Consider the following 72,089-nt stretch of genomic DNA (forward strand, 5'->3'; position numbering starts at 1 on the left):
ACATCCTCGCCGATTTTCATTATCTTCACATCCAAAGTATCTTGGCACAACGTACATAATGTGATGTGTCAACACAAGTTGTCCACGACGAGGTGGCCGAGAGTTTAAGGCGATGGATTGATAATCCGCTGTGCTCTGCACACATGGATTCCCATCCTCGTCGAAGGGTGGTTTTAAATCTGTAATCTGGCTTGTATTTGACTCAACATAGTAATGTTCGTACACTTTTCCGGCTCGGTGGTACACTGGTTAGCACGTCCGCTTCACAGTTTGGAAAGTGCGGGTTCGATTCCACCAACGGCTGTTGCATGTTGTTGATGATGTCTGTTCATGGGTCAGGAAAACTAAGATGTGGAGTAACGGTTGGTTCTTTATTGGCAAGATCCTGGGTTGTTTAATGGCGGTCAATGCAAATGGCACTTCAGCAGATGTAACAACACCCCCCATCTCCAGGTCAGAAGGTTGTATACTGTCCGGAAAAGGTGGGAAAGCTTCACCTGACCATTTGATATCTACGTGTATTGGAGAGTCACTCCCCTGTGTGTGTGTGTGTTTGTTCCATCAGCACAGGGCGTGTGATGCGTCAGTGCAGTAGTGTTGGAGTCGTAGTGCCTGTAGTTTGTGCATGCTGCATGCTGCCTCTGCTTGCCACTTTTCTGCTTTCAGCTACCGCCACCGGCTAGCCCTCTGTTTCCGGGAGTGAAAAGAGGAGCCGAGTGTATAAGCCTCCTCAGCCGGTACACAGCCTCTCCATTGCCAAGACTTGCACACGCCTCCTCGTGGCCACACACGGCAACTGGCATCTCGTGGTCCCAGGCTAAGTTGTGCAGGATCTCGGAGCAGCAGTGGGCCCCAGAGATGTGGCATGTAGGCCCACCGGTGTGTGGACACGCCCTACTGCCCATCAACCACTGTGGGTAAACAGCTCCAGCTATGGCTAAATAGTGAAGACCTCAACGGTGGACCAGGCGGAGGATGATGGCTGACCTAAGGGGTGGCGTCACAACAGCTGGGAAGGCGGATGAAGGCTGCAGCAGAAAAGGGTCACCAGTCGTCTTGGTCTCCTTGCCACTGGACCCCGATCTGTCAAGGACAGTGTGGTGACTGTCTGTGCACCAGTCTCCTCACTCTAAACAAAGTCACGCACAGGCGTCTTTTTCAGGGAATCCACCTTACATCCTGGATTAAAGTCCTGTGGCGACCAGTAAGTGGCAACGGGGTCAGGATTGTGAAGTCTGGAAGCCCCTAGTCACAAGCTGGCACATCAGGCGGTGGATGTTAGATGATCGTTGGGCTCTTGGACCGAGGCAGAAAGAGCTCTTTGGTAGCTGCATACACGACTGAGCAGCCCTTTTTAGGATCCACTCTGCTCACCCCTGAGGGGGAAGGGGCTAGAAAAGGTGCCCTAAACATAGCCTACCTCAAACCTCACGACTGGATTACCGCGTTCAGAGGGATCACCAATATGCGGTTGAAAACACAGAAACATGAATTTTAGAGCATGGAATGGACAGTGTGACCAGTGATAAGCCGGAGAGGAGAACCTCCATCATTGCCAGGGAACTGAGAAGATGCCGGATTGACATAGCTGCTCTTTCAGAAACCCGACGGGTAGAGGAAGCTCATCTGAAGGAGGAAAAGGGTGGATACACTTTCTTCTGGAAAGGAAAGGCCACAGATGAGCCTAGGATCTATGGGGTTGGTTTTGCCATCAAGAACCAACTGATCAGTCAGCTCTCTGAACTCCCTGTGGGAATCAGTGAGCGCCTGATGACCCTCCGTCTGGTGCTGGCCAACAACCAGACGGCAACAGTTCTTAGTGCTTATGCACCTACCCTCGTTTCCGATGAGGAAAAAAAAGAGTCCTTCTATGCCTGTCTGGATGAGGTATTGTCAAAAATCCCCAAGGAGGACAAGATTATTATATTGGGAGATTTCAATGCCAGAGTGGGCCGAGACCACCACCTCTGGAAGGGCACCATTGGAAAGGAAGGCATTGGAAACATCAACTCCTACGGGGTTTTCCTTCTTAGCAAATGTGCTCAATACGACCTTACCATCACAATACCATCTTTCACCAGAAGAACAAACTCAAGGGACGCCCTCGCTCTAAACCAATGGTTCCCAAACCTTTGCAGGCTGGCGCCCCCTTGACTCCCCAGTGAATTCCTAGCGCCCCCCCCCACACACACACACACAGACACATATGGAAACAAACACCTCTTTCTTGATATTTGGTATGCTGCAATTTGAAAAGAGAAAGGTTAAACACAAATGTGTATTTCACAAATAAAACCCAATTTAGTAAACCAATTCATTTTTTAGCAGTTTTAACTGTTTCAGCAACATAGAATGGTAAATAAACATTCCACCAGTAACCTTCATTATCTCACACTTAATATTAATGGGATGGATGTGCTTGGTGCAGGGACATAAGCTTCTCAACATCAGGCTGGAACTCACTAAGAAGAAGTCGTAGATCCCCGCGGTCAGTAATTTTCAGTCGTTTTTGTTTTCAGTCAAACAAACGTCGACTTCGGACTGCCGCCCCCCTACCGCCCCTTTCTTCCTCACCGCCCCACCAGATCTTTCCACCGCCCCCCTGGGGGCGGTACCGCCCACTTTGGGAACACAGACATGATCGGGGATGAGTCGTGACATCATCTTACTGACAATGTCAATGTCAGAGCCAGGGATCAGCGCGACGTGAGCATCACAAAAGCCATGATGGATTCAGAGGCCTGCTGGACAGATCACCGCCTGATACGATCCACGATGTCCATCGGACTCAAGAGGAAGAGGAGACTGCAAAAGAAGCTGAGCCGGCAGAGACTAAACCTAGAGACCCTGAACAAAACTGCCGCCCTGCAGCTGTTTCGGGCCTCTCTTGGAGAAAGCCTCAATCAAGAATACCCTGAGGACATTGAAGAACACTGGAGCCTGCTCAAGTCTTCCATCCTCGACACCTGCCGTGACGCTCTCGGGTACAAGGCCAGAAAGCATCAGGACTGGTTTGATAACAACGACACATAGATAGAACAGCTCATATCCAAGAAAAGGGAAACCTTTCGTGTCTCGCAAAATGACATCACCTGCACAGCAAAGAGACAGGCTCACTCCAGAGCCAAGGCTGACGTCCAGAGCCGGGTGAGACAGATTAAAAACTCCTGGTGGACAGAAAGGGCAGACTCTGTTGACACCAGAGGCTTTTTCAGCGCTACTAAGGCTGTCTACGGCCCAAGCCATCGCGGCCAAAACCCCCTACGCTCTAAAGACGGGCAGGAGCTGTTGAAGGACAATGAGTCAACAAACAACCGGTGGAGAGAGCACTTTCAGGAACTCCTCAACCGTGACAGCACAACTCAGTCAGATTTCCTCAGTCACATCCCTCAGAGTCCCATCAGGGAAGACATGGGTGACCCTCCCACTTTAGCAGAGGTCCAAGATGCCATCAGGACCCTGAAGAACAACAAGGCCTCTGGGCCAGATGGGATCCCAGCTGAGGTCCTAAAGGAAGGTGGAGTAGAGCTCCAGCGCCACCTCCATTCATTCTTTCTGAAGGTCTGGGAAAAATAAGTACTCACCTCGGAGCACAGGGATGCTCTGATAGTGACCATTTTCAAGAAAGGGGACAAAGCGGATTGCGGAAACTATAGGGGCATTTTGCTCCTTTTAACAGTTGGCAAAGTACTTGCTCGTGTTCTTGCCAATCGCCTGCTGCCACTGTCTGAGGAAGTTCTCCCAGAATCGCAGTGCGGTTTTCGCCCATCTAGAGGCACTGCAGACATGATTTTTACAGCACGCCAACTCTCGGAATAATGCCGTGAGCATAAACTGCCTTTGTTCATGGCTTTCATAGACCTGACAAAATCCTTCTGAGGTATGGTTGCCCGGATAAATACGTCAGAATTCTGCGTTTATTACATGACGGAATGACAGCCACAGTGCTCAACAACAGCTCCTTGACTGAGCCTTTCACTGTAGAGACAGGCGTCAAACAGGGATGCATCATTGCACCAACCCTGTTCTCTGTCTTCATTGCCCCCATACTCCACCTCATCAACGAAGAACTACCACACGGAATCCCAATTTGGTACAGAACTGATGGCAGGCTCTTCAACCTTAACAGGTTCAAAGCCCAAACCAAGATCAGAACCACCACGGTCGTGGAGCTTCAGTATGCAGACAATAATGCCATTGCAGGACACTCTGCAGAAGACCTCCAGGGCATCCTGAAATCCTTCGCTAAGGCATACAGAGCCCTGGGTCTGACCGTGAACATCAAGAAGACCCAGGTGCTACATCAACCCCCACCCAACCAGTCATCTAGTCCGCCCATCATAAATGTGGACAACACTGTACTTGAATATGTTCACCACTTCCCCTACCTCGGCTGCCTTCTCTCCTCCAAAGCGGACATTGACTCTGAGGTCAACCATTGCCTGAGCTGTGCAAGTGGAGTGTATGCCAGACTCCAGAAAAGAGTCTTTAAAGACAGAGACCTCCGGGTTGACACCAACCTCCTGGTTTACAAAGCTGTGGTTCTCCCCACCTTACTTTATGGGGCAGAATCATGGACAACCTACAGCATGCACCTAAGAGCTCTTGAACAACACCACCAGAGAACCTTGGGGAAAATACTCAGGATCAAATGGGAAGACAGACGCACAAACATCAGCGTTCTGGAGGAAGCCAGGATACCGTGCATCACCACCTTAATAATGCAGCACCAACTCCGATGGATAGGACATCTCATCCGCATGGCTGACACCCGCCTCCCCAAACAGATGTTATACTCCCAGCTGGAGAGAGGTCCGCGAGCCCCGGGCGGGCAGAATAAACGTTTTAAGGACAACCTCAAGACCAATCTCAAGAAATTCCAAATAACATCTCAGGACTGGGAGCGCATCACCTTGAACAGGAACTGCTGGAGGGTAGCGGTGCAAGAAGGTGCAGCACATCATGAAAAGGAACTCCGTGTCCTAAAAACCAAACGACAACGCCGTAAGGAAAGACAAAAACAGGCTCCAGCACGACCACAACCCCTCACCACTTTCCCCTGCCCAAACTGCACAAAAATATGTGGATCCCGGATCGGCCTCTACGCCCACCTGCGGACCCACAAGTAGACGACCCTGAGACGACCTTCTGCCACCCGAAGCCTCCGCTCATCCAATTCACACCTTCTCCACGTTCCGAAAAACAAGCTGCGCACCATGGGCGACTGGGCCTTCTGCCATACAGCCCCTACACTGTGGAACTCCCTCCCCGACCACCTAAGAGCACCCCAATCCACTGACTTTCAAAACTGGACTTAGAACTCACCTCTTCACCTTAGCTTTTCCGTAATTTCTCTCACATCTTGGTTGTCGTCCAGTTGTTTTATACTTGTCCTTGTTTTGTTTTCTTGTTTTTTATTTGCCATGTAGCACTTTGAGATTCCCCCGAATATAAAGTGAGTTATACATATAATTTATTATTATTATCATTATTATTATTATTATTAAGAAGACAGTCATACTCGTCCCGAGTGACCGCCGATGATGGTGTGTGTGAGTGCGTGTGTGTGTGTGTGTGCATGTGTGTGTGTGTGTGTGTGCGTGCGTGAGTGCGCGTGTGTGCATGCGTGTGTGTGCGTGCGGGTGCGTGTGTGTGTCTATTCCATGCTGTAATGGTTAGCACTCTGGACTCTGGAATCCAGTGACCCGAGTTTTAAGTTTCAGTGGGACCTCAAATATTTGGTCTAATAGTATTTGATAAAGTAATCACATGTTTTCCGAGATACAATGTCAACTGGTGGAACTAACTTTACTAGATCTTGGATGGTTCGAAAGCAAATGCTCTTCTAGATTACCGTGTAATGTTGGCATGGTGTGATTGTGAGCACTCTGAATCTAGCAATACAAGCTCAGGTCTTGCTGGAAGTTCCAATTTGTAGTCATTTACCTGGAACAAAAATTTCAGTACATTGTGTACAGCACTATGAGTGTGTAATCACTGCTTCCAATAATTTTGTCAATTTTGTAAAATGAGCGCCTTAGATAGTGCATTGTGCTCAGAAAAATTATGCTCCTCCTTCCATCACTGCCAGGGTTCCATGGTGTAATGGTGAGTACTCTGGACACTGAATCCACCAATCTGAGTTCAAGTCTTGGTGGGACCTCAAATATATTGTCATATCGCTGAGGAAAAATTGCGAAAGGGTTGCTTGTTTGCTGCCCGATGAAAACCTATTCTTCTATACACCTGAGGCTTCCTTGAACATTCTGGACTCTGAATCCAGTGATCCCAGCTCAATTCCCGGTTGGTCATATGCAAAAGTTTCATTCGTATGCAAAATCAATTTCAAGATTTTTCTTTATAAATCATTGGCTGTTCAGATCAGCAATATCAGTTAAATATATCATATAGCGGACAGACACAATGATATTTGAAAAGTGAAATGAAGTTTATAGGATTTTCAGATTTGTCATGAAGAATGGTGAAATATACCTTCAACCAGAATCCACACTCATTGGAAGCTATAGGAAATATTTAGAGCAGTGGTTCTTAACCTTGTTGGAGGTACCGAATGACACCAGTTTCATATGCGCATTCACCGGACCCCTCTTTAGTGAATTTTGTTATGTTTTGTATTTTCAAGACAGAGATGTTTTTACTGGTGCACAAAATGAGCCGTGCATAAACATCACCTTGTTCAAAGAATAACACCAACACAATGCATGAATTCACAACAAATGACATTCCAGCAAATCAGTGTGACTTCTGCTGTTGCCTTTTCGAGACCAGTTCAGATATGCGGATATATAAATCAGGTGTGTTTGGACTTCTGCAGTGGAGGCTCTACCGAACCCCTGAAACCGACTCACCGAGCCCCCAGGGTTCGACCGAACCCAAGTTAAGAACCACTGGTCTAGAGGCTGTTATTTCTGCAAAAGGAGGATCTACTAAATTTATGTACCTGCCTACTTTTGTTGAAATAATGATTGCACACTGTCTGCAAATCCAATAAACTTCATTTCACTTCTCAAATATCACTGCCGCCATCCACCGTGTATGGATTCGGGCTAGCGCCCAAGATTAAATCGGGCTAGTTGATCAACAGCAATGTTTTAAAGTAGGGCTCGTCAGGGAGTCGACCCGAGGATCTCCCACACCCAAAGGGAGAATCATACCACTACGAGCCACAGCGAGAACTGGCAGACTATGTAACGTTGGCCTGTCAAACGCTCCACATAATGATAGACACCAATGTTTGCAAGAAGAGCTCGTCCGGGAGCTAAACCCGGGCAATCATGCACCCTAAGCAAGAATCATGCAAGAATCATTCCCCTGTACCAATGAGCCTCATAGTAGACAAGCTGACCCCGTTACATTCCGATTGGTAGCCCATGTGACATGGACCTGAAGACTGAATGTCAGTGATTAATGGAATAAATGGAATCTGGTTGGCCTGAGGCTCCTAATTCCTTCACTTCAAGCCCTAACGCTAACTCTAAAACCCTAACAATAACCAAACCCTAATAATTAACCCCTAACCTGCTAACTCGCTAACAGTAACCCCCTCACCTTTAACCCTCCCCTTTAATGCTCCCCCTAAAGGTAGTGCCCTCTAAACTTGAAGGCAGGCATATATGAACCAGACCAGCAGATTGTCCCATTTCAGTACTGTTTTAGAAACCTTTACAGATGGTTAAAATACACATACCGTTTTTTTCCATGTATGATGCGCCCCCATGTATAATACGCACCCTAAAAATGGCATGTTGATGCTGGAAAAAAGCCTGTACCCATGTATAATACGCATCCAATTTTTATGATTTTTTTTTTTTTTATGATTAAGTCCCAATGATCGTCACACACGCAGGGAGGCAATGAGTCCCATTTTTATAGTCTTTGGTATGGTCTTAACTAGGCTGGATGTAACTTTTTTTGTTGGCGTTGATTTCTCCGACTGCCCGTAAAGGCACCACCGCGATCAGTGCGCACATGTGAAAAAGGCGTGCGGACGTGAAAAAGGCGGCTCTGTATGGGAGAGACGTTGAAGAGGAATGAAAACACCCTTGGAAACCAAAACTTGCCCCTCGTCGTGACTCGGAGCCGCAACAAATGTTTCGGATTTGTGTAGGGTACATTGTGACAGCAAACGAGCAGGTGATCGAGCAAGCGTCTTATACGAGAGCATTGCGGTCGTATGGAGCGTGTTTGAAGTGAACAGCAGAGACGAAAGGAAGAAGGCAAAGTGTTGTGAAATAAAATATTACCTGTAATACGCATTTTGTTATTTGCTGATTGAAACTGCTAATTAAACTGTGAATTGAAACTAATAGGAAGAAAACAACTCTCGCTCTTTATATAGCTGACGTGTCTTGCGCATCCGTTCTGCGCATCGGATCCATAGTGCGCATGCGCAGTCATACTGCCTCCGTATGACGTCCGGTCCGCGATGGAGATTACAAAACAAACAATATTTGACAATAACACACCATCAAGGATTGCACCATCGCATCAAACGATGTGTCGTCAATTATGAATTTTACTGACTAAGTGTGTTGGGCAGGATGGCTGAATGCGATGCGCGATTGACAACAAACAAGAAGAAAGGTGATTTCAAGTTTTATTTCGAGGGAGATTTGTCATGTCTCGTCCCCAGTTTTGCTATGTGTCTAGGTTGCCATAGTTTCTGTTCGCGTCGCCCCTCCCTTCCTGTGTCACCTCAATCAATGTAACGTGTTTTGTATTTAAGTCCTGTCTGCCCCTCGCTCACCGTCGGATCATTGCATGCAATAAAAAATTTAAAAAAAATTGTACCCATGTATAATGCGCACCCCAGATTTTAGGACAATAAATTAGTTAAATTTCTCGCATTATACACGGAAAAAAAACGGTAATAGTTATACGCGCATGTGTTCCGTGAGCGTTCCCCTTTCTGCCACCTCCCTTTCCTTTCTCCCGCCAAGCAGTCCATCTTGCCCCACTGGGGACACTGGGCATGTTCCTCGTTAGTATCGTGGATAGTATCTCTGCTTGTCGCGTGAAAGACCGGGGTTCGGTTTTAAATCCAAGTGCGTTAACCTATGTTTGCAGCAGAGTTATAATATAGCTGCATTGGTTGTGCATGGGTCTGAACTTAAGTGAGTGACCTGTAGGTTTTTCAAAATGAACTCAAACTTTTATCTGTAGTCACCTTCTACTAAATCAGTGGTCCCCAACCTTTTTTGCGCCACAGACCGGTTACATGTCAGAAATATTTTCGTGGACCGGCGTTTATATAAATAAATAATACATTTATATACCGTATTTTTCGGACTATAAGTTGCGTTCTTTTTTCATACTTTGGGTGGGTGGGGGGCGACTTATACTCAGGAGTGACTTATATGTTAAAGTTAAAAGTTAAAGTTAAAGTCCCAATGATCGTCACACACACATCTGGGTGTGGTGAAATTTGTCCTCTGCATTTAACCCATCCCCGTGTGAATTTGATCAATCCCCTGGGGGCGAGGGGAGCAGTGAGCAGCAGCGGGGCCGCGCTCGGGAATCATTTGGTGATCTAAACCCCCAATTCCAACCCTTAATGCTGAGTGCCAAGCAGGGAGGCAATGGGTCCCATTTTTATAGTCTTTGGTATGACCCGGCCGGGGTTTGAACCCACAACCTTCCTATCTCAGGGCGGACACTCTACCACTAGGCCACAGAGGTAGATTTATGTGAACATATATTTTATGTGATATATGTGAACTTTTTCACAATTTTTTCATTTCATTAAGTTTTTACTTACTTTCTAGTATAATTGATCACTTCACTTCAAACCGCATGAGAGCGCACTATGGCTGTGGAATACTTGGAGCCTCACTGACAATGAGTTCCATTCACTGACTTCCGAAGTCGGGAGATTTAGTGATTTGGAGTGACACAGATTATTCGATAAAGTTGTTATTTATGTTATAGTTATTTGATATGTAGTTTATTTAGAGTAGCAACGTGTATGTTGTTAGACTTCAGTACTTTCCCATTATGTAGGGAGGCCGTGAAGGCAGCAGGGTTGTGGGGGCGGAAAAAGCGATCCAGGGCGCTTGCGTGTGTTGGCTCACATGTTGAGCTCTTGATTTGTGAAATAAAGAGCCGGCCTGTTACCAAACCCACGTCTTGTCTGGTACTTCGGTAATGCTACAATGTAGTTATATACGTAGATCTGTGGAATAATTGGAGGCGCCAACTGACAACGAGGCTGACATCAGCGCCGCACGTAGGTCCGGAATCGACAGCTGTTTATTTTGGGGTTTTTTTGACACAGAGGATGACTATTCCGGTGGATTTAATGATTTGGAGTCACACGGTTTGTTAAAATTGTTGTTTATATTACATTTATTTGATATATCTAGTCTGACGTCCGTGGGACACGTAGTCTTTCCGGCGTCAATTTTTTTTTCTTTTTTTTTTTTTCTCAAGTGACACGGAAAACGAAGATTCTGATGGATTTATTGATTTGGAGTGACACGGACGGTTTGATAAAATTGTTGTTTATATTATTGTCATTTAATACATAGTTTATATATTGTTATATGGGCCTGTAGAAAAATGTTAACTGTAACTCGCCGCTGACGTCGGACTTGTTTACATAAAGGAGAACAAACTTGATCGATGGCGTTAATGATTTGGAGTTACACAGATGGTTTGATAAAGGAAAAAAAGTAACAGCGGCCAACCAGCACCCCTCAATATCAGAGAACACCTCAAAACACACAAAATGGCCACGGGGTCGATAAACAGGTGTAAGGGCAGTACAGTTCAACAGTGATGGAGGTGCAGAGGGCAGACTGGATGATGGCAGTGTAGAAGGTCTTCAGCAGCTCCTGCGGCAGGTTGAACTTCTTGAGCTGTCTCAGGAAGTACAGCCTCTGCTGGGCCTTCTTTCGGACAGAGTCTATGTGGCCGGTCCGGGAATCTAATACAAAAGTTGTATCATTGGTGTCAGGATTCGAACCTGCAAGGGGGAACCCCCATGGATTTCTAGTCCATCACCTTAACCACTCGACTACAAAAACACACATTGTGGAGGTTCTCACATTGTCAAAATGCATATTGCAAGGATCTGGCAAGATTCTTATTCAAAATCTAACCTGCGAGGCGAGACTCCAATGCATTGCAAGCCCATCGCCTTAACCACTCGCCCACAACAACACACATTGGTGAGGTCCTCACATTGTCAAAATGCATATTGCAAGGATCTAGTAAGATTCTAATTCAAAATCTGAATTGGCGTCTGCAGGATTTGAACCTGCAAGGCACGACCCAAATGGATTTCTAGTCCATCCCCTTAACCACTCGGGCACAGCTACACATCAAAGGGATTTGGCCAAGGTCTTCACATTGTCAAAATGCATATGGTGAGAATCTGGCAACACAACGAGATTCTAATACATAAGCTATAGCATTGTCTACAGGATTCGAACCTGCAAGGTGAGACTCCAAGGGATGTCAAATCCATCGCCTTAACCACGTGGCCACAACAACAAACTTTGTCCTCACATTGTCCAAATGCTTATTGCAAGAATCTAAATTCAAACACTGAAATGTTGTCAGCAGGATTCGAACATGAGAGGGGAGACCCCATATGGATTTCTAGTCCATCACCTTAACCACTCGGCCATAACAACACACTGTGTAATGTACATCGTCCAAATGTGGTGAGTATCTCATATTACACCACATTCTTGAAAATCTGGATCGTGTTCAGCAGGATCTGGACCTGTGAGGTGAGACCCCAATGGATTTCTGGTCTCCTTAACCGCTCGGCCACAAGCACATTTTGTAATACGCACCGTCCAAATACATGGTGGATAAGGCGATGATGGACTTCAAATCCATCGGAACTTCTAATACTATCTTCACCGCTGATTGTACTTCAGTCCATTTCTGGTAAGGTCCACCATCAAATTGCATTCAAATTCTGCCCTCTGGGAAGAGGTACAGAAGCCTGCGCTCCCGCACCACCAGACTCTCAAACAGCTTCATACTCCAGGCTGTCAGGATCCTGAACTCGCTTCCCCGTTCTGCGTAGCGTCCTGAACTTTTACTGTCTGTATGCACACTGGCTTTTATTCGTTGTGTTATCTATTTATTTATTATTTATTGTTACTCTTATTATTTATTGTTTGTGCCTTCTTGTTTTTTATATTGCGTTGTTTACTTGGATGTGTATCGTGTAATATGTTTTGTCACCGTGGGATAGGGAAAACGTAATTTCGATCTCTTTGTGTGTCTCGGCATGTGAAGATGTTGACAATAAAGCAGACTTTGACTTTGACTTTTGACTTTGAAATTCAATTAATCCAATGATCTGTTCCCATTCAAAGAAACAGAGTTAACACAATACCAATTCCAGTGGCGGTCTGCTGGTATTTGTCCGTGTCTATATGAACGGTGGTGTCGAAGAAGTCCAGCTTGGCCATGAGTCTCTGGTGCATGGACACCATATCGTTCTTCTGCTTGGACAGGGATGAGTTTTGTCTCAGCAAGCTCATGCTGGGAGGAAAATATTGTCATTTTTGGATACAGTTCACACATTCATGTGTGTGCGTGTGTGTGCGTGCGTGCATGCGTGTGAGTGTTTCCTACTTGGTTGCTTTCTGTCCGTGCTGCAGTCTCTGCCATTCCTCCTTCAGGGAACGGATGGTGTGCCACGCCTGGCCACATGTCCTCCTCAGGGCTGTAAGGCAGAACACGCTTTGGATCCTTTTCTAGTAAAGAAGAAGACTACAATCATTTTACCATTAATAACTATCATAAAATCTAGCTTTATATCTGATAGGTTTTACACAAAAAATAATATGATAATCAAAGCGTTAAAATATATCAAATTGTGGAAAAAAAGAGTAATTTTGTAAGGCCGGCTCTTTATTTCACAAATCAAGAGCTCAACATGTGAGCCAACACACGCAAGCACCCGGGATTGCTCTTTCCGCCCCCCCACGCCCTGATGCCTCCCTACAAAATCGGAAACTACTGAAGTCTAACAACATACACGTTGCTACTCTAAATAAACTACATATCAAATAACTTTAACATAAATAACAAGTTTATCCAATAATCGATGTCACTCCAAATCACTAAATGTCCCGACTTCGGAAGTCAGTGAATGGAACTCATTGTCAGTGAGGCTCCAATTATTCCACATCCATAGTGCGCCCTCATGCGGTTTGAAGTGAAATTTACATGTGAAGTGATCAACTATACTAGTAAGTAAAGTGTTCATGATCAAGTAAAAATTTGTGAAAAAGTTCACATATATGTCGCTCCTGAGTATAAGTCGCCCCCCCACCCAAAGTATGAAAAAAGAACGCGACCGAAAAATACTGTATATAAATGTATTATTTATTTATATAAATGCCGGTCCACAAAAATATTTCTGACACATAACCGGTCCGTGGCGCAAAAAAGGTTGGAGACCACTGATTTAATAGAAGGTGGCTACAGATAAAAGGGAGGTGGTATCTGTTTCTGTATTAATGAACGTTGCTGTACTGATGTCACGGTGTTGAAAGAGTCTCGCAGCACTCTCCTAGAAACACTTTGTTGGGTTCACAACCTTTATCTGAAAAGAATCTCACAGGGGCAGGAGATGTCTTCGATGGCAAGCGACGTCTGCAGAAGGGGGTAAACCAGACACACAGCAAGTGCGGCTGAGATTCGCACGCTTCCTCCAGTTTGGTCGTGCCTTTTATTGAGGAACAACAATGGGGGAAATCTACATGAATGCATAGTTTCTTAAACAGGAATGACATCTCATAATTAAATCTCATGACCACAGAACAACAGGGATGCTATTATGGAAAGAGCAGTATGGTCATCTCATGACTTTAGCTTAACAAAGACAGGGTCTTAGGGTCTTAGTGCCCCTGGGATGCATACATCTGTGGCGTGCTCATGACTTTAGATTAAATAAGACGTTTGTCTGCTTCAGCCATCTCATACCAAACTCATGATCTGTTCATGAATAGCTAACTAAGGAGTTTATTGTATAGCGCGACTCATGACTCCAGTCATGTGCTCCTTAGCCAGCCATATGCTCCCAACTCATTATCACGAGGTCAAACTGTCACATACTGTGGAAGATCTTGCACACATAAGTAGATACATAGAATCCAATGATAAAAAGTATCTTTTTCCCAACACAGTTTTCATGAACTGCCGGCCGTTCTCCTCGATCGTCATGGCGGCCATTTACATTCCACCACACGCACGTGCGAGTGAAGCCACGCAGATGCTGCCTGACCAGGTGACAGACATGGAGAAACCTCTACCAAATTCACTAATCATTGTTCTAGGTGATTTTAACAGGGCGAAACTCACACACAAAGTCCCCAAGTACAGATAGCACACCAGAGGGGCACAGACACTGGACCACTGCTACACCGTAATTAAGGATGCACACCACTCTGTGGCTCGTGCAGCTTTAGGACTCTCGGACCACTGTCTAGTTAATCTGATCCGGCCTACAGGCAGAAATTAAAGACTTCTAAGCTTGTGGTGAGGACTGTGAGGAAGTGGACAGTGGAGTCTAGGCAGGACCTAGGCAGGACCTCCAAGCCTGCTTTGACTGCACCAATTGGGCACCAATTGACTGCACAATGAACTCACTGACACTGTCACATCATACATAAGTTTTTGTGAGGATCTGTGTGTGCAGACCAAGACCTTCTGCACGTACAACAACGACAAACCTTGGTTTACACCGAACCTCAGGAGGCTGCGCAAAGTCAAGGAGGAGGCCTACAGGAGTGGCGACCGGGACCTGTTCAAGCAGACCAGAAACACACTGAACCGAGAGGTGAGGACAGCCAGCAAGTGTTATGGGGAGAGCCTGGAGAGACACCTCACTGCAGAGCATCACGGGCTTCAAGAAACAAACCCCCTGCCCTGTGGCGAGCCCAAGGCTTGCAAACCAGCTAAAGAGGTTCTACTCTAGGTTTGATCGGTCCTCCCACACTACAGGACCTCCTGCAGCACAATCAACATACTCACCTCCCCCCACAACCGCTCTGTCCACACCTGCATCACCGTTGTCACCTACTCCCTCTCTTGCAGAGGCCAAAAGATCAGGAAGGCACCGGGCCAAGACGGCATGTCACCTTCCTGCTTGAAAGTCTGTGCTGAGCTGGCACCCACCTTTGCACGGATCTTCAACCGTTCCCTGGAGCTGTGTGAGGTGCCCTCGTGCTTCAATAGCTCCACCATCGTTCCGGTGGCCAAGAAGCCCGCCATCACAGGTTTGAATGACTATAGACCTGTCGCTCTGACATCTGTGGTCATGAAATCTTTGGAGAGGTTAGTGTTGAACCACCTGAAGGATGTCACGGGCCCCCTGCTTGACCCCCTCCAGTTTGCCTACCGGGCAAACAGGTCGGTGGATGATGCGGTCAACATGGGACTGCACTCCACCCTGCACCACCTGCACACCCCAGGAATGTACGCCAGGATCCTGTTTGTGGACTTCAGCTCGGCATTCAACACCATCGCTCCTGACATCCTCCAACAGAAGCTCATCCAGCTCTCGGTGCCTGGCTCCACCTGTCAGTGGATCACCAGCTTCCTGACCAACAGTGTGAGGCCGGGGAGCATCACATCCGACCCCCGGACCACCAATACTGGCGCCCCTCAGGGGTGCGTCCTCTCCCTACTGCTCTTCTCTCTCTACACCAACAATTTCTTCTCAGGTGACTCTTCTGTGAAGCTTCTGAAGTATGCGGACGACACCACTCTTATCGGATTGATCCAGGACTGTGACGAGACTGCGTATAGACAGGAGGTGGAGCAGCTGGTCCACGCGCAGCCAAAACCACCAGGAGCTGAACCCGCTCAAGACCGTGGAGATGACAGTGGACTTCAGGCGAGACCCTTCACCACTTTCACCCCTCACTATCCGCAGTAATACTATTCTCTCCACAGACACCTTCAAGTTCCTGGGGACCACAATCTCTCGGGACCTGAAATGGACCGGCCACATAGACTCTGTCCGGAAGAAGGTCCAGCAGAGGCTGTACTTCCTGAGAAGGAGTTCAACCTGCCCCGGGAGCTGCTGAAGACCTTCTACACTCTGTCCTCTGCACCTCCCACCTATCCAAGACTTGTACCTGTCCAGGACCAGGAAACGTGCAAGTAACATCTCTACAGAACCTTCTCACCCAGGTTGCAGTCTGTTTGAACTACTCCCCTCCAGGCGGCATTATAGAGCTCTGTACGCCCAAACCAGCTTCTTCCCCCAGGCTGTTGCTCTGATGAACTCACACAACTCTTAGAGTCTCAGAGTCATAGCTTTGCAATAACATCCCGCTCTCCACACCTTTTTTTTAATTGTCTACACTATTTTATATCTGGAAGAGGGACCCTCCCATCTGTGGTCTCTTCTCAAGGTTTCTCATTTTCCCTAGTTGGAGTTTTGAGTTCTTCGTTGCCCTCCTGGGAGAATATTTGTCATTTTTCACACGTCCTGAGTGTTGTTAGTTACCTAAATGTTGAACAGAGGTACCGAGGTCAAATTCCTTGTTTGGCACGCTAAAACATGGCAAATACAAATTCTTGAATCTTTACTGTTCACAAGCACAATCACAAGTACAAGTCATCTTCATCCATAAACACATCAGTCTTTCCTAGTTAAAACACAGCAGCCCTTCATAACAAAATGTGTTCCATCAACTTTTAGTTTCTTAATAGACAATGATGGTATTTATATACATATTGAAACACACGTCCACCTCCTTCAATGTTACACGTGAATGCACATACCGAGAGAAGTTTTATTCATTTTGATCAGGCTACATTATCATCGGTTTAAAGTCCGCTTTCCAGATGCCGCTGGGTTGGACTGGGTTCTCGATATGGCCTTCTTCCACCGAGAACGGTCCATGGCCATCTCGTGGTTGATGCCGAGTGCCTTCATGTCTCTTTCTTCACCCAGTCGTTCTCGTCCTTCCTCACTACATGTCCGTACCATCGGAGTCTGCCTCTCCTCACCACATCCACTATGGCCTCCACTCCCAATCTTCTGTCTCAGCTCTGCACTGGTCTTTTCCTCCCTCATTGACACACCACACATCCATCTGATCATCCTCATTTCTGCTCTGTTTAGTTTGTCTTCATGTTCTGTTTTCAGGGCCCATGCCTCACTTCCGTACGTCATACTACTTCTGACACAGGCTGAGTGTTAGGGTGGTGCTCACTCTAACTTATTTTGCAAGAACCACACTGGAGACAAGTTAGTCGTTTCAGACACCTGCAGGCGGAGAGTTCACTCGTCGCTGTGCTTACAGCGATGGTCGAATGAAGTCTGACTCGGGCCTTTTCAGTTGCATATTTATTGAGAGAAACAGAGTGGGGTTGAAAGTGGGGGTGTGGGAACACACAGGATGGGGTGCAGCCGCTCCCCTGCTGATCAAAGCATAGCAGGGGGCCTTTTACGACGTCATACAGGGCCATAAAGCTGCTGGAGCATGGAAGCTAGCGGCGGAAGACATGAGTCACTCAAAGTCAGATTTTTTGCACGTTTGCACGCGCTCAGTACAGTGTGTGAGTGGTGCACACTCACACGCTCGCCCTGAGAGGCACTACCTGTCACTGCCTCAGCCTCCATGATTCTCGTCTCCCGTTGTTATTTGAACAAGAAATACAGCTATTTTGACTATGAAAATGATCCAAATGTATAGAAAACACACCAAAATTGCATTAAAAGCATAGAACACAGAACAGATATTATATTATGTTTTATTATATTATTCATTTTTTAACAACTTATGGTGACAGGCGGCTCGGTGGCGCGCTGGCTAGCACGTCCGCCTCACAGTAAGGAGGGTGCGGGTTCGGTTCCACCTCCGGCCCTCCCTGTGTGGAGTTTGCATGTTCTCTCCGTGTCCGCGTGGGTTTTCTCCGAGCACTCCGGTTTCCTCCCACATCCCCAAAAAACATGCTTGGTAGGCCGATTGAGCACTCCAAATTGCCCCTAGGGGTGAGTGCGGGTGCATATGGTTGTTCGTCTCTGTGTGCCGTGCGATTGGCTGGCAACCAGTTCAGGATGTCCCCCGCCTACTGCCCGATGACAGCTGGGATAGGCTCCGGCAAGCCCGCGACCCCCGTGGGGTTAAAGCGGTACAGAAAATGGATGAATGGATGGTGACAGCTGAGGAAACCTTGTTGAGCCCTTTACTGCCCCTGGTGGCAAGGCACTGCCTCACCTGGCTCCTATGAGTGCACGTGCCTGTTGCACACCATGCAAAATTTGAAGCTTCGCCAGAGCCACAACAGCTCCGCCCAGCGGCGAAAGACAACTACTTCGACTTCGGTAGTTACACCAAAGAAGCCTCATGTGTCCATCACGACTCAAAAGCGTTCAGTGTGTCACAGCACTGTAGACCTAAACTCCGTGTGCGTACTACTGCGCAAAAGTTTTGTTTTAAACAGAAAGAACTAGCAGAAATTATGCAGTCGAGAATCCCACATTTGGGGAATTCACAGGGGTCAGGATGTGGCATTAGCATCAGTTGATAAATGTAACCGTAACTTGAATTGGTAGTCCCTTTATTTAAGTCGTAGCCTCAGAGCCATTTCGGGTTATCACTTCTCTTTTGGCTGAGATCAAGTGTAGTGTTCTTATCAGTATAATATCTGATATGTCCCCCGTCTGGGGAACACATATTAAACTGATTTTTGGAATAGGGAGTTTGAAAAGGGGCTTGTCCTGTTCACTCCACGCATCGACCTGTTATTGCAGTACCTCGAGGCGCGGTGCACCCCCTCTCCTGGTCAAATCAATAGTTCAATATGTGAGAAAACCATTTCAATCTGTTTGCTTCATTCTCACAGGGTTAAGCAGTCAGTTATGACTTGATGGGGTCTCATCTCTCTAAGACGTTTCTCCTTAAGAGGCAGCAAGAATTTACGTAACCGTTCTAAAATATAATTAAAATGTGTTTCTTTGCTTGAGATTTTCCTAGCATTCTTTCAAGAATTTTTATTACAATTCTTATTCTCAAATTTTCAAGAAAATGTCGTTTTCAAAACTTGTTCAGAAAAAATTATTCAGTGGTAATGTTGGAGGTTTTCAATAAATACAAATTCATAGTTTTTGGGTTCTCAGGTTAAAAGAGGCAATGTGTGATGGGCATGTTTTTGCAGATATTATTTCACTTTATTTTTTTGGGGTTGTTGCCATCACCACTAGATGGCGACTCTAAGAAAAAGGAGGTGAACAAAGGCGCGGGTGTAGGGGTAATTAAGGGTAGAAAAAGAAGCAAAGCATGATGGTAGTGTTTTTGAATCTATTTTTTACTTAATTTATCATGCTTTGGTTCTGTAATGACTAAAGGTACTATATAAACAGTTCTACGAATTCTGTTTCATCCACTAAGTGTGTACGTGTGCCACACGTTTGTCGCAATTAAGCCCGTGACTGAAGATGGCGTGTGCGGTAAAGACCGCGGCCCAGCAACTTATACAATTCATGCTTACCTGGCAGGGGAGACACCATGATCAAGAAAGTTGTTTACCCAGGGTGAGACTCAAAGTCAAAGTCAAAGTCAGCTTTATTGTCAATCTCCCCACATGTCACAACACACAAAGAGACCGAAATTAAGTTTTTCTCTATCCCACGGTGACGAGACACATAACACGATAGACATACATGTACGCGACACAATATAAAAACAAGAAGGCAAAAATTCTAACAATCAATAGTAAGAGTGATGAATAAATAATAAATAAACAGATAACACAATAAATAACGGAGCCAGCAAGCATAGCGCAAAAGTAAAAAACATCATAAACAAAAAGGCACAAACAATAAATAAGAGTAATAAAAAATAATAAATAATAAGAGCCAGTGTGCATTCAGACAGTCCAGACAGTAAAAGTACAGGACGCTACGCAGAACGGGGGAGCGAGTTCAGGACCCTAACAGCCTGGAGCATGAAGCTGTTTAAGAGTCTGGAGGTGCGGGAGCGCAGGCTTCTGTACCTCTTCCCAGAGGGCAGAAGCTCGAGCAAAGAGTGAGCGGGGTGACTCGCATCACTCACAATCGTGGTCGCCTTGCGGGTGAGATGGGAGGTGTAAATGTCCTTCAAGGAGGGGAGCGAAGCACCAGCAATCTTACCAGCAGTGTTCACTATGCGCTGCAGGGCCTTCAAGTTGTAGTCAGTGCAGCCGCCACCCCAAACAGCAATACAGCTGGAGAGGACGCTCTCAATGGTGCCGCGGTAAAATGCAGTCATGACGGCCGGAGGAGCGCTTGCTCGCCTAAGTTTCCGCAGGAAGTACAGGCGGCGCTGGGCTTTCTTTGCCAGTGATGCGGTGTTGGTGGACCAGGAGAGATCCTCACTGATGTGCACCCCCAGGAACTTGGCGCTGCTCACTCGCTCCACCACAACACCGTCGATGGTCAGCGGCAGGTGTTGGGTGTGACCCTTCCGGAAGTCCACAACAATCTCCTTGGTCTTGTCGACGTTCAGCAGGAGGTCGTTGTCCCTGCACCACGTGGTCAGAAGGTCAACCTCCAGCCTGTATTGCATGCCGGTAGTGCTGACTCCTGCGATTTCCCCCGAATGAGGGAATCTCGACTGCATAATTTCTGATAGTGGGGGACTGCGTTCGTGCTCTCCTCTGGTCCTACCGATGTAATAAAAAATTACGCGCAGAAGTACGTACGTGGAATTTAGGTCTGCGGTGCTGTGACTTAGCGATGTGTTCAGGAACTGATTTGTTCACTCGTTCGCTGAAAAGATTCGTTGTTTTTAAATGAATCGTTCCCTCACGAGCCAACACTAGTTAATGTTGCTGATTACTTTGAATTGAATATTATTTATTGCTGTTATTTAATTTAATATTATGCATGTTTGTTATTATTTTATTGTATTTTTTTCAGCATAAAATGGCAGTTGGTCAAGAGTGTTTAGAGTTTAAACATTTTATTTTTTAATTTCAGGCAAAATGATGCACATTGAATCTGTTCTGTTACAGACAAAAAAAAATGTTATAAATAAAGTTGCTCTTTATTTTAAGTTGATCTTTCTTTTTTATTTCTTTTTTGTTTTTCTTCAATCATTGAATAAACATTAATGTTAAGGGTACAAGCGTAGGGGGGCACAAAATGTTTTTCTTCTCCCTAGGGGTCATCACAGAAAATGATGGAGAAGCCTTCACTTTAAAGTCAGAATTTTAAGAATAAAGGCAGAATTCTAACGTCAAAGTCAGAATAAAGTCAGAATTCCGACTTTATTCTGACTTGAAGTCAGAATTCCGAGAATAAAGTCAGAATTCTGACTTTTTGGCGTGGCGTCGGGAACATCAGTTTGTGGTGTGGTTTTGACCAGCGAGGAGGACATTATGTTGTCAGCGAGTGCTTTTTAGCGTGGCAGAGGATTGTCGGAGGATATCATTTCAATCTTGGAGGAGCAGAGGGTGAGTAAATAAAGATAAAAATGATTAGATGCAAGTATTTGAACTTTCCGGTACCACCAAAAACAAAGGAACTGAGCAAAAAAAAAGGAACAAAAACAAAGCTGAGCTGAAGATAACTTCTTCGAATCAGATCTGACAATTCCTGATGTTAAGGATTAAAGCTGTCTTCACTTTAAAAGAATTGAACGGATTTAAAGAATGACTATGATAGGGAAATAAAGACATTTTAAAGTTGTAATTACCGCATATAAAACTATGCTCGACATAGTTAATACGAAATAATCGATACCGAATTAAGGCTTAGGAGATTTAATGAAGCAGCAAGAAAAAGAATTAGAAGTCGAAAAAACAAAAAACAAGACTCACCCACACAGAACAAAAGAGGAGACTACCGTTTTTTTCCGTGTATAGTGCGCCCCCATGTATAATACGCACCCTAAAAATGGCATGCTGATGCTGGAAAAAAGCCTGTACCCATGTATAATACGCACCCAATTTTTATGAATTTTTTTTATGGATTTTTTTTTTTTTTAAGTCCCAATGATCGTCACACCCGCAGGGAGGCAATGGGTCCCATTTTTATAGTCTTTGGTATGGTCTTAACTAGGCTGGATGTAATTTTTTTTGTTGGCGTTGATTTCTCCGACTGCCAGTAAACGCACCACCGCGCTCCGTGCGCGCACGGGAAAGAGGCGTACGGACGTGAAAAAGGCGGCTCTGTACGGGAGAGACGTTGAAGAGGAATAAAAACACCCTTGGAAACCAAAACTTGCCCCTCGTCGTGACTCGGAGCCGCAACAAATGTTTCGGATTTGTGTAGGGTACATTGTGACAGACAGCAAACGAGCAGGTGATCGAGCAAGCGTCTGATACGAGAGCTTTGCGGTCGTATGGAGCGTGTTTGAAGTGAACAGCAGAGACGAAAGGAACAAGGCTGTTGTGAAATAAAATATTACCTGTAATACGCATTTTGTTATTTGCTTATTGAAACTGCTAATTAAACTGTGAATTGAAACTAATAGGTGGAGAACTGAACTCTCGCTCTTTATAGAGCTGACGTGTCTTGCACATCCGTTCTGCGCATCTGTAACGGCGGCCTCCGTATGATAGCGTGTGTGCGCGTGAGCGTGTGTGCGCGTGTGCGCGTGTGTGCAAGAGCGAGAGAGAGAGCGCGACAGAGAACGCTCAACCGTAACATTCTTTCATGGTCTGCCTGGGTATCTCGGCTGAAGATCCTAAAGAAAAGAACCTAAATTTCTTGTATGCTATTGCATGACTGTATAGCCTCCGGCCGTCATGACTACATTTTACCGTGGCACCATTGAGAGCGTCCTCTCCAGCTGTATTGCTGTTTGGGGTGGCGGCTGCACTGACTACAATTTGAAGGCCCTGCAGCGCATAGTGAACACGGCTGGTAAAATTATTGGTGCTTCACTCCCCTCCTTGAAAGACATTTACATCTCCCATCTCACCCGCAAGGCGACCACGATTGTTAGTGATGTGAGTCACCCCGCTCACTCTTTGTTTGATCTTCTGCTCTCTGGGAAGAGGTATAGGAGCCTGCGCTCCCGCACCACCAGACTCAATAACAGCTTCATACTCCAGGCTGTTAGGATCCTGAACTCGCTTCCCCTTTCTGCGTAGCGTCCTGTACTTTTGCGCTATGCTTACTGTCTGCTGTATGCACACTGGCTCCGTTTTGCTCTTCTTATTTATTGTGTTATCTGTTTGTTTATTATTTATTCATCACTCTTATTTATTGTTTGTGCCTTCTTGTTTTTATATTGTGTCGTTTACTTGTATGTCTATCGTGTAATATGTCTCGTCACCGTGGGATAGACAAAACATAATTTTGGTTTCTTTGTGTGTCTTGACATGTGAAGAGATTGACAATAAAGCTGACTTTGACTTTTTGACTTTTGTGGCCGTAGCATCCCCGGAACGAATTTGGGTCATGGCGTATTTAAATTACCTTGCTGAATTTGTCCGTTGTTCACTGTTAGACGCAGAGACCACTGCTCCAGCAGAAGAAGCCGAAACCCTACAAACAGCAACCACAGAATCATCTCAACCACTAGAACGGACCCAGACCGACCCTCTCTTGCCTACAGCCGCCGGTACGGAGACCAACCAAGCTCAGCAGCTCCCACACGCTTCAGACCCCCCCACCTCTCCAACTCCAGAAACCCATCACCCCCCCTCCTCTCATCCACCCCCCACACCTCACCCTACACACCCCCAGAAACCCACTACCCCCCCCCCCCTTCTCTCATTCACCCCCCACTTCCCACCCTCCTCACTATACCTTTCTCCCTCTCCCCCCTCCACTGCCCTTCTCATCACACATGAACGAGAGGATTGAACGGGCAAACATCAATATAGCCAGCCCCCATCGATGCTCCACCCAGGATCCCCAAACCGACATGAACGAACCCAGCCCCCATCGATGCTCCACCCAGGCTCAACCCCTCCCCATAAGCAAACTGAACAGCTATCTACACAAACTTTCCCTCACCTAACTCTCCCCATACGTCCCCCCTTGTCCCATTACTCCCCGCAAGCCAGAGTTCTAAGGAAAATTCCTCACCCAAAAACAGCAAGAACAAGGTCACACAGCAACATACTCCAGAAGCTATCACAACGCTGATCACTCCAAGAATAAACAACCCTATCGTCCCAGTTCGTTCCGTCCCTGGATCAAACCTGATACCCATCCGTCAGAAACAGCTCCAGAAATCAAAACACTCCACCAGAACCAAAACGATTCGAGCGGCCATGCTCAATATTAGATCATTAGTCAATAAATCACTTCTCATCAATGACCTCATTACGAGTAATGAATTAGATATCATGTTTCTTACAGAGACCTGGCTTGATCTAGATAACAGAGAATATATCCTTAATGAATCAACTCCACCTAATTTCAACTGCATTGAAGCCCTCAGAATCGGAAAGAGAGGGGGAGGCGTTTTCCTAATCTATTCTGATTTGTTTCAATGTAAACGGACGTCATTTGGAGATTGTCTTTCGTTTGAGTATCTTGCAGTTGTAATGAAGTCTTCTCCCCCTGTCCTACTTATGGTTGTATACAGACCCCCAGGTTATGCTAATAACTTCTTCGTCGAATTCTCTGAACTCCTCGCTATAATCTCCTTGGAACATGACTGTATATCAATAGTAGGTGACTTTAATATTCACATAGACAATGTTGGAAAAATGTATATATATATATATATATATATATGTTATCATGCGTTCTCTAATCAATGCTTTACCCCAATCGCACTGCAAGAGATGCTTGCTGTTTGGCCTTGCTGTTTTTATGATGTACCACAGAAGGACAGTTCCTTTCTAACAAAGACTACTTTGTTAGACAACATGCCTCATTGCTGTCCTGCACCCCAGATGAACCTCCAAGTGACCATTAAAGTCAGGGTTTTTCCTAACTATCTTTATCGTAGGATTAGGTTGGAATGTATATAACCAGTAATAAATAACTTAGCTTGTTGCATCCTACACAATGTCGTAAAACTTCCCTTGCTATGTTTTAACTAGAGGTCAAAGGTTTTTTCTCCTGTATCCAGTCCACTCAAACTCCTCTTCCCAGATGTTCTTATCAGTATGTAAACACCTAGTGATTTTTGCTTACGAGACAAAGCCCACATGCTTTCCTCCCCCCTTTTAGTGGTTATGTCTAACACTGTGGGTAGGGCAAATCCAAATAAAAAGAGCGGGAGTGCCTACAGATATTCAGTGTGTAGAGATTGTCTCAAGCTATCTGTACTGCACTCCTCGCGAGAAAATACTTAATATTCTGTCTCACTTGTGGTTTGTTTGCTGTTGCTCTTCTATTCACTTATTCAGTCAGCGAAATAAACCTGACAGACAAACTCAATGATAATAACATCAAAGAACTAAACGACCTCCTTGGCACCTTCGACCTATCCCAGCATATCTCTGGACCTACACACAACAGAGGCCATACACTAGATTTATTCATAACCAGAGGTCTTGAGTCATCTTTCCTCTCACCAGTCGATATTGCCTCATCTGATCACTTCTGCATCTTTATCGAAATGAAGGTCACCCCTATAGCTCTCAGTCAACCACAAACCATTAAAAAGCGAAACTTTAATGAGGCCACTAGTACACTATTTATGGAGGCCTTCTCGCAGGCCCCTACCCTTCCATCAGAATCTGTCAATGACCTCCTAGAAAACTTCAACTCTAAAACCCTAAAAGCTATCGACGCAGTAGCCTCTCTGAAAACCAAATTAATCTCTGGTAAGAAAGCACCATGGACATACTCTCTCTCTGTAAAAGATAAAAAAAAGAGAGTCTAGAAAAGCAGAACGCAAATGGCGAAAAACTAAACTTCACATTTGTCAGGGTTTTCCAAACTATCTTGATCTATGATTATGTTGGAATGTATGTAACCAGTAATAAATAACCTAGCTTGTTCCATCCTACACAATGTCGTAAAACATCCCCTGCTCTGCTAATCTAGAGGTCAAGGGCTTTTTAACTTGTCTATTCAGTCTACTATCACCCCCACCCTTTTTCTCTTAATAAAGATGCTCTTGTGGGAAGCGAGAGTCAGACTTCATTCGACCATCGCTGTAAACACAGCGACGAGTGAACTCTCCGCCTGCAGGTGCCCAAAACGACTAACTTGTCTCCGTGTGGTTCTTGCAAAATAAGTTAGAGTGAGCACCACTCTAACAACATTCATCATGATATTTACAAAGACAGACTTAAATCCTATAACCAAGAACTAAAAAACGCCAGACAATCTTTCTTTGCTGACATAATCAACAAAATCACAAATGACGCTCGTACTCTCTTTGCCACCATTAACAGGCTAACAAACGCCCCCCCTCAAATTGCCCCTGATTTCCTATCCACTGTCAAATGCAATGGATTTGCAACCCTCTTCAAGGATACAATTAAAAACATCAGATTACCCATCAGTTTTACTGCAAAAGGACCTATGGCCCCAATGCACCAACTGAAAAGGTGCCTAGAAAACATGACCCAATTTAATATCATTGACCAAAAACAACTAGAAGAAACAGTGCAAAGCCTTAAATCCTCAACGTGCTGCCTTGACACCTTGCCAACAAGCTTTCTAAAAAATGTCCACAAGTGCCTTGCCCCAGACCTACTGCAGATAAGAAACACTTCTCTACTTACAGGCCTCTTTCCACAATCTTTGAAAACTGCTGTTGTGAAGCCCCTATTAAAGAAGCCTAATCTTGACCACTCCATAATCAGCAATTTCAGACCAGTATCAAATCTTCCTTTTTCAAGCAAAATACTCGAAAGAACTGTCTATCAACAACTCTATGCCTTCCTATCCTCCAATAACATACTAGATCCCTTTCAATCCGGTTTCCGACCCCATCACAGCACCGAAACTGCGCTTCTCAGAGTTATCAATGACATCCGAATGAACACGGATTCAGGTAAAATCTCAATTCTAGTGTCACTAGACCTTAGTGCTGCGTTCAATACGGTTGACCATGAAATTCTATTAGACAGACTGGAAAACTGGGTGGGTCTTTCCGGCAAGGTTCTTGACTGGTTCAGATCCTATCTGCAAGACAGGAACTACTTTATCTCTATCGGCAATTTCATCTCTGACCTGCCCAATATGACATGTGGGGTACCCCAAGGCTCAATCCTAAATCCGGTCCTATTCAATCTCTACATGCTCCCAATTGGCCCAATACTCCAAAAAACAACATAGCCTACCACAGCTACGCAGATGACACGCAACTTTACATAGCCCTCTCATCGGATGACTATACCCCTATAAATACACTAGACCAAACCATTGAGCAAATAAATGACTGGTTGTGCCAGAATTTCCTCCAACTAAACAAGGACAAAACAGAGATAATTTTCTTTGGCGCTAAAGCAGAAAGGCTCAAAGTCACTGCTCAATTAGAATCCCTAGCCCTTAAACCAAAGGAACAAGTACAAATTCTTGGCATAATTATTGAGTCTGACCTGAATTTCAACCCCCACATCAAACTCATAAGAAAATGTGCCTTCTTCCAGCTAAAAAAAATAGCAAGGCTCAGAGGCTATACATCCAAACAAGAGCTTGAAAAATTAATTCATGCCTTCATATCTAGCAGATTGGACTATGGGAACAGCCTCTTCGAAGGCCTACCAAAGAAAGCTATGAAACAACTACAGCTCATTCAAAATGCTCCTGCTCGAGTTCTAACAAGAACCAAGAAAGCAGAACACATTTCACCAATACTCAAGTCCCTACACTGGCTACTAGTATGCCATAGAATAGATTTTAAGATTCTGCTAATAGTTTATAAATCTTTAAATGGGCCAGGGCCAAAATACCTCTCTGAACTGCTCCAACACTATGAACCATTAGTTTCAACCATTAAATTGACCTTCCACCAAATTCTCTTTGCAGTCAATTTATCCTACCAGTCGCACTCTCTTAACCACACAACATCCATGCAAACAGCTTGGAAGAACGGACAAAAAAAAAAGAATCTACGCCCTGTTAGAGTGGTGCTCACTCTAACTTATTTTGCAAGAACCACTCGGAGACAAGTTAGTCGTTTTGGGCACCTGCAGGCGGAGAGTCCATTCGTCACTGTGCGTACAGCAATGATCGAATGACGTCTGACTCTCGCTTCCCACAAGAGCATCTTTATTAAGAGAAAAAGGGTGGGGGTGACCGTAGACTGAATAGACAAGTAAAAAAGGCCCTTGACCTCTAGATTAGCAGAGCAGGGGATGTTTTACGACATTGTGTAGGATGGAACAAGCTAGGTTATTTATTACTGGTTACACACCAACATAAGCATAAAACTAATCTACCAAGGTTATTCATTACTGGTTACACACATTCCAACATAATCATATGATCAAGATAGTTTTGGAAAACCATGACATATCCCTCCTGTTTTATCATACGATTATGTGAACCAGATCAATCAAACATAAGTAAGAAAATATAAAGAATAGCAAAAACAATAAAAAAAAAATCAATAAAAAACTGAGACGACAGCGGACGTGCTGGGGAACGTGTAGGGTGAAACATGACAAAAACAACCAATGATAGCAATAACTTCCAGCAAAGAAGAGGTTTTCCCTCAATACTCCAGTTCAAACTTATTGTGTGATCTAAAAACCTGCTGGCCGATGTTAAATCGCAGGAAAAGTCTCACACGGTCCCTCTGCCTTAGGCGACCAGAATGCTATCAATAAGAAAATATAAATAAAGCCACGATCCGTTCCGAATGAAGTAGGACCCGTCCAATGGTACAGCCATGTTGGCAGGAGAGCCCTTTGTCAGGGTTTTCCAAACTATCTTGATCTATGATTATGTTGGAATGTATATAACCGGTAATAAATAACTTAGGTAGATTAGTTTTATGCTTACGTTGGTATGTAACCGGTAATAAACCACCTAAGTCTGTCCCATCCTAAACAATGTCGTAAAACATCCCCTGCTCTGTTTACCTAGATGTCAAGAGCTTTAACTTGTTTATTCAGTCTACTGTCACCCCCGCCCTTTTTCTCTTAATAAAGATGGTCTTGTGGGAAGCGAGGGTCAGACGTCATTCGATCATTGCTGTACGCACAGTGACGAATGGACTCTCCGCCTGCAGGTGCCCAAAACGACTAACTTGTCTCCAAGTGGTTCTTGCAAAATAAGTTAGAGTGAGCACCACCCTAACACCCTTACACCTTGAAATGGCTCTCCCATCCTGGCACACAGCGGTGATGTCCAAAGCTCCCATCCAGTTCCCTCCTGGAGAGCAGTTGTCGTGAATGGGTCTTGTTTTCTTGGATGAAACACGTGTAGTCCATTCCAGGTAGCGTCCTGGTTTAGGCCACTTGTGGCATCTGTCGTCCTCCAACAGTCACATTGGGATTAATCCAAAATAGTTTGATCACAGATTCATTCCTGCGAGTCCAGGGCGGTAGTGGTAGCGTCACTGACTGACAGTACGGTGTTGATATCAATCTCCTCCCATGTATGCCATACATTTCGCTTCAGTGACATTCATTGCTCTGGCCTCCAAGTGAACTTGTGTGGAGCAAGGGGAGTTTTGGGAAACACAGATAACATCCCTCCTGTGTGTGCGCTCTCACAGCGACCTTCACATACCGGTACCAAGCGTTGGTTTCGTATGGGTTTCTGGGGTCTCATCACCAGTCCTCAAAGTTCTCACCGTGTGACCATCGTTTTCCCACGGTCAACATTATCACTTGGTCTGTTCAGATGTGTCCATAGACCATAGCATGCTCCAACCACAACGCAGCAGAGGATCCACCTGGCATGTGGAGCCCCGTTGCTACTAAGATGACAGGAACACCGAGACATACCCCCGCCTAGCGGAGTTGGGATTGTTGTTCGCAGACTTTGCCACCGTCCCGAAATGAGGGGTCCAGCACTCCTCGTAGCTTGCAGTGGCTAAGGTGAATCCAGCTGGGTCGTTCAGCGATCTTCACTGCGGAGGGTGGTAGTCAGCAAGACTTGGAATGGTCCCTCCCACCATGGCTGGCCCAGTTCTTTCTTTTGATGACCTTGATGTAGACCCAGTCTCCTGGATTGATGGGGTTGTTGACCTGTGAGGAGGAAAGATCAGGCGGCAGTAAATTGGCATTTGACACATCCGTCAGCCTGAGGGCCCTGATCATGCTACCTATGTTCTTCATCTGCTTTTTGCAACTCTTGTAGTCAATTGTAATGCCCTTTTTAACGAGGCAGATAGGAGTGTTTGAAAGAAGAGTTTGAGCACTTCCTAATGATTCCTCCTAACCAAAGACCGTTCATGACAGGGGCTTTCCCATTTATTGCCTCCTGTCTTAAAGGAGATTCCCTTATCCATGCCGTCTTTTTCCTAACACGTTCGCACCCACACAGGTTGTGCACATAAACGCACACACACCGAGCGCGCACCCAAAGCTCAGACAAACGACAACAGCCTGACACAACTTTACAGAGATTACGCACGAACACAGACCACAGACAAAGGGATTCTATACATCTCTCATGTAGCTCCTTTTGATAGAACCTCCTATTGGTAACTGTATAGCGGACTGTTCTGCATATAATCCCTTACTCAACTCCCTTGCTTCGACTTTTCCATGTCGGTGCAGTCGTAAGTGATCCCTACTGCAGTCATTGTCTTGTTAACTGTCGCCTTGTGCGACTCCTATGCATGATTGTGTGAAAGTCAAAAATTTAACGTATCCAACATTCTGACCACCCAAACTCCACTGTGGTGCAACGAATTTACTATTTTATTGAGTAGGTACATTGAGCAACCTAGCTTCCTCTTGACTGAATTCACTTTAGTCCAAATGTCCTATTCTAAAATGTATCTGACTCAATTTCTACTTCTTATGCCTGATGAGCCAAAACATCAGATCTCGCTCTTGTTTCTCTCCGTTTTAGCCTATTTGTTTTGTCCAATCTGTTCAATTTCTGACCATGATGCTTCTCTCTGTAGCTCTACGCATTATTAAATATTTTATCAAATCTCCTCAGTTCTGTCAAACCCAGTGCACAATGAAGCTCCTTTCCACTTTACCCCAAGCCCCACGAAGTTTTAGCACCGCCACAGCACGGAGTGCGATTTGGCCGTTGGACATTTCAAGTCCATATCTTTTGCCGCACCTCATCCTCTCAAGATGGTGTTCTTTTGTTGTTGCTTCAGAGTCAACCCATCCATCACTCTCGAATGAGTCCATTGTTCAAATGAGTCCATTTTCAACATTGTGAGTTCCTCCGCTTCTCACTGTCTTTTCTCGTCCCCGAGGATGTCGTCTTTCTTCCAGAGTGTACTTGTCCCCCTACAAGTACAACAACAGTCTTTCTTTGTCCTTGCCAAAGGTCAAAGGTGCCTCAAAGCCAGGCACCGTTTTGTAGACGTCCACGGCTGCAGGCAGAGTCTCGGGATCGAGTTTCAGGGATCCTGGCACTGAGAGTGACAGACTGGGACATCAAACTTGTAACCAAATGTAGCTGCTGCCATCAATTCGCTAGTAACGTTTGTTTACCAAACTTCAAATTCTCCTAGTAACAGCGATCTCGTCTTTATATTGTAAGTCCTGCAACTCATCCTATTTTCGAGCTACGTTCTGTCTATAGTTCCTATTTAATGAGACAGTACATTGTCTTCAGTATCATTATTTAAAATTAACTCAACGAGGTCTGCGTTCCACATCTAGCCCTGATCTATGTCTTGACCTCTCAAACGTTATTACCTGTGTCATGCTTGCTCAAAAATGTGACTTAGAATATGGTGTTGTGAATTTCCAATCTCCCTGATCAAATTGGATCCCGCTTCTTAGCTCTTCTTTCTCATGCTCCTGTTAGCCCGCAACTGTCCAAATCAATAATGTTGTTTTCTTTTAACTGTCTTTCTGTTGAACCTCTAAATCTCTCTTGTTGCTAACCTATCTGCACCAGGAAGGGTCTTAAAGAAAGGACCAACAGATTACTCCCAATATCTCCTCATTATTTATGAGTTGGCCTCCCTTTCCTCACTCGGGTGCATATCTTGTCAGTTGTTAATGGAAACCAGATGTCTCGTGCCAATGAGATCATGGACCAAGGCCCAAACAATCCCGCACGAACCTGACCCGAAACATTACCCGGTCACACTTAGGCTTACTAGTGAGATATACATTGCATGATACCAGAATAGAATTTTACCACAGTATGACACTAAATGTATTAGAAAATCCATATGTCGTAAAGGTTTGTATTATTACTATCTTCCACTATCTGTCCTATTCACTCCCTCCTTCTGAGGCTTGGCAACGCCCATGCCCCACACCTTGACAAACTTTTTGGGAGAATGTGTTCTTTACTACATATGATTCCAGCATTTAATTCGACTTTCTTTCCAAAACGCTTCTCAATTTCCCAGTTCACACATCTTCTGCATGTGTTACTGGTTCTCCAGTTCTTTCTCTAGTTAATTATTAATCCAAAAGCTATGTTTTTCATTTTAGCATTCACCTTACTCAAAACCACTCTTTCAGCAAAGTCGCTCTACTAATTTTCCATAGTAGTCGCCAACAGCTTCAACCATTCAACTTGTATTTTCCTATCATTCAAGACAATCATTCATCAATGCTCATTTGCTTCTCACACACAGTCTCCAAAAAGGAGTCTTTCCATCACATTGGTCTCAATTCATCCAAGCTCACCACACAACATTCATATACCATTTTCAACTCAAGGTTCCTGATAGAACAATCCACCAATCCAAAAAAACTCAACTCATAAAAACTACTGGCAAATTAATCTGAATTTTTCTTTGCTTTTAGATTTAACGAACTCAATTTCTCAGATTTAGCTCGCATATAGCAGTTTGTATAATTTTATAACACCATCAATCAATTATTCCTATTAAATGTAGCATTGCAATGTCTTAAATTCACAATTTTGCTTCTTCCAATTCCTGAAAGCATGTTCTGTCGTTTTTGTTTTTCAAATTTCTCATGAGGGCTAGACACTTAACATGCACTAGTGTGGATCAATTTCTGCTCGCAAACACATTTTTCTCTTTTCCTTTCATTTTTATCTTTCCAAGTCGTTTCTGCTCTGCGGTGCAAATTGAATACCGTTTTTTTCCGTGTATAGTGCGCAAAATTTAACTAATTTATTGTCCTAAAATCTGGGGTGCGCATTATACATGGGTACAAACAAAATTTAATTTTTATTTTATTTTTTTTTTTTTTTTTATTTTATTTTTTATTTTTTTAAGTCCCAATGATCATCACACACGTAGGGAGGCAATGGGTCCCATTTTTATAGTCTTTGGTATGGTCTTAACTAGGCTGGATGTAATTTTTTTTGTTGGCGTTGATTTCTCCGACTGCCCATAAACGCACCACCGCGCTCCGTGCGCGCACGGGACAGCAAACGAGCAGGTGATCAAGCAAGCGTCTGATACGAGAGCATTGCGGTCGCATGGAGCGTGTTTGAAGTGAACAGCAGAGAAGAAAGGCAAAGTGTTGTGAAATAAAATGCACAGAACGGATGCGCAAGACACGTCAGCTATATAAAGAGCGAGAGTTGTTTTCTTCCTATTAGTTTCAATTCACAGTTCAATTAGCAGTTTCAATCAGCAAATAACAAAATGCGTATTACAGGTAATATTTTATTTCACAACAGCCTTGTTCCTTTGGTCTCTGCTGTTCATCCTAAAACACAAAGGCGCTCTTTAAGCAATGCGACAGTGAGCGCCCGGCGCGCTGCGGTTGCGCGACCGCACCAAATTAAGCTCCCTGCGCAGTGCGCACTGAGGTCCACTTAAATTTTAGAAAGTACATCAGGACTTTAAAAATATCTTCTAAATTTCAGCGACGGCTCTGTCACAATAATCAACCAGCGCGGTGCAGTTGGGCGGTCGGCGGCGCGCTACGGTTGAGCGTTCTCTCGCGCGCTCTCTCTCTCGCTCTCTCTCGCTCTCGCACACTCGCAAACGGGATATCATACGGAGGCCGCCATTACAGATGCGCAGAACGGATGCGCAAGACACGTCAGCTATATAAAGAGCGAGAGTTCAGTTCTCTACCTAAATCCGTATTACAGGTAATATTTTATTTCACAACACTTTGCCTTGTTCCTTTCTTCTCTGCTGTTCACTTCAAACACGCTCCATGCGACCGCAATGCTCTCGTATCAGACGCTTGCTCGATCACCTGCTCGTTTGCTGTCCCGTGCGCGCACGGAGCGCGGTGGTGCGTTTATGGGCAGTCGGAGAAATCAACGCCAACAAAAAAAATTACATCCAGCCTAGTTAAGACCATACCAAAGACTATAAAAATGGGACCCATTGCCTCCCTGCGTGTGTGACGATCATTGGGACTTAAAAAAAAAAAACAAAAAATTAAATTTTTGTTTTTTAAAAATTCATAAAAATTGGGTGCGTATTATACATGGGTACAAGCTTTTTTCCAGCATCAGCATGCCATTTCTAGGGGTGCGTACTATACATGGGGGCGCACTATACACGGAAAAAAACGGTAGACCACAGTCTAGCAAATTTCTTTACACTAAAAGTTTAGCCAATCTTCATCATTTTAACGCACATGCACAGCTCTCGCGCGCGTAGGGCAGGTCCCAGCACCAATGATTCGTCACAGGCTGGCCATTTCCTGTGGTCGATCATGAGCTAGTCCCCCCCACGCACAGAAGGACAGTACATTCTAATTTTTTTTATTTATCTTCAAGTTGCATTCATTTACCACTTGATTTGCAAATTCTAACTTTAGTGTACACACACAATTTGATCCCTGGTAATTTGTCGTTGGGCATACAAACAGCATTGTCATACTTCTTGCATGGACAGGAGCTCTAATAATCCAAAAAATGTTCCAATAATCTGACAATGACATGTTTTGCTGTCATATGGGCATCTATTCTTTCTTTCTCTGTATTAGCATGAGGGGTCAAAGGAGAGGAAGCTTGTCATGCTGTAAATGTGATTTTTCCTCTGCCTCTTCCTCTGCCCCTTGACTGGCACCGTTTTTTTTCTAAAACACTCTATTGGCCAGTGTCCACGTTTCCCACAGTTCCAACAGTTGTCAGAATCTGATGGGGGTTTTGAATTATATGGTGGCCTTCAGCCTAGTTGGTCTCTAACTCTTTCTCTCCCCTTTGCGAACTTTGGAAGAAGATTGTTGTATCTTCATTTAGACCTTTATCATCATCTAGATGAAATACATCAGAACATTTGCCTTTTTGGATAACTTTTTCAGCATGCCTGTCCCACTGCATAGTTGTTGTATACAAGTTTTGCACACGAGCGGAATGCCTCTCTTGCTCTTCTGCTTGAGCTGCGGCTGGAGCCGTGGCCGGGACAGTGCGCCTGCGCACTGTGGCCTCATTGTCTTCCGGCCTGACAAACATAGTCGCAGCCTCATCACTTTTCAACTTTCTGTCTTTTGTTACATTTCAACTTTCCTTGTACTTCATACTTTTTCTTCCACATTGGTATGTATTGCATACAATTAAGAAATCAACTCGCCATGAACTTCTCATCTCCTCAAGTTCATGGCGAGTTGATGGCGAGAGAGATTTATCGTTCCCTTTTCCCATCTTAATTTTAGTTTTTCTAGGGGTTTTTTTTCCAATCTTTCTTTTTTTTTTTTTTTTTTTTCTTTGAGGATCCTCAATGCAGGTTTAAATTGACCTTCCACCAAATTCTCTTTGCAGTCAATTTATCCTACCAGTCGCACACTCAACCACACAAATTTCTTATCCCTGCCTACGCGAAGTCCTCTTTTAAAAATAAAAGAGCTGCTTCATCCGGATGGGGGACTCTACAACACCCCTTCCTTCCCTGGGAACAACTGTCCAGTTACCCAGCCCTGCCAACGCGAAGTTGTCCCCTTAGAACAGTGGTTGTCAAATGAGGGTACACGGAGGTACGTGAGATTTTACAAAAATATATAAAACAGTTTGAAAACCACTGCTCCAGAAGAGCCACTTCATCCGGAAGGGGACTCTACAACACCCCCTCCTTCCACAAGACTTCTTATCTTCTGTCTTGCCTATTTTTATTCCTGTGCACTTTTACTTTTACGCGTTTCATAGCTCGAACAAATCAAAGCCGTATCTCATAGCTCGGACAAACCAAAGCCGTACCTCATAGCTCAGACAAACCAAAGCCGTATCTCATAGCTCGGACAAACCAAAGCCGTATCTCATAGCTCGGACAAACCAAAGCCGTACCTCATAGCTCGGACAAACCAAAGCCGTATCTCATAGTTCGGACAAACCAAAGCCGTACCTCATAGCTCTGACAAACCAAAGCCGTATCTCATAGCTCGGACAAACCAAAGCCGTATCTCATAGCTCGGACAAACCAAAGCCGTATCTCATAGCTCGGACAAACCAAAGCCGTATCTCATAGCTCGGACAAACCAAAGCCGTACCTCATAGCTCGGACAAACCAAAGCCGTACCTCATAGCTCGGACAAACCAAAGCCGTAACTGCGCTTTTTAAAAAAAAAAAAATATATATTATTATTATTATTTTTTTTTTAAATTTTTTTTTTTTTTAACTTACGTGTCTCCTGGTTCGTTGCATCGCCGAGTCCCGTCAAACCACCTCTGTCAGACGAAGGCAGACCTAAGATGCTGGCCCAGCGAAGAAGTTCTCTTCCCAGGACTTTCTTTTCCAGGTCCTCCTAATGGACGCTGGCTTGTCGACAATGCAGCACGTCTTCCTCCGTCAGTCAGATGGTGGGTATGAGGGTCCCGGGTTTCGGCACCAAAATGTTAGAGTGGTGCTCACTCTAACTTATTTTGCAAGAACCACTCGGAGACAAGTTAGTCGTTTTGGGCACCTGCAGGCGGAGAGTCCATTCGTCACTGTGCGTACAGCAATGATCGAATGACGTCTGACTCTCGCTTCCCACAAGAGCATCTTTATTAAGAGAAAAAGGGTGGGGGTGACCGTAGACTGAATAGACAAGTAAAAAAGGCCCTTGACCTCTAGATTAGCAGAGCAGGGGATGTTTTACGACATTGTGTAGGATGGAACAAGCTAGGTTATTTATTACTGGTTACACACCAACATAAGCATAAAACTAATCTACCAAGGTTATTCATTACTGGTTACATACATTCCAACATAATCATATGATCAAGATAGTTTTGGAAAACCCTGACACGCCCTTCTTCAATTAAGAAAAAGAAGCTCTGTTCCTTTTCTTAGCCCGTTCCTTCCGCTGGGACTTGAACCCAAGCTGTTCTTTGGCCGGAAAAACGTACAAAGAAAAATCTACACTCTTCTTTGACTAACAAAAAAGAAGCTCCGTGTTTCTTAGCACGTTCCTTCCACTGGGACTCTAACCCAAGCCAGATCCCTCAGCTTGGAAAAACAGACAAAGAAGAATCTACGCACTTCTTCGATGGACGAAAAAGAAGCTCTGCTTTTCTTAGCCTGTTTCTTCCCCTGGGACTTGAACCCAAGCTGTCTCCCGTGCACCTTTTACGTGTTTGAAAACCACACAATTTTTTGACTTACCTGACCCCTGGTCCGTTGCATTGCGGGAACCCGTCAATCCACCTCTGGCAGACGAAGGCAGACCTAAGATGCTGGCCCAGCGAAGAAATTCTCTTCCCAGGACTTTCTTTTCCAGGTCCCCCTAAAGGACGCTGGCTTGTCGACAATGCAGCACGTACTCCTCCGTCAGCCAGATGGCGGGTATGAGGGTCCCGGGTTTCGGCCCCAAAATGTTAGGGTGGTGCTCACTCTAACTTATTTTGCAAGGACCACACTGGAGACAAGTTAGTCGTTTTAGACACCTGCAGGCGGAGAGTTCACTCGTCGCTGTGCTTACAGCGATGGTCGAATGAAGTCTGACTCAGGCCTCGTCAGGCGCTTATTTATTGAGAGAAACAGAGTGGGGTTGAAAGAGGGGGTGTGGGAACACACAGGATAGGGTGGAGACGCACCCCTGCTGATCAAAGCATAGTAGGGGACCTTTTACGACGTTCTGTAAACAAAGCAACTTTGATTGCTTCCTCTGTAGCTAGTCAATAAGTTGAAAAGATCTTAGCACTTTGGTAAACTAATTTTGTCTAGACAGGACAAACTAGTTAAATTATTACAGGTTATATTCCAACATAATCATACGATGAAGATATTCTGCAAACCCTAACAGCAACAGCCTGGGGGAAGAAGCTGTCTCTGTGTCTGCTGGTTTTGGCGTACCGAGCTCTATAACGCCGTCCGGAGGGGAGTAGTTCAAACAGACTGCAACCTGGGTGAGAAGGGTCTGTAGAGATGTTCCTTGCCCGATTCCTGGTCCTGGACAGGTACAAGTCTTGGATAGATGGGAGGTTGATTCCAATGATCTTTTCTGCAGTTCTGATTGTCCGTTGTAGTCTGTGCTTGTCTTGTTTGGAGGCCGATCCAAACCAGACAGTGATGGACGTGCAGAGGACAGACTGGATGATGGCAGTGTAGAAGGTCTTCAGAAGCTCTCGCGGCAGGTTGAACTTCTTGAGCTGTCTCAGGAAGTACAGCCTCTGCTGGGCCTTCTTCCGGACAGAGTCTATGTGGCCAGTCCATTTCAGGTCCCGAGAGATTGTGGTTCCCAGGAACTTGAAGGTGTCTGTGGAGAGAATAGTATTACTGCGGATAGTGAGGGGTAAAAGTGGTGAAGGGTCTCGCCTGAAATCCACTGTCATCTCCACGGTCTTGAGCGGGTTCACCTCCAGCTGGTTTTGACTGCACCAGTGGACCAGCCGCTCCACCTCCTGTCTGTACGCAGTCTCATCACCGTCCTGGATCAGTCCGATGAGAGTGGTGTCGTCTGCATACTTCAGGAGCTTCACAGGAGAGTCACCTGAGGAGAAATCATTGGTGTAGAGCAGTGCTTCTCAATTATTTTCTGTTACACCCCCCCCTAGCAAGAAGAAAACTATTCGCGCCCCCCCTCCCCACCGTGACTATCCTAACTTGTCTTGTAAGTCGTAAAATGTTGCACTGTCGCAAATGTGACAGAAGTAACAATGAGAGCGCCACTGCCCCCTGCTGTAGTAAAGGCGCAATTACACTTTATTCTAGTACTGCCAAAAAAAAGCCTGTTCCCCAGGGTCACACGCGCCCCCCCAGGTATAGCACTACTATTTGAGAAGCACTGGTGTAGAGAGAGAAGAGCAGTGGGGAGAGGACGCACCCCTGAGGCGCTCCAGTGTTGGTGGTCCGGGTGTCAGATGTGATGCCCCCCAGCCTCACACGCTGTCTCCTGTTGGTCAGGAAGCTGGTGATCCACTGACAGGTGGAGGCAGGCACCGCAAGCTGGATGAGCTTCTGTTGGAGGATGTCAGGGGTGATGGTGTTGAACGCCGAGCTGAAGTCCACGAACAGGATCCTGGCGTACGTTCCTGGGGTGTCCAGGTGGTGCAGGATGTAGTGCAGTCCCATGTTGACCGCATCATCCACTGACCTGTTTGCCCGGTAGGCAAACTGGAGGGGGTCAAGCAGGGGGCCCGTGACCTCCTTCAGGTGGTTCAGCACTAACCTCTCGAACGATTTCATGACCACAGATGTCAGTGTGACGGGTCTATATTCATTCAAACCTGTGATGGCGGGCTTCTTGGCCACTGGAACGATGGTGGAGCTCTTGAAGCACGAGGGAACCTCACACAGCTCCAGAGAACGGTTGAAGATCCGTGCAAAGGTGGGCGCCAGCTGCTCAGCACAGACTTTCAAGTAGGAAGGTGACACGCCGTCTGGGCCCGGTGCCTTCCTGGTCTTTTGTCTCCGGAACAGCTGGCGCACTTCCTCCTCGCGGACCTGGAGTGCGGGCGCGGCCTCTGCAAGAGAGTGAGTGGGTGACAACGATGATACAGGTGTGGACAGAGCAGTTGTGGGGAGAGGTGAGTATGTAGATTGTGCTGCCGGAGGTCCCGTTGTGTGGGAGGACAGATCAAACCTGCAGTAGCAAGCCTTGGGCTCTCTACGGGACGGGGGGGTTCGTTTCTTGTAGCCCGTGATGCTCTGCAGACCTTTCCACACCGTTGAGGGATCAGGATTGGCAGAGAGGTGTCTCTTCAGATTCTCCCCGTAGCACCTCCTGGCTTTCCTGACTTCTCAGTTCAGTGTGTTTCTGGTCTGCCTGAACAGCTCGCGGTCGCCGCTCCTGTAGGCCTCCTCCTTGACTTTGCGCAGCCTCCTGAGGTTCGGTGTAAACCAAGGTTTGTTGTTGTTGTACGTGCAGAAGGTCTTAGTCTGCACACACAAATCCTCACAAAAACTGATGTATGATGTGACAGTGTCAGTGAGTTCATGCAAGTCTGAAGTTGCAGCTTCGAAAGCTCCCCAATCGGTGCAGTCAACTCCCGTGGGGAATAGAACGGCCGGCGGTTTATGAAAAGTGTTTCTAGGAGAGGGCTGCAAAACTCTTTCAACACCGTGACATCAGTACACCAACGTTCATTAATGTAGAAACAGAGACCACCTCCCTTTGATTTTCCGGAGAGCTCCGCGCTGCGATCTGCTCGCATTAGCCTGAACCCGGCAAGCTCCACGGCGTGGTGGGGGGTTCGTTCGCTAAGCCACGTTTCCATAAAGCACAGCGCAGCGGATCTGCTGAAGTCCGTGTTCCTTGATGTGAGGAGCAGCAGTTCATCCGTCTTGTTCGCCAGGGAGCGGACATTCGCCAGATGAATTGACGGTAGGGCAGAACGGAACCCTTTCTGCCTCAGCCTTACGAGTGCTCCGGCTCGCTTTCCGCGCCGCCGTCGTCGCGCTAGTTTGTACAGCACCGCCGCTCCGGCTAGAATCTCCGACAAACAGTCTGAATCGGAGAGAACAGGAGAGAAAATACCAGAAGAAGTCTGTCCGATGTTTAACAGAGCTTCTCTGGTAAAAGTGATCCGGGATGGACAGCAGAGGACACAGAAAACACACAAAATAAGACAAATAAACAGAGAGCGACTCACCGTGGCTGCCATCCGCGGCGCCATCATATGACGTCACTGAGTTGTGCTCATGTCATCTGGGTGTCTTTTACATACCAGCTCTATCAAAGTCAAAAGTCAAAGTCAGCTTTATTGTCAATCTCTCCACATGTCACAACACACATATAGACCGAAATTACGTTTTCTCTATCCCACGGCGACTGGGGCCTGAATTTCCCCACTCCCGGGATCTATAAAGTTTCAATCAATCAATCAATCAATCAATCAATCAATCAATCAATCAATCAATCATCTGACTTAGTTCCTGTTAGAGTGGTGCTCACTCCAACTTATTTTGCAAGAACCACATGGGAGACAATTAAGTCTTTTTGGGCACCTGCAGGTGGAGACTCCATTCGTCAATGATCGAACGACATCTGACTCTCGCTTCCCGCAAGAGCGTTTTTATTAAGAAAAACAGGGTGGGGGTGACAGTGGACTGGATAGAGAAGAAAAAGCCCTTGACCTCTAGTCAAAGCATAGCAGGAGATGTTTTACGACATTGTGTAGGATGGGACAAGCTATGTTATTTATTACTGGTTACGCACCAACATAAGCATAAAACTAATCTAGCTAGGTTATTTATTACTGGTTACATACATTCCAACATAATCATACGATCAAGATAGTTTGGAAAACCCTGACAGCTCCCACAATTGTCATGCTGTTATGTTTTGTGAGTTGTTTTTGTCTTGTCCTGTTCGTCGTATTGTCACTTCCTGTTTTGTTTTGGTAACTCTCCTCTCGTTTCAGTTCGTGGGTCCTTCCTCTGTGTGTCAGGCTACTTGTCTTCCCTGATCCCAATTGTGTGCACCTGTGTCTTTGGTCCTAATTGTCTGCACCTGTGTTCTCACCTTTCTATGTGTATTTAGCCAGCGTCTTCCCCTTGTCTTGTGCCAGTGCGTCTGTTGGATTTTGTCCACAATTTAGGGAGCGCGCTATCTGCGCCTCATGGCCATTGCCAATCACCTGTTATCCAATTTACTCACTGCATGCTCGTTTGATTTCTTCAGATTTAGGAAAATGCTAAGACACTGAAGCAGAAATTAGACTTACACAAGTTGGTTGAGTTCAATCACAATTCTTGTTAAGAAAGCTCTGTTTTCAGGAAAGTACAATACAGCGCTGGGCCTTTCAAGAGCATAGAGTCTCCATTCAGAAAAGGCCACATTCAAGGTTCTTTGGTCAGCTTATATTCATTTCCACATGCCAATGTGGGCCGAGTTTGATGGGTGATGAGTCAGGGGGTGTGGCAAGTTCGCAGGAGATTCTGATTTCATGGGAGTGGGTGGTGGTTATGAGCGATTCAGTGTGTGTGGGGGCTGTTGTCTTCCATCCCGTCTTTCGGCCTTGGCGATCATCTTTGGCCGAGTCCTTTGCTGGCTCCCTCTGGCACCTGCTGGTTTTTATCTCCAAGTGACCTTCCTGTAAACATTCCCCTCCATTCTTGCACATAGACTGTCTCACCTCATTCTTTCATCATCATTTCAATTTTGTCATTTTGTACGAAATTATGTGAGCTTTTTGTCTGTGACATCATTAATCTATTAATGTTCCTTGACTATGCAAAGTTTGTTCTTTTGATACTCCATGTCTTTGCTTACGTCATTATTTTCTTAGTTTAATCATGCTTCCAACCATATATTTTCTTTGTTAGGCAAAATATTTCCCTCTGTCCAGAACGTTCAGTAGTAATCGAAAACTGGCGTCTAGCATTAGTCAAAACATAAAATACAATCAAGTACTGAACACTTTTAGACGACTTTGGCAGTGTCCGTGATTTAGAGAATCATCAGGCATGCATTAAACAGTTCCTTAAGGGTCATTAAGCTATTCAAGCAATATATCAAAAAACATTTCAAAGTGCTCAGAAATATATATCAGTTCATAAAGTTATAAAAACCTTTGTCATTACCACCTATCAAAAATGTCTAGTTATGTCTTCTTTATTGAGTTGGTGTGTAGGTATAATTATATGCTTAAAATGTTTCTTTTATTGATTGAATATGTGAATATACTTTCCTACTTATGTACTTTATTCAGTGAGGTTTGAGCATATCTGTTTTTGTAGCTAGGCAGGACTTTTTGTATTTTGACCCCATTCCTTCACGTCTTGTCCCGTCTTGAGCACCAGCGATCGCGTGAGTAACAGATATGACTTTAGAGAACCTAGTTTAGAAGATACCTTTTTTTGTCAAGCCTGAGCGCTGTTTTTCAATTTTGTTTTTTGCCACCGTGTTTTCCCTCGTTTTGAGGTGCTTTTGGTTTTTGCTGTCTTCAGCCTTGTTTTCCCTCTTTTTGAGGCGCTTTTGTTTTTTTTTGTGCTGTCTCCAGCCTGTTTGAATAAATACCTTTTGTTTGCACTATGCATCCGAGTCCTCTCCCTGATCCAAGCCTGACAACAATAGCTCCTACAAGATGTCTCCCGGGTCTCTTAGCTGGCTCGTGTCTTTGTTTGTTAGCCTTGGAAACTCCTCTATCTTGTTTAGCAGTGTGTCCTCAATTGCTTCTGAGGAACGGTGACACTCTTCAACCCGTTCCCTAATCATCTTTACGCCTCCAGCGGGTACTGCATGAACCCTTTTCACCTGTTCTGCAGATCTTGGATCCAGCCACCTTGTTAGTAGGTCTAACTCCTCTCTTTCTGATAAATTTAAGTTTTTAGTCGCGCCAATAAATGATACTTTCCACGTCCAATAGTTTTGCGGTTTGTCATCAAATTGCAGTAAACCAACGCTGACGAGTTACCGTATTTTCACGATTAAAACGTGCACCGTAATAAAAGGCGCAGTCTCAGTTATGTGTGCCATGACCGGATCATAGGGCGCGCGTTTTATATATACAATCCACGCCCCTTTAACGTTCTCATGGCGCTCTCAACTACGTCCGCCTTACAACAACACACACAAACACACACATACACATACACACACGCACACGCACACAAATACACACACGCAGCAGTGACTCTCCAATACACATCGATACCAAATGATCAGGTGTTGCTTTCCCGCCTTTTCCGGACAGTATAAAACCTTCTTACCTGGAGATGGAGGATGTTGTTACATCTACTGAAGTGCCATGTGTACTGACCGCCATTAAACAACCCAAGATCTTGCCAATAAAGAACAAACCGTTACCCCACATCTTAGTTTTCCTGACCCAACAACGGACATCATCAACAACACGCAACAGCCGTTGATGGAATCGAACCCGCACTTTCTTAACTGTGAAGCGGACATGCTAACCAGTTCTCCCCCGAGCCGCCAAAGAGTATAAATATTACGATATTGAGTCAAATACAAACCAGATTACAGATACAATGGAGCCTCGGTTTTCGACCACAATCCGTTCCAGAAGGCTGTTGGAGAACTGAATCGTTCAAATTCCGAATCATGTTTTCCCATTACAAATAATGGGAAAAAAAATCAAGTTTAAATTTAAAAACCCCGCCTTTTTAAAGTATTTTTTCAGTTGTACATTTTTGTCCGATCGCGCAACTGCAGTGCTTAGCCTTATTGTGACAGAGCGGTCGCTAAAATTTAGAAAATATTTTTAAAGTCCTGATGTACTTTCCAAAATTTAAGTGGACCTCAGTGCGCAGGGAGCTTAATTTGGTCCGATCGCGCAACCGCAGCGCGCCGGGCGCTCACTGTTGCATTGCTTTAGGAGCGTCTTTGTGTTTTAGGATGGCTTTACTGATCCCACTTGCTTCCTTTGGAGGCATGATTAGAGTTGTTGCAATTCTCAGACTAACATGAATGTAATAACGAACGGAGTCAGTTGGCATGCGGGTCCTCTCGTGAGGTTCGACAATCGAATTTCGTTCGACATCCGGAGCAAAAAATTCTCAAATTCTTTGTTCAAATATTGATTTGTTCGAGAACCGGGATGTTCGAAAACCGAGGCTCCACTGTAAAACAATGTAACATTACTTTTCGACGACGATGGGATTTGAACCCATGCGTGCAGAGCACAATGGATTAGCAATCCATCGCCTTAACCTCTCGGCCACCTTGTCTTGCTCCTATGGGGCTGACAACACGTTGTGCCGACATACTTTGTGTGAAAATCCGACTGATGAAATGCTGAGTGGAGAGCACAATGGAGTAGCAACCCATCGCCTAAATATCTCAGCCATCGCATCTCATGCATGAGTTGTATGGGCGACATGATATGGCATGTACGGGGTAGTATAAGCTACAAGGTAAAATGATACGATACTTTAGATGTGAAATGAAGAAGAGCTAAGCCACAAAAGAAGTGACACTGTCAGCAAAGAAAAAAATTTTTTCAATGTTGTCTCACCCCAAATCTTTGGGATCATCGGCTCTGCGCAGTTGGATAGTTCCACTAACATTTTAACATCAACATTCTTCCACTGTACTTTTGCGCTATGCTTACTGTCTGCTGTATGCACACTGGCTCCGTTTTGCTCTTCTTATTTATTGTCTTATCTGTTTATTTATTATTTGTTCATCACTCTTATTTATTGTTTGTGCCTTCTTGTTTTTATATTGTGTCGTTTACTCGTATGTCTATCGTGTAATATGTCTCGTCACCGTGGGATAGAGAAAACGTGATTTCGGTTTCTTTGTGTGTCTTGACATGTGAAGAGATTGACAATAAAGCTGACTTTGACTTTTTGACTTTTGTGGCCGTAGCGTCCCCGGAACGAATCTGGGTCATGGCGTATTTAAATTACCTTGCTGAATTTGTCCGTTGTTCACTGTTAGATGCAGAGACCACTGCTCCAGCAGAAGAAGCCGAAACCCTACAAACAGCAACCACAGAATCATCTCAACCACTAGACCGGACCCAGACCGACCCTCTATCGCTTACAGCCCCCGGTACGGAGACCAACCATGCTCAGCAGCTCCCACACGCTTCAGACCCCCCACCTCTCCAACTCCAGAAACCCATCACCCCCCCCTCCTCTCATCCACCCCCCACACCTCACCCTACACACCCCCAGAACCCCCCCCCCCCTTCTCTCATCCAACCCCACTTCCCACCCTCCTCCATATCCCTTTCTCCCTCCCCCCCTCCACTGGCCTTCTCATCACACATGAACGAGAGGATTGAACGGGCAAACATCAATATAGCCAGCCCCCATCGATGCTCCACCCAGGATCCACAAACCGACCTGAACGAACCCAGCCCCCATCGATGCTCCACCCAGGCTCAACCCCTCCCCATAAGCAAACTGAACAGCTCTCTACACAAACCCCCTTTCCCTCACCTAACTCCCCCCATACGTCCCCCCTTGTCCCAGAGTTCTGAAGAAAATTCCTCACCCAAAAACAGCAAGAACAAGGTCACACAGCAACATACTCCAGAAGCTATCACAACGCTGATCACTCCTAGAATAAACAACCCTATCATCCCAGTTTGTTCCGTCCCTGGATCAAACCTGATACCCATCCGTCAGAAACAGCTCCAGAAATCAAAACACTCCACCAGAACCAAAACAATTCGAGCGGCCCTGCTCAATATTAGATCATTAGTCAATAAATCACTTCTCATCAATGACCTCATTACGAGTAATGAATTAGATATCATGTTTCTTACAGAGACCTGGCTTGATCTAGATAACAGAGAATATATCCTTAATGAATCAACTCCACCTAATTTCAACTGCATTGACGCCCTCAGAATCGGAAAGAGAGGGGGAGGCGTTTTCCTAATCTATTCTGATTTGTTTCAATGTAAACGGACGTCATTTGGAGATTGTCTTTCGTTTGAGTATCTTGCAGTTGTAATGAAGTCTTCTCCCCCTGTCCTACTTATGGTTGTATACAGACCCCCAGGTTATGCTAATAACTTCTTCGTCGAATTCTCTGAACTCTTCGCTATAATCTCCTTGGAACATGACTGTATATCAATAGTAGGTGACTTTAATATTCACATAGACAAACTCAATGATAATAACATCAAAGAACTAAACGACCTCCTTGACACCTTCGACCTATCCCAGCATATCTCTGGACCTACACACAACAGAGGCCATACACTAGATTTATTCATAACCAGAGGTCTTGAGTCATCTTTCCTCTCAGCAGTCGATATTGCCTTATCTGATCACTTCTGCATCTTTATCGAAATGAAGGTCACCCCTATAGCTTTCAGTCAACCACAAACCATTAAAAAGCAGCACTTAAATGAGGCCACTAGTACAATATTTATGGAAGCCTTCTCGCAGGCCCCTACCCTTCCATCAGAATCTGTCAATGACCTCCTAGATAACTTCAACTCTAAAACCCTAAAAGCTATCGACGCAGTAGCCCCTCTGAAAACCAAATTAATCTCTGGTAAGAAGAAAGCACCATGGACATACTCTCTCTCTTTAAAAGATAAAAAAGAGAGTCTAGAAAAGCAGAACGCAAATGGCGGAAAACTAAACTTCACATTCATCATGATATTTACAAAGACAGCCTTAAATCCTATAACCAAGAACTAAAAAAATCCAGACAATCTTTCTTTGCTGACATAATCAACAAAATCACAAATGACGCTCGTACTCTCTTTGCCACCATTAACAGGCTAACAAACGCCCCCCCTCAAATTGCCCCTGATTTCCTATCCACTGTCAAATGCAATGGATTTGCAACCTTCTTCAAGGATAAAATTAAAAACATCAGATTAGCCATCAGTAAAAGGACCTATGGCACCAACGCACCAACTGAAAAGGTGCCTAGTAAACATGACCCAATTTAATATCTGTCAGGTTTATTTCGATGACTGAATAACTATTAAGAGAAGAGCAACAGCAAACAGACCACAAGTGAGACAGAATATTAAGTCTTTTCTCGCGAGGAGTGCAGTACAGAAAGCTTCACAACAATCTCACTACACTAGTTATCTGTATGCACTCCTGCTCTTTTTATTTGGAATTGCCCTACCCACAAAATGAGACAAGCCCTCTAAAAGGGGAGGAGGGAAGCACGTGGGCTTTGTCTCGTAAGAAGAAAAATCACAAGGTGTTACATACTGATATGGAACAGTGTGAGAAAGAGTACAAGTGATCAGCAACCATTCTTTGTGTCTGTGATGAAATCAGGAAACATGAGTGATCAGCAATCATTATTTGTTGAAAAGGAACTGTCTTGGTAGATGTCTTCATTTTGCTGAGTGGTCAGCTGCGACCTGTCTGACCCAGTAACTTCTCTCTTCTGTGGTACATCATAAAAACAGCAAGGCCAAACAGCAAGCATATATTGCAGTAATATTGCGGTAATATTGCGGTAAAGCATCGACTAGAGAACGCATGATAGCATATATATACATTTTTCTAACAATATCATTGACCAAAAACAACTAGAAGAAACAGTGCAAAGCCTTAAATCCTCAACATGCTGCCTTGACACCTTGCCAACAAGCTTTCTAAAAAATGTCCACAAATGCCTTGCCCCAGACCTACTGCAGATAATAAACACTTCTCTACTTACAGGCATCTTTCCACGATCTTTAGAAACTGCTGTTGTGAAGCCCCTATTAAAGGAGCCTAATCTTGACCACTCCACAATCAGCAATTTCAGACCAGTATCAAATCTTCCTGTTTCAAGCAAAATACTCGAAAGAACTGTCTATCAACAACTCTATGCCTTCCTATCCTCCAATAACATACTAGATCCCTTCCAATCCGGTTTCCGACCCCATCACAGCACCGAAACTGCGCTTCTCAGAGTTATCAATGACATCCGAATGAACACGGATTCAGGTAAAATCTCAATTCTAGTGTCACTAGACCTTAGTGCTGCGTTCAATACGGTTGACCATGAAATCCTATTAGACAGACTGGAAAACTGGGTGGGTCTTTCCGGCAAGGTTCTTGACTGGTTCAGATCCTATCTGCAAGACAGGAACTACTTTATCGCTATCGGCAATTTCATCTCTGACCTGACCAATATGACATGTGGGGTACCCCAAGGCTCAATCCTAAATCCGGTCCTATTCAATCTCTACATGCTCCCAATTGGCCCAATACTCCAAAAAACAACATAGCCTACCACAGCTACGCAGATGACACACAACTTTACATAGCCCTCTCATCGGTTGACTATACCCCTATAAATACACTATACCAAACCATTGAGCAAATAAATGACTGGATATGCCAGAATTTCCTCCAACTAAACAAGGACAAAACAGAGATAATTGTCTTTGGCGCTAAAGCAGAAAGGCTCAAAGTCACTGCTCAATTAAAATCCCTAGCCCTTAAACCAAAGGAACAAGTACAAATTCTTGGCATTATTATTGACTCTGACCTGAATTTCAACTCCCACATCAAACTCTTTCTCATCAAAGAAAATGTGCCTTCTTCCAGCTAAAAAAAATAGCAAGGCTCAGAGGCTATACATCCAAACAAGATCTTGAAAAATTAATTCATGCCTTCATATCTAGCAGATTGGACTACGGGAACAGCCTCTTCGAAGGCCTACCAAAGAAAGCTATGAAACAACTACAGCTCATTCAAAATGCTGCTGCTCGAGTTCTAACAAGAACCAAGAAAGCAGAACACATTTCACCAATACTCAAGTCCCTACACCGGCTACCAGTATGCCATAGAATAGATTTTAAGATTCTGCTAATAGTTTATAAATCTCTAAATGGGCCAGGGCCAAAATACCTCTCTGAACTGCTCCAACACTATGAACCTTCTAGATCACTTAGGTCATCGGGAACAGGCCTGCTAATTGTTCCCAGATACAAAACAAAACATGGTGAAGCTGCTTTTTGCCATTATGCCCCCCATAGCTGGAATAAACTCCCAGAGGACATTAGATCTGCCCCTACCCTACCCATCTTTAAATCCAAACTTAAAACTTTTTTATTCTCTTTTGCTTTCTAGCTGCTACTAAATCAATGATGTTGTTTTTGTTTCTGTTTGTTTATTATAATCTAAAATGTTCTTAAATGTTCTTAAATGAATTTATGCCAGGCTCTGACCTGATGTGATTCTGTTCTATAATCTATCAATGACGTTGTAATATATTTTTTTAAATGAATTTATGTACCGTATTTTGCGCCCTATTAGGCGCACCGGGGTATAAGGCGCACCTTCCATTAACAGCCCATTTTAAAACTTTGTCCATATATAAGGCGCACCGAACTATAAGGCGCATAAAATAGAAGCTTTACTGCAACAAACTGAGCTTGTCTAGGGTTGCGGTATGCACCCACTAGCCAATAACCAACGAGCCCTCTGTAAACAATCGCGTTTCTCAAACGATCTCCTATAAAATTATTGGAACTGACTAAAGTTCGATCTAACGCATTGGTACTACTTACTCTTGTTTCCCTTCCATATCGATCCGTAGACTTACTCAAAACATTAACAGAGCAGCCTATTTTGACATGAAATAGCCTCACGCGTATAGCAGCTATCATTATAGCATTAGCCATCCGCAATTTCCTATGAGCCTCAGCTCGCAATCTCCCATGAGCCTCAGCAAAGTGCAAACAATCGCGTTTCTCAAACGATCTCCTATAAAATGATCAGAACTGACTAAAGTTCGATCTAACGCATTGGTACTACTTACCTATGTTTCCCTTCCATATCGATCCGTAGATTTACTCAAAACCGGGCGGACCGGGCCATTGTACAAGGGGGGAAATCTCGTGGAGGTGGAATATGCGTCTACATCGGTGACGAATGGTGCCGGGACTCTGTAGTGGTATGCAAGCACTGCTCGCCGCTGGCGGAGTTCGTGATCATTACGTGCCGTCCTTTTTACCATCTTCGCTGGGGATTTTAATCATGCTAACCTGAAGTCTGTTTTTCCGAGGCTTCACCAGCATGTTAATTTTCCTACGCGTGGCGACAGCTTCCTGGACCGGGTCTACTCTTCGTATAAAGGAGCTTTCAAAGCTGCCCCCCTCCCCCATCTTGGACTTTCTGACCATATCACTGTTATGCTTTTGCCCGCATACAGACAAATGGTGAGAGCGTCCAGGCCGGTTCGCAAGCAGGTACGGTTGTGGCCTGAGGGTGCCTCTGATGCACTGCGTGACTGCTTTGGCTCTACTGACTGGGACATGTTTAGGAGGGCTGCCACTTGCGACGATCGGACAGACATTGAGGAGTATACTGACTCTGTTTCCTCCTACATCAGGAAGTGCATTGATGATGTGACTCTCAAAATCCATCGTCGCTCGGGCTAACCGGAAGCCATGGCTGACAGGGGCTGTCTTCAGGCTGCTGAGGGCCAGGGACAAAGCCTTTAGACCAGGGGATGAGGCTGGCTTGAGGACTGCGAGGGCCGACCTGTCCCGGGGCATGAAAGAAGCGAAGAGGGCGTTCTTGTGCAAAATTACCGCCCACTTCAAGGACAGCAGGGACGCACGGAGCCTTTGGCAGGGCATTCAGACCATCACGGATTACAAGCCCGCGCCGCAGAGCTGTGAAGGCGACGTCCGTCTGCTCAATGACCTCAACCGCTTCTTTGCTCGCTTCGACGCTCAGAACAGCACTTGCCCGCTGAAGGCCACTCCCCCTTCGCACGAGCTGCCCCTGTGCCTCTCCGCCGACAGCGTGAGGAGGGCGCTTGCCGCTATCAACATCCGTAAGGCGGCGGGCCCTGACAACATCCCGGGTCGAGCGCTGAAGGACTGCGCTGGTGAGCTGACGGATGTCTTCACAGACATCTTTAACACTTCCCTGCAGCAGGCCATCGTCCCGTCGTGTTTCAAAGCTGCCACCATCGTACCTGTGCCGAAGAAACCCGCTCCGTCCTGCTTCAATGACTACCGCCCCGTGGCACTTACGCCCATCATCATGAAGTGCTTTGAGCGGCTTGTCATGGAGCACATCCGATCCGCTCTCCCCCCCACCATTGACCCCTTCCAGTTTGCGTACCGAGCCAAACGGTCTCCTGAGGATGCCATTTGCTCTGCCCTCCACTCGGCCCTCACCCACCTGGAGAGAAGGGACTCGTATGTGAGGTTGCTGTTTGTGGACTTCAGTTCTGCCTTCAACACCATTGTGCCACAACGCCTCATCAGCAAACTTGACGCGCTGGGCCTCAGTACCTACCTCTGCAACTGGCTACTGGACTTCCTCTGTCAGAGGCCACAGGTGGTACGTGTTGGCGACAAAATCTCCGCCAGCATCACGCTGAGCACGGGGGCCCCCCATGGCTGCGTGCTCCGTCCGCTGCTCTTCACCCTCCTGACGCATGACTGCGCTGCAACCTACAGCGACAACCGCATAGTGAAGTTTGCTGACGACACGACTCTGGTGGGTCTCATCACCAAGGGAGACGAGACTCAGTACAGGCTGGAGGTTGACCTTTTGACCACGTGGTGCAGGGACAACAACCTCCTGCTGAACGTCGACAAGACCAAGGAGATTGTTGTTGACTTCCGGAAGGGTCACACCCAACACCTGCCGCTGACCATCGACGGTGCTGTCGTGGAGAGAGTGGGGAGCGCCAGGTTCCTGGGGGTGCACATCAGTGAGGATCTCTCCTGGTCCACCAACACCGCATCACTGGCAAAGAAGGCCCAGCGCCGCCTGTACTTCCTGCGGAAACTCAGGCGAGCGAGCGCTCCTCCGGCCGTCATGACTACGTTTTACCGTGGCACCATTGAGAGCGTCCTCTCCAGCTGGGGTGGCAGCTGCACTGACTACAACTTGAAGGCCCTGCAGCGCATAGTGAGCATGGCTGGTAAGATCATTGGTGCTTCACTCCCCTCTTTGAAAGACATTTCTCCCATCTCACCCGCAAGGCGACCGCGATTGTGAGTGATGTGAGTCACCCCGCTCACTCTTTGTTCGATCTTCTGCGCTCTGGGAAGAGGTACAGGAGCCTGCGCTCCCGCACAACCAGACTCAACAACAGCTTCATACTCCAGGCTGTTAGGATCCTGAACTCGCTTCCCCGTTCTGCGTAGCGTCCTGTACTTTTGCGCTATGCTTGATAGCTCCGTTTTGCTCCTCTTATTTATCGTGTTATCTGTTTATTTATTATTTATTTATCACTCTTACTATTTATTGTTTGAATTTTTGCCTTCTTGTTTTTATATTGTGTCGCTTACTTGTATGTCTATCGTGTACTATGTCTCGTCACCGTGGGATAGAGAAAACGTAATTTCAGTCTCTTTGTGTGTTGTGACATGTGGAGAGATTGACAATAAAGCTGACTTTGACTTTGACTTTTTGACTTTGATCTACCCCCGGGGCCTTGCCCCCGAGGAGTTTTTAAATTACCTCAGTGAGTTCGACCCCAGAGATTGGAGAGTCCACCTCTGAGTCTCCAGGCCCTGTGTCAAGTGACATGGTGGTACGAAATGGTGTAAAATTGGGTATTGAATTTGGCCCAGGCACATTGGCTATCCCAAAACATGTAGTAGTTCAAAATTTCACCAGGAGATGGTGTTGAAGCTTGACATAGGGGTGACCTGATGGAAATTAACAAATCTAATAAATTAAACTGTTAGCAATTGGGAGGACACGACCTGCTCAAAGACGTAGCAACGCACAGTTTTGGAATATGAGTTTGCTATGCCATAATTTTAAGATGCAACAGCTTGAGCAATATCAATATATGTGTTTAAGTTGGAAGAACCCATTATTGTGTTAAGTACTATTATGTGTTGAGATTGATCTTTATTAGACAAGATATATGTGATTCATGTTGCAATGTTTTGTCCAACCTGTATTTAACATTGGTGTTCCATCCATACCTGAATGTATTAAGTTGAGAGAAGACATTAAGGGCTAATACTAAAAGTAAAGAACGAGCAAAACAGGAAACATCTGTTTCCGGTGATTGCTGCTTGAAGCAAGGTTGCCAGGACAACCAGTGGTTTCCAGCTGGCCTGGACAGGGATCAGCTAAGGAACATTCTCGAAGCTTCCAGAAACTTCCAGAAACTTCCAGAAAGGCCACCTCACTTACCGGTGAGGTAATTCCGATGAGGTAATGCCAGAAGCCTATAAAAAGGTTGCCCGGACACAGAGCGGGCGCGCTTGTTCCTAGTCAGGCCGATGGCCGTGACGCTGCCCGGAGTAAAAGAACGAAGATGGATTTTGCATTCTTTTTGAGATTGAACCAAAATCTACTAAGATGAATTTCCAGAGTCTTCGAATTGGACTTTGTCAAATTTTGAGCTTCGAGGAAGGCAGAGGCAGAAAGGAGAAGTCGCCACTTTTACTTATTTGGCTACGGTCCTCACGGCCAGACCTTTCCTCTGTTTTAAGCAGAATTCGGATTTTGGAACAAAGGAGAGCCGATCACTCGACTTGTTAAACCAAATAGGATTTTAGACCTTTAGTCTCCTCTCTTGTTCTGTGTGGGTGAGTCTTGTTATTTTGTTTTTTTGACTTGTAATTCTTTTTCTGGCTTATTCATTAAATCTCTTAAACCTTAATTTGGTATTGATTATTTCGTATTAACTATATTGAGCATGGTTTTATATGCGGTAATTACAACTTTAAAATGTCTTTATTTCCCTATCATAGTCATTTTTTAAATCCGTTCAATTATTTTTAAAGTGAAGACAGCTTTAATCCTTAACATCAGGAATTGTCACATCTGGTTCGAAGTAGTTATCTTGAGCTCAGCTAGGGCGAGGGAGCTCTAGTAAATTAACGAATCCTTGAGGTCTTAACAAAGGCATCTTAAAAATATCCGTAACGTAATACCAGCATCAAACAACCGAAGGGAGCCATCATTACGGCGTGGTCATTTTGACGACTCGCCTCGAATTGAGTTACTCGGCTCGCGCGTCAGATGACTTGAAAGGGGTTGGCGTCGTAAAGAAATTAGATTGATTCTGGTAGAATTAATTTAACTCGGGTGGTCAGCTACGGACGAGTCCCTTCTCCCTCGGCTTATTGAACCTGTTACCGGGGAGCCGGAGGCACTTCGATAAAAAGTGCCCGTTTAACACCTGCTTCCACAATGGAAGGCGTGTCGGTGTTATTGAGGAGGTCTTCGAAGTACTCTCCCCACCGACTCACAACGTCCCGAGTCGAGGTCAGCAGCACGCCATCTCCACTGTAATCAGTGTTGACGGTGCACTGCTTCCCCCTCCTGAGACGTCGGATGGTGGACCAGAATTTCCTCGAAGCCGTCCGGAAGTCGTTCTCTATGGCCTCGCCAAAGTCCTCCCACGCCCGGGTTTTTGCCTCAGCTACCGCCGAAGCCGTGTACCGCTTGGCCATCCGGTACCTGCCAGCTGCCTCCGGAGTCCCGCAGGCCAAAAAGGCCTGATAGGACTCCTTCTTCAGCTTGACGGCATGCCTTAACGCCGGTGCCAACCAGCGGGTTCGGGGATTGCCACCACAACAGGCACAGACCACCTTACAGCCACAGCTCCGGTCGGCTGCCTCAACAATAGAGGCACGGAACATGGTCCACTCGGACTCAATGTCCCCCGCCTCCTCCAGAACGTGGGAAAAGCCCTGCCGGAGGTGGGAGTTGAAGTTCTTCTTGACAGGAAGGAGTAGAATAACGCCTTCACACAATAATAATAATAATAAAGTGAACGGAGTAGAATAACATATGTGTGAAGGCCTTCGCCTTCACACAATAAAGTAAATGGAGTAGAATAACATATGTGTGAAGGCCTTCGCCTTCACACAATAATAATAAAGTAAATGGAGTAGAATAACATATGTGTGAAGGCCTTCGCCTTCACACAATAAAGTAAATGGAGTAGAATAACATACTACTCCACACACACTACTTCGCCTTCACACAATAACTCACCATCAAGGATTGCACCATCGCAACAAATAATGTGTCGTCAATTATGAATTTTACTAAGTGTTTTGGGCAGGATGGCTGAATGCGATGCGCGATTGACAACAAACAAGAAGAAAGGTGATTTCAAGTTTTATTTCGGGGGAGATTTGTCATGTCTCGTCCCCAGTTTTGCTATGTGTCTAGGTTGCCATAGTTTCTGTTCGCGTCGCCCCTCTCTTCCTGTGTCACCTCAATCGATGTAACGTGTTTTGTATTTAAGTCCTGTCTGCCCCTCGCTCACCGTCGGATCATTGCATGTGTTACTGTCATGATGTGGTTTCTGTTCCTCTCTTTGGTAATGTCACCTTGTCTTTTTGTCGGTCAGTCCTGTTGTTGGTTTTGTTGTACCATGACTTTCTTTAAAAAAATAAAATAAAATTGTACCCATGTATAATGCCAGATTTTAGGACAATAAATTAGTTAAATTTTGCGCACTATACACGGAAAAAAACGGTAAATACCATCGTTGTCTATTAAGAAGTTAAAAGGCTCCGTGCGTCCCTGCTGTCCTTGAAGTGGGCGGTAATTTTGCACAAGAACGCCCTCTTCGCTTCTTTCATGCCCCGGGACAGGTCGGCCCTCGCAGTCCTCAAGCCAGCCTCATCCCCTGGTCTAAAGGCTTTGTCCCTGGCCCTCAGCAGCCTGAAGACAGCCCCTGTCAGCCATGGCTTCCGGTTAGCCCGAGCGACGATGGATTTTGAGAGTCACATCATCAATGCACTTCCTGATGTAGGAGGAAACAGAGTCAGTATACTCCTCAATGTCTGTCCGATCGTCGCAAGTGGCAGCCCTCCTAAACATGTCCCAGTCAGTAGAGCCAAAGCAGTCACGCAGTGCATCAGAGGCACCCTCAGGCCACAACCGTACCTGCTTGCGAACCGGCCTGGACGCTCTCACCATTTGTCTGTATGCGGGCAAAAGCATAACAGTGATATGGTCAGAAAGTCCAAGATGGGGGAGGGGGGCAGCTTTGAAAGCTCCTTTATACGAAGAGTAGACCCGGTCCAGGAAGCTGTCGCCACGCGTAGGAAAATTAACATGCTGGTGAAGCCTCGGAAAAACAGACTTCAGGTTAGCATGATTAAAATCCCCAGCGAAGATGGTAAAAAGGACGGCACGTAATGATCACGAACTCCGCCAGCGGCGAGCAGTGCTTGCATACCACTACAGAGTCCCGGCACCATTCGTCACCGATGTAGACGCATATTCCACCTCCACGAGATTTCCCCCCTTGTACAATGGCCCGGTCCGCCCGGTTTTGAGTAAATCTACGGATCGATATGGAAGGGAAACATAGGTAAGTAGTACCAATGCGTTAGATCGAACTTTAGTCAGTTCTGATCATTTTATAGGAGATCGTTTGAGAAACGCGATTGTTTGCACTTTGCTGAGGCTCATGGGAGATTGCGAGCTGAGGCTCATAGGAAATTGCGGATGGCTAATGCTATAATGATAGCTGCTATACGCGTGAGGCTATTTCATGTCAAAATAGGCTGCTCTGTTAATGTTTTGAGTAAGTCTACGGATCGATATGGAAGGGAAACAAGAGTAAGTAGTACCAATGCGTTAGATCGAACTTTAGTCAGTTCCAATAATTTTATAGGAGATCGTTTGAGAAACGCGATTGTTTACAGAGGGCTCGTTGGTTATTGGCTAGTGGGTGCATACCGCAACCCTAGACAACCTCAGTTTGTTGCAGTAAAGCTTCTATTTTATGCGCCTTATAGTTCGGTGCGCCTTATATATGGACAAAGTTTTAAAATGGGCTGTTAATGGAAGGTGCGCCTTATACCCCGGTGCGCCTAATAGGGCGCAAAATACGGTACATAAATTCATTTAAAAAAAATATATTACAACGTCATTGATAGATTATAGAACAGAATCACATCAGGTCAGAGCCTGGCATAAATTCATTTAAGAACATTTAAGAACATTTTAGATTATAATAAACAAACAGAAACAAAAACAACATCATTGATTTAGTAGCAGCTAGAAAGCAAAAGAGAATAAAAAAGTTTTAAGTTTGGATTTAAAGATGGGTAGGGTAGGGGCAGATCTAATGTCCTCTGGGAGTTTATTCCAGCTATGGGGGGCATAATGGCAAAAAGCAGCTTCACCATGTTTTGTTTTGTATCTGGGAACAATTAGCAGGCCTGTTCCCGATGACCTAAGTGATCTAGAAGGTTCATAGTGTTGGAGCAGTTCAGAGAGGTATTTTGGCCCTGGCCCATTTAGAGATTTATAAACTATTAGCAGAATCTTAAAATCTATTCTATGGCATACTGGTAGCCGGTGTAGGGACTTGAGTATTGGTGAAATGTGTTCTGCTTTCTTGGTTCTTGTTAGAACTCGAGCAGCAGCATTTTGAATGAGCTGTAGTTGTTTCATAGCTTTCTTTGGTAGGCCTTCGAAGAGGCTGTTCCCGTAGTCCAATCTGCTAGATATGAAGGCATGAATTAATTTTTCAAGATCTTGTTTGGATGTATAGCCTCTGAGCCTTGCTATTTTTTTTAGCTGGAAGAAGGCACATTTTCTTTGATGAGAAAGAGTTTGATGTGGGAGTTGAAATTCAGGTCAGAGTCAATAATAATGCCAAGAATTTGTACTTGTTCCTTTGGTTTAAGGGCTAGGGATTTTAATTGAGCAGTGACTTTGAGCCTTTCTGCTTTAGCGCCAAAGACAATTATCTCTGTTTTGTCCTTGTTTAGTTGGAGGAAATTCTGGCATATCCAGTCATTTATTTGCTCAATGGTTTGGTATAGTGTATTTATAGGGGTATAGTCAACCGATGAGAGGGCTATGTAAAGTTGTGTGTCATCTGCGTAGCTGTGGTAGGCTATGTTGTTTTTTGGAGTATTGGGCCAATTGGGAGCATGTAGAGATTGAATAGGACCGGATTTAGGATTGAGCCTTGGGGTACCCCACATGTCATATTGGTCAGGTCAGAGATGAAATTGCCGATAGCGATAAAGTAGTTCCTGTCTTGCAGATAGGATCTGAACCAGTCAAGAACCTTGCCGGAAAGACCCACCCAGTTTTCCAGTCTGTCTAATAGGATTTCATGGTCAACCGTATTGAACGCAGCACTAAGGTCTAGTGACACTAGAATTGAGATTTTACCTGAATCCGTGTTCATTCGGATGTCATTGATAACTCTGAGAAGCGCAGTTTCGGTGCTGTGATGGGGTCGGAAACCGGATTGGAAGGGATCTAGTATGTTATTGGAGGATAGGAAGGCATAGAGTTGTTGATAGACAGTTCTTTCGAGTATTTTGCTTGAAACAGGAAGATTTGATACTGGTCTGAAATTGCTGATTGTGGAGTGGTCAAGATTAGGCTCCTTTAATAGGGGCTTCACAACAGCAGTTTCTAAAGATCGTGGAAAGATGCCTGTAAGTAGAGAAGTGTTTATTATCTGCAGTAGGTCTGGGGCAAGGCATTTGTGGACATTTTTTAGAAAGCTTGTTGGCAAGGTGTCAAGGCAGCATGTTGAGGATTTAAGGCTTTGCACTGTTTCTTCTAGTTGTTTTTGGTCAATGATATTGTTAGAAAAATGTATATATATGCTATCATGCGTTCTCTAGTCGATGCTTTACCGCAATATTACCGCAATATTACTGCAATATATGCTTGCTGTTTGGCCTTGCTGTTTTTATGATGTACCACAGAAGAGAGAAGTTACTGGGTCAGACAGGTCGCAGCTGACCACTCAGCAAAATGAAGACATCTACCAAGACAGTTCCTTTTCAACAAATAATGATTGCTGATCACTCATGTTTCCTGATTTCATCACAGACACAAAGAATGGTTGCTGATCACTTGTACTCTTTCTCACACTGTTCCATATCAGTATGTAACACCTTGTGATTTTTCTTCTTACGAGACAAAGCCCACGTGCTTCCCTCCTCCCCTTTTAGAGGGCTTGTCTCATTTTGTGGGTAGGGCAATTCCAAATAAAAAGAGCAGGAGTGCATACAGATAACTAGTGTAGTGAGATTGTTGTGAAGCTTTCTGTACTGCACTCCTCGCGAGAAAAGACTTAATATTCTGTCTCACTTGTGGTCTGTTTGCTGTTGCTCTTCTCTTAATAGTTATTCAGTCATCGAAATAAACCTGACAGATATTAAATTGGGTCATGTTTACTAGGCACCTTTTCAGTTGGTGCGTTGGTGCCATAGGTCCTTTTACTGATGGCTAATCTGATGTTTTTAATTTTATCCTTGAAGAAGGTTGCAAATCCATTGCATTTGACAGTGGATAGGAAATCAGGGGCAATTTGAGGGGGGGCGTTTGTTAGCCTGTTAATGGTGGCAAAGAGAGTACGAGCGTCATTTGTGATTTTGTTGATTATGTCAGCAAAGAAAGATTGTCTGGATTTTTTTAGTTCTTGGTTATAGGATTTAAGGCTGTCTTTGTAAATATCATGATGAATGTGAAGTTTAGTTTTCCGCCATTTGCGTTCTGCTTTTCTAGACTCTCTTTTTTATCTTTTAAAGAGAGAGAGTATGTCCATGGTGCTTTCTTCTTACCAGAGATTAATTTGGTTTTCAGAGGGGCTACTGCGTCGATAGCTTTTAGGGTTTTAGAGTTGAAGTTATCTAGGAGGTCATTGACAGATTCTGATGGAAGGGTAGGGGCCTGCGAGAAGGCTTCCATAAATATTGTACTAGTGGCCTCATTTAAGTGCTGCTTTTTAATGGTTTGTGGTTGACTGAAAGCTATAGGGGTGACCTTCATTTCGATAAAGATGCAGAAGTGATCAGATAAGGCAATATCGACTGCTGAGAGGAAAGATGACTCAAGACCTCTGGTTATGAATAAATCTAGTGTATGGCCTCTGTTGTGTGTAGGTCCAGAGATATGCTGGGATAGGTCGAAGGTGTCAAGGAGGTCGTTTAGTTCTTTGATGTTATTATCATTGAGTTTGTCTATGTGAATATTAAAGTCACCTACTATTGATATACAGTCATGTTCCAAGGAGATTATAGCGAAGAGTTCAGAGAATTCGACGAAGAAGTTATTAGCATAACCTGGGGGTCTGTATACAACCATAAGTAGGACAGGGGGAGAAGACTTCATTACAACTGCAAGATACTCAAACGAAAGACAATCTCCAAATGACGTCCGTTTACATTGAAACAAATCAGAATAGATTAGGAAAACGCCTCCCCCTCTCTTTCCGATTCTGAGGGCGTCAATGCAGTTGAAATTAGGTGGAGTTGATTCATTAAGGATATATTCTCTGTTATCTAGATCAAGCCAGGTCTCTGTAAGAAACATGATATCTAATTCATTACTCGTAATGAGGTCATTGATGAGAAGTGATTTATTGACTAATGATCTAATATTGAGCAGGGCCGCTCGAATTGTTTTGGTTCTGGTGGAGTGTTTTGATTTCTGGAGCTGTTTCTGACGGATGGGTATCAGGTTTGATCCAGGGACGGAACAAACTGGGATGATAGGGTTGTTTATTCTAGGAGTGATCAGCGTTGTGATAGCTTCTGGAGTATGTTGCTGTGTGACCTTGTTCTTGCTGTTTTTGGGTGAGGAATTTTCTTCAGAACTCTGGGACAAGGGGGGACGTATGGGGGGAGTTAGGTGAGGGAAAGGGGGTTTGTGTAGAGAGCTGTTCAGTTTGCTTATGGGGAGGGGTTGAGCCTGGGTGGAGCATCGATGGGGGCTGGGTTCGTTCAGGTCGGTTTGTGGATCCTGGGTGGAGCATCGATGGGGGCTGGCTATATTGATGTTTGCCCGTTCAATCCTCTCGTTCATGTGTGATGAGAAGGCCAGTGGAGGGGGGGAGGGAGAAAGGGATATGGAGGAGGGTGGGAAGTGGGGTTGGATGAGAGAAGGGGGGGGGTTCTGGGGGTGTGTAGGGTGAGGTGTGGGGGGTGGATGAGAGGAGGGGGGGGTGATGGGTTTCTGGAGTTGGAGAGGTGGGGGGTCTGAAGCGTGTGGGAGCTGCTGAGCATGGTTGGTCTCCGTACCGGGGGCTGTAAGCGATAGAGGGTCGGTCTGGGTCCGGTCTAGTGGTTGAGATGATTCTGTGGTTGCTGTTTGTAGGGTTTCGGCTTCTTCTGCTGGAGCAGTGGTCTCTGCATCTAACAGTGAACAACGGACAAATTCAGCAAGGTAATTTAAATACGCCATGACCCAGATTCGTTCCGGGGATGCTACGGCCACAAAAGTCAAAAAGTCAAAGTCAGCTTTATTGTCAATCTCTTCACATGTCAAGACACACAAAGAAACCGAAATCACGTTTTCTCTATCCCACGGTGACGAGACATATTACACGATAGACATACGAGTAAACGACACAATATAAAAACAAGAAGGCACAAACAATAAATAAGAGTGATGAACAAATAATAAATAAACAGATAAGACAATAAATAAGAAGAGCAAAACGGAGCCAGTGTGCATACAGCAGACAGTAAGCATAGCGCAAAAGTACAGTGGAAGAATGTTGATGTTAAAATGTTAGTGGAACTATCCAACTGCGCAGAGCCGATGATCCCAAAGATTTGGGGTGAGACAACATTGAATTTTTTTTTTTCTTTGCTGACAGTGTCACTTCTTTTGTGGCTTAGCTCTTCTTCATTTCACATCTAAAGTATCGTATCATTTTACCTTGTAGCTTATACTACCCCGTACATGCCATATCATGTCGCCCATACAACTCATGCATGAGATGCGATGGCTGAGATATTTAGGCGATGGGTTGCTACTCCATTGTGCTCTCCACTCAGCATTTCATCAGTCGGATTTTCACACAAAGTATGTCGGCACAACGTGTTGTCAGCCCCATAGGAGCAAGACAAGGTGGCCGAGAGGTTAAGGCGATGGATTGCTAATCCATTGTGCTCTGCACGCATGGGTTCAAATCCCATCGTCGTCGAAAAGTAATGTTACATTGTTTTACAGTGGAGCCTCGGTTTTCGAACATCCCGGTTCTCGAACAAATCAATATTTGAACAAAGAATTTGAGAATTTTTTGCTCCGGATGTCGAACGAAATTCGATTGTCGAACCTCACGAGAGGACCCGCATGCCAACTGACTCCGTTCGTTATTACATTCATGTTAGTCTGAGAATTGCAACAACTCTAATCATGCCTCCAAAAGAAGCAAGTGGGATCAGTAAAGCCATCCTAAAACACAAAGACGCTCCTAAAGCAATGCAACAGTGAGCGCCCGGCGCGCTGCGGTTGCGCGATCGGACCAAATTAAGCTCCCTGCGCACTGAGGTCCACTTAAATTTTGGAAAGTACATCAGGACTTTAAAAATATTTTCTAAATTTTAGCGACCGCTCTGTCACAATAAGGCTAAGCACTGCAGTTGCGCGATCGGACAAAAATGTACAACTGAAAAAATACTTTAAAAAGGCGGGGTTTTTAAATTTAAACTTGATTTTTTTTCCCATTATTTGTAATGGGAAAACATGATTCGGAATTTGAACGATTCAGTTCTCCAACAGCCTTCTGGAACGGATTGTGGTCGAAAACCGAGGCTCCATTGTATCTGTAATCTGGTTTGTATTTGACTCAATATCGTAATATTTATACTCTTTGGCGGCTCGGGGGAGAACTGGTTAGCATGTCCGCTTCACAGTTAAGAAAGTGCGGGTTCGATTCCATCAACGGCTGTTGCGTGTTGTTGATGATGTCCGTTGTTGGGTCAGGAAAACTAAGATGTGGGGTAACGGTTTGTTCTTTATTGGCAAGATCTTGGGTTGTTTAATGGCGGTCAGTACACATGGCACTTCAGTAGATGTAACAACATCCTCCATCTCCAGGTAAGAAGGTTTTATACTGTCCGGAAAAGGCGGGAAAGCAACACCTGATCATTTGGTATCGATGTGTATTGGAGAGTCACTGCTGCGTGTGTGTATTTGTGTGCGTGTGCGTGTGTGTATGTGTATGTGTGTGTTTGTGTGTGTTGTTGTAAGGCGGACGTAGTTGAGAGCGCCATGAGAACGTTAAAGGGGCGTGGATTGTATATATAAAACGCGCGCCCTATGATCCGGTCATGGCACACATAACTGAGACTGCGCCTTTTATTACGGTGCACGTTTTAATCGTGAAAATACGGTAACTCGTCAGCGTTGGTTTACTGCAATTTGATGACAAACCGCAAAACTATTGGACGTGGAAAGTATCATTTATTGGCGCGACTAAAAACTTAAATTTATCAGAAAGAGAGGAGTTAGACCTACTAACAAGGTGGCTGGATCCAAGATCTGCAGAACAGGTGAAAAGGGTTCATGCAGTACCCGCTGGAGGCGTAAAGATGATTAGGGAACGGGTTGAAGAGTGTCACCGTTCCTCAGAAGCAATTGAGGACACACTGCTAAACAAGATAGAGGAGTTTCCAAGGCTAACAAACAAAGACACGAGCCAGCTAAGAGACCCGGGAGACATCTTGTAGGAGCTATTGTTGTCAGGCTTGGATCAGGGAGAGGACTCGGATGCATAGTGCAAACAAAAGGTATTTATTCAAACAGGCTGGAGACAGCACAAAAAAAAACAAAAGCGCCTCAAAAAGAGGGAAAACAAGGCTGAAGACAGCAAAAACCAAAAGCACCTCAAAACGAGGGAAAACACGGTGGCAAAAAACAAAATTGAAAAACAGCGCTCAGGCTTGACAAAAAAAGGTATCTTCTAAACTAGGTTCTCTAAAGTCATATCTGTTACTCACGCGATCGCTGGTGCTCAAGACGGGACAAGACGTGAAGGAATGGGGTCAAAATACAAAAAGTCCTGCCTAGCTACAAAAACAGATATGCTCAAACCTCACTGAATAAAGTACATAAGTAGGAAAGTATATTCACATATTCAATCAATAAAAGAAACATTTTAAGCATATAATTATACCTACACACCAACTCAATAAAGAAGACATAACTAGACATTTTTGATAGGTGGTAATGACAAAGGTTTTTATAACTTTATGAACTGATATATATTTCTGAGCACTTTGAAATGTTTTTTGATATATTGCTTGAATAGCTTAATGACCCTTAAGGAACTGTTTAATGCATGCCTGATGATTCTCTAAATCACGGACACTGCCAAAGTCGTCTAAAAGTGTTCAGTACTTGATTGTATTTTATGTTTTGACTAATGCTAGACGCCAGTTTTCGATTACTACTGAACGTTCTGGACAGAGGGAAATATTTTGCCTAACAAAGAAAATATATGGTTGGAAGCATGATTAAACTAAGAAAATAATGACGTAAGCAAAGACATGGAGTATCAAAAGAACAAACTTTGCATAGTCAAGGAACATTAATAGATTAATGATGTCACAGACAAAAAGCTCACATAATTTCGTACAAAATGACAAAATTGAAATGATGATGAAAGAATGAGGTGAGACAGTCTATGTGCAAGAATGGAGGGGAATGTTTACAGGAAGGTCACTTGGAGATAAAAACCAGCAGGTGCCAGAGGGAGCCAGCAAAGGACTCGGCCAAAGATGATCGCCAAGGCCGAAAGACGGGATGGAAGACAACAGCCCCCACACACACTGAATCGCTCATAACCACCACCCACTCCCATGAAATCAGAATCTCCTGCGAACTTGCCACACCCCCTGACTCATCACCCATCAAACTCGGCCCACATTGGCATGTGGAAATGAATATAAGCTGACCAAAGAACCTTGAATGTGGCCTTTTCTGAATGGAGACTCTATGCTCTTGAAAGGCCCAGCGCTGTATTGTACTTTCCTGAAAACAGAGCTTTCTTAACAAGAATTGTGATTGAACTCAACCAACTTGTGTAAGTCTAATTTCTGCTTCAGTGTCTTAGCATTTTCCTAAATCTGAAGAAATCAAACGAGCATGCAGTGAGTAAATTGGATAACAGGTGATTGGCAATGGCCATGAGGCGCAGATAGCGCGCTCCCTAAATTGTGGACAAAATCCAACAGACGCACTGGCACAAGACAAGGGGAAGACGCTGGCTAAATACACATAGAAAGGTGAGAACACAGGTGCAGACAATTAGGACCAAAGACACAGGTGCACACAATTGGGATCAGGGAAGACAAGTAGCCTGACACACAGAGGAAGGACCCACGAACTGAAACGAGAGGAGAGTTACCAAAACAAAACAGGAAGTGACAATACGACGAACAGGACAAGACAAAAACAACTCACAAAACATAACAGCATGACAATTGTGGGAGCTGTCAGGGTTTTCCAAACTATCTTGATCGTATGATTATGTTGGAATGTATGTAACCAGTAATAAATAACCTAGCTAGATTAGTTTTATGCTTATGTTGGTGCGTAACCAGTAATAAATAACATAGCTTGTCCCATCCTACACAATGTCGTAAAACATCTCCTGCTATGCTTTGACTAGAGGTCAAGGGCTTTTTCTTCTCTATCCAGTCCACTGTCACCCCCACCCTGTTTTTCTTAATAAAAACGCTCTTGCGGGAAGCGAGAGTCAGATGTCGTTCGATCATTGACGAATGGAGTCTCCACCTGCAGGTGCCCAAAAAGACTTAATTGTCTCCCATGTGGTTCTTGCAAAATAAGTTGGAGTGAGCACCACTCTAACAGGAACTAAGTCAGATGATTGATTGATTGATTGATTGATTGATTGATTGATTGAAACTTTATAGATCCCGGGAGTGGGGAAATTCAGGCCCCAGTCGCCGTGGGATAGAGAAAACGTAATTTCGGTCTATATGTGTGTTGTGACATGTGGAGAGATTGACAATAAAGCTGACTTTGACTTTTGACTTTGATAGAGCTGGTATGTAAAAGACACCCAGATGACATGAGCACAACTCAGTGACGTCATATGATGGCGCCGCGGATGGCAGCCACGGTGAGTCGCTCTCTGTTTATTTGTCTTATTTTGTGTGTTTTCTGTGTCCTCTGCTGTCCATCCCGGATCACTTTTACCAGAGAAGCTCTGTTAAACATCGGACAGACTTCTTCTGGTATTTTCTCTCCTGTTCTCTCCGATTCAGACTGTTTGTCGGAGATTCTAGCCGGAGCGGCGGTGCTGTACAAACTAGCGCGACGACGGCGGCGCGGAAAGCGAGCCGGAGCACTCGTAAGGCTGAGGCAGAAAGGGTTCCGTTCTGCCCTACCGTCAATTCATCTGGCGAATGTCCGCTCCCTGGCGAACAAGACGGATGAACTGCTGCTCCTCACATCAAGGAACACGGACTTCAGCAGATCCGCTGCGCTGTGCTTTATGGAAACGTGGCTTAGCGAACGAACCCCCCACCACGCCGTGGAGCTTGCCGGGTTCAGGCTAATGCGAGCAGATCGCAGCGCGGAGCTCTCCGGAAAATCAAAGGGAGGTGGTCTCTGTTTCTACATTAATGAACGTTGGTGTACTGATGTCACGGTGTTGAAAGAGTTTTGCAGCCCTCTCCTAGAAACACTTTTCATAAACCGCCGGCCGTTCTATTCCCCACGGGAGTTGACTGCACCGATTGGGGAGCTTTCGAAGCTGCAACTTCAGACTTGCATGAACTCACTGACACTGTCACATCATACATCAGTTTTTGTGAGGATTTGTGTGTGCAGACTAAGACCTTCTGCACGTACAACAACAACAAACCTTGGTTTACACCGAACCTCAGGAGGCTGCGCAAAGTCAAGGAGGAGGCCTACAGGAGCGGCGACCGCGAGCTGTTCAGGCAGACCAGAAACACACTGAACTGAGAAGTCAGGAAAGCCAGGAGGTGCTACGGGGAGAATCTGAAGAGACACCTCTCTGCCAATCCTGATCCCTCAACGGTGTGGAAAGGTCTGCAGAGCATCACGGGCTACAAGAAACGAACCCCCCCGTCCCGTAGAGAGCCCAAGGCTTGCTAACCAGCTAAACAAGTTCTACTGCAGGTTTGATCTGTCCTCCCACACAACGGGACCTCCGGCAGCACAATCTACATACTCACCTCTCCCCACAACTGCTCTGTCCACACCTGTATCATCGTTGTCACCCACTCACTCTCTTGCAGAGGCCGCGCCCGCACTCCAGGTCCGCGAGGAGGAAGTGCGCCAGCTGTTCCGGAGACAAAAGACCAGGAAGGCACCGGGCCCAGACGGCGTGTCACCTTCCTACTTGAAAGTCTGTGCTGAGCAGCTGGCGCCCACCTTTGCACGGATCTTCAACCGTTCTCTGGAGCTGTGTGAGGTTCCCTCGTGCTTCAAGAGCTCCACCATCGTTCCAGTGGCCAAGAAGCCCGCCATCACAGGTTTGAATGAATATAGACCCGTCACACTGACATCTGTGGTCATGAAATCGTTCGAGAGGTTAGTGCTGAACCACCTGAAGGAGGTCACGGGCCCCCTGCTTGACCCCCTCCAGTTTGCCTACCGGGCAAACAGGTCAGTGGATGATGCGGTCAACATGGGACTGCACTACATCCTGCACCACCTGGACACCCCAGGAACGTACGCCAGGATCCTGTTCGTGGACTTCAGCTCGGCGTTCAACACCATCACCCCTGACATCCTCCAACAGAAGCTCATCCAGCTTGCGGTGCCTGCCTCCACCTGTCAGTGGATCACCAGCTTCCTGACCAACAGGAGACAGCGTGTGAGGCTGGGGGGCATCACATCTGACACCCGGACCACCAACACTGGAGCGCCTCAGGGGTGCGTCCTCTCCCCACTGATCTTCTCTCTCTACACCAGTGCTTCTCAAATAGTAGTGCTATACCTGGGGGGGCGCGTGTGACCCTGGGGAACAGGCTTTTTTTTGGCAGTACTAGAATAAAGTGTAATTGCGCCTTTACTACAGCAGGGGGCAGTGGCGCTCTCATTGTTACTTCTGTCACATTTGCGACAGTGCAACATTTTACGACTTACAAGACAAGTTAGGATAGTCACGGTGGGGAGGGGGGGCGCGAATAGTTTTCTTCTTGCTAGGGGGGGGTGTAACAGAAAATAATTGAGAAGCACTGCTCTACACCAATGATTTCTCCTCAGGTGACTCTCCTGTGAAGCTCCTGAAGTATGCAGACGACACCACTCTCATCGGACTGATCCAGGACGGTGATGAGACTGCGTACAGACAGGAGGTGGAGCGGCTGGTCCACTGGTGCAGTCAAAACCAGCTGGAGGTGAACCCGCTCAAGACCGTGGAGATGACAGTGGATTTCAGGCGAGACCCTTCACCACTTTTACCCCTCACTATCCGCAGTAATACTATTCTCTCCACAGACACCTTCAAGTTCCTGGGAACCACAATCTCTCGGGACCTGAAATGGACTGGCCACATAGACTCTGTCCGGAAGAAGGCCCAGCAGAGGCTGTACTTCCTGAGACAGCTCAAGAAGTTCAACCTGCCGCGAGAGCTTCTGAAGACCTTCTACACTGCCATCATCCAGTCTGTCCTCTGCACGTCCATCACTGTCTGGTTCGGATCGGCCTCCAAACAAGACAAGCACAGACTACAACGGACAATCAGAACTGCAGAAAAGATCATTGGAATCAACCTCCCATCTATCCAAGACTTGTACCTGTCCAGGACCAGGAATCGGGCAAGGAACATCTCTACAGACCCTTCTCACCCAGGTTGCAGTCTGTTTGAACTACTCCCCTCCGGACGGCGTTATAGAGCTCGGTACGCCAAAACCAGCAGACACAGAGACAGCTTCTTCCCCCAGGCTGTTGCTGTTAGGGTTTGCAGAATATCTTCATCGTATGATTATGTTGGAATATAACCTGTAATAATTTAACTAGTTTGTCCTGTCTAGACAAAATTAGTTTACCAAAGTGCTAAGATCTTTTCAACTTATTGACTAGCTACAGAGGAAGCAATCAAAGTTGCTTTGTTTACAGAACGTCGTAAAAGGTCCCCTACTATGCTTTGATCAGCAGGGGTGCGTCTCCACCCTATCCTGTGTGTTCCCACACCCCCTCTTTCAACCCCACTCTGTTTCTCTCAATAAATAAGCGCCTGACGAGGCCTGAGTCAGACTTCATTCGACCATCGCTGTAAGCACAGCGACGAGTGAACTCTCCGCCTGCAGGTGTCTAAAACGACTAACTTGTCTCCAGTGTGGTCCTTGCAAAATAAGTTAGAGTGAGCACCACCCTAACATTTTGGGGCCGAAACCCGGGACCCTCATACCCGCCATCTGGCTGACGGAGGAGTACGTGCTGCATTGTCGACAAGCCAGCGTCCTTTAGGGGGACCTGGAAAAGAAAGTCCTGGGAAGAGAATTTCTTCGCTGGGCCAGCATCTTAGGTCTGCCTTCGTCTGCCAGAGGTGGATTGACGGGTTCCCGCAATGCAACGGACCAGGGGTCAGGTAAGTCAAAAAATTGTGTGGTTTTCAAACGCGTAAAAGGTGCACGGGAGACAGCTTGGGTTCAAGTCCCAGGGGAAGAAACAGGCTAAGAAAAGCAGAGCTTCTTTTTCGTCCATCGAAGAAGTGCGTAGATTCTTCTTTGTCTGTTTTTCCAAGCTGAGGGATCTGGCTTGGGTTAGAGTCCCAGTGGAAGGAACGTGCTAAGAAACACGGAGCTTCTTTTTTGTTAGTCAAAGAAGAGTGTAGATTTTTCTTTGTACGTTTTTCCGGCCAAAGAACAGCTTGGGTTCAAGTCCCAGCGGAAGGAACGGGCTAAGAAAAGGAACAGAGCTTCTTTTTCTTAATTGAAGAAGGGCGTAGATTCTTTTTTTTTGTCCGTTCTTCCAAGCTGTTTGCATGGATGTTGTGTGGTTAAGAGAGTCCGACTGGTAGGATAAATTGACTGCAAAGAGAATTTGGTGGAAGGTCAATTTAAACCTGCATCCTCAAAGAAATGTTGATGTTTTGGAGGAGAGTGTAGATAGGATGACGAAGGGACAGAAAAAGAAAAGGAAAGAAAGAGAGTTGAATTGTGCTAGAATGTGGTTGAAAGCCTCGCAAGAGAGAAGAGAACAAATTCAAGAGACAAAAAATGGAAAGATAAAAAGTGATGAGACCACCATTCAATTAAGATTTGGTAAAGAATTCTGGGTGCACAGTGGCATCCCATTCGATGATGCAGCTGAGAGTGCTTATCAGCAACATCTTAGAAATGTGCTCCTCACTGTTTCACCCCCCGACTTAGGCAACTGGGTGAGGAAACACTTGGTGGAAGCAGACACTGCTTGTGTTGTGACGATTGAGAAAGGCAAATGTTCTGATGTATTTCATCTAGATGATGATAATGATCTAAATGAAGATGCAACGATCTTCTTCCGAAGCTCCCAAAGGGGCAGAGGAAGAGTTAGAGACCAACATGGTCGCAAGCCGCCATATAATTCAAAACCCCCATCAGGTTCTGACAACTGTTGGAACTGTGGGAAACGTGGACACTGGTCAAAAGAGTGTCGTCGTGCAAAACAATACCAATCAAAGGGTGGAGGAGGAGGCAGAGGAAAAGCCAAATTTTCAACATGTCAAGCTTCCCACCCCACTTTTTGACCGCTCATGATAATACAGAGACATTGTATGCTATATTTAATGGAAATTATTGATTGGTTGTGTTGTAAGATTATACAAACTTCTATATGCAAGCTGAATCTGAGAGATTGAGTTCTTTGAATTTGAAAACAAGGAGAAAATTCGGATTAATATGCAAGCAGTTTTTTTTTGTGTGTTGAGATTTTTGGATTGGTGGATTGTTCTATCAGGAACCTTGAGTTGAGAATGGTATGTGAATGTTGCGTGGAGAGCTTGGATGAATTGGGACCAATGTGATAGAGAAACTCCTTTTTGGGGGCTGTGTGAGATGCAAATGAGCATTGATGACTGAATGCCCGACTGAAGGGAAAATACAGGTTGAATGGTTGAAGTTGTTCGAGAATATTATGGAAAATGAGTTGAGCGACTTTGAGTAAGTTAGATGCTAGAAAGGAAAGAAGGAAAAACAAAACCCCAAATACAAGCAAAAGAAAAATAAAGGTTGCTTTTGACAAGAGTTTCAAAGAACAGACGAAGAACAGTCCTTGACCCGGCATTTGCGTTTGGCGGTCGTCAATGTGGTTCCGAGACCTGCGTCTTGTGGTTTGTCATTTGTAACGTTTGGCTGTTGTGATCCTCCCAAACAGACATAAGTGATTTGTGCTTTTGTTGTTTGTTGTACTTGGTTATTGGGAGGACTGCTGGAGCTTGCTCCTACGGTGTCTCACCTGTGCCTTCCTGCTTCCATTGTCTCCACTTAGACCGGACTGTGGAGGGGGGAGTGTGGTACTGTGGTGTGAAAAGGGTGTAGGAGCCGGCTCCTGTGGTGATTGATATTGTACTTTGATCGTGGGGGAGACTGATGTAGGTGTGGGGCTCTGGACTCTGCGGGTAGCTGTTTGCTGGGTTGGCGGGGGATGGGGGACGACGGCATTGGTTTGTCCCAGTACTGGCCAGGCTGGAATAAATCAGTATGAAAATGCCGCCCCCCCCCC

The 72,089-nt window shown here is 45.3% G+C and overlaps 4 non-coding genes across 4 annotated transcripts; 2 read left to right on the forward strand and 2 right to left on the reverse strand.

The window, feature by feature from the left end:
- Nucleotides 1-11,574: 11,574 nt before the first annotated feature.
- On the reverse strand, nucleotides 11,575-11,657 carry trnas-aga (transfer RNA serine (anticodon AGA)). The gene has a single exon. It is a non-coding gene; the product is annotated as a tRNA-Ser (tRNA).
- Nucleotides 11,658-18,605: 6,948 nt separating this feature from the next.
- LOC133156276 (U2 spliceosomal RNA) lies at nucleotides 18,606-18,788 on the forward strand. The gene has a single exon (XR_009714842.1). It is a non-coding gene; the product is annotated as a U2 spliceosomal RNA (small nuclear RNA).
- A 26,084-nt stretch (nucleotides 18,789-44,872) lies between these two features.
- trnas-gcu (transfer RNA serine (anticodon GCU)) lies at nucleotides 44,873-44,954 on the reverse strand. The gene has a single exon. It is a non-coding gene; the product is annotated as a tRNA-Ser (tRNA).
- Nucleotides 44,955-62,501: 17,547 nt separating this feature from the next.
- On the forward strand, nucleotides 62,502-62,583 carry trnas-gcu (transfer RNA serine (anticodon GCU)). Its single transcript has one exon. It is a non-coding gene; the product is annotated as a tRNA-Ser (tRNA).
- The last annotated feature ends 9,506 nt before the right edge of the window (nucleotides 62,584-72,089 follow it).

Source organism: Syngnathus typhle, linkage group LG6 (assembly GCF_033458585.1).
Source record: "Syngnathus typhle isolate RoL2023-S1 ecotype Sweden linkage group LG6, RoL_Styp_1.0, whole genome shotgun sequence".
NCBI classification, from domain to species: Eukaryota; Metazoa; Chordata; class Actinopteri; order Syngnathiformes; family Syngnathidae; genus Syngnathus; species Syngnathus typhle.